Raw genomic sequence first — 72,089 nt, forward strand, 5'->3', positions numbered from 1 at the left:
GTATTGGCCTCCCTGCACTGGCTCCCAGTTGCTTTTAGAATTCATTTTAAAATTTTAATGATTGTTTTTAAATGTTTAAACTGCGTGGCACTGGCATATTTGACAGAACTACTGCAGCCTTATTGTCCAACTAGAGCTCTGTCTACAGATCAGCTCTTCCGAGCTGTTTCCAAATCTCGGCTAGCGTCTAGAGGAGACAGAGCCTTCTTGGTAGCAGCTCCAAAACTCTGGAACAGTCTGCCTTTAAATGTGCGATCAGCTGAGTCTCTAGAACAGTTTAAAGCTGGTCTAAAAACACATCTATTTTTTTACTCTCTTTATATTAGTCTGTATTTATTGTGTGATTTTATTGTTTAGATTTTATTTATATTATTCCATATCATTATTGTACTTTGTACAGCACTTTGGCCAACTGACGTTGTTTTTGAATGTGCTTTATAAATAAATTTGACATTGACATTGACTACACACACACACCATTCCTGGGCAGTCCTGTCTATAATGGTGACAACACATTTAAATCTGAAAAGACAAATGTTGTTTCCAGGAAAATCTTTGTATCTTACATCCGGTAAGTGTATTCACAGGAGTAGCATGCTATTTCTGACTGCGATACATGTGTAGTGTTACATACTAATGTTCCCAATTCAATGTCAGTTCATGCCACAACGTACCCTGGCCAAAAACCACTGAGTGTTGCACACATATGGTATGCCGTTTTTGTGAGCAAATGTATCCTCCATCATATAATATTACAAATATTATAACTCCATTTAAATTACCCTGGTGATTTTTTTGGCTCAACAAGGAGTTATTTGGGTAATAGTTGGTCCTGAATGTTGCTCTGATGTTATTGATCCCACCTCAGATCTTAATGGGTATATTAATGATCTAAAGGATCTACATAATCGTTTTACCCAAATGGATCAAAACAGAGGAGATTGGCTGAGTGTTTGGTTGGGTTCGTGGTGGCTGTACTGTTGTGAAATTTGTGATTTGTCACATTTTGTTATTGTATTGATGATAAATACAATGTTGTTGTATCTGTACAGCTAGGAATACATTTCTGTGGTGACAAACAATTACATTTAAGTTAAAATGCCTATACCTGATGCCCAGATGGATATATGAATAATTAACCTATGTTGACCACACTTCTGTAAGATCAAGAGGGAGGAGTGTTAAATATTATTTACTTTATTTTATTTTATTTGCTTTTTTAACTTTAACTTATTTTCTGTTTTCCCTTGTCTTCTGGGTTAATTTCATTTGCATTTTATGTCTTTCTTGGGTGATGTGTGGGGGTTGTGGAGAGCAGTCCTTTGTCATGTAACAACCCCCAATGGTTAGTCTATTTCACATCTGGTTATCTATAGCTCTAAATCTAGCAATGCCATTTGTTGAACGCTTCTAGATGGGGGATACTGTAAATTTAATTACAAAGATAGAGGCAGCCGGCCATCAAGTAGGGGGGGCTTCGGGGTTGTTTGGACAAAGAGACAACTAAAGGGTGTGTTTTACCGGAGTGACTATAAGTTTGATAGTTGTGTAAGCTTAGTTAGACTTGCTTGGTTGGAAGATGGGCGTTCATTAAACTTCTTTTTCCTCGAATCTCCACTCCTGTTTTCCTTCAAGAAACAAATGCTTGCCCACAGACGTAAACTGTTCTTAGTACCAAGTACCATGAAGTTTTATTTTAAAATACATGGTTTATTGGTGTCAGAATGTGCAGTGCATAACAGTGATTTCATCTGTGAACAAAACCTAATTCTCAGTCACAATAAAAAAAATCATTGTTTTTGTTTTAGTTTGCCAAGTGCATGCTGAGAGACAAGGCTATTTCCTTTATCACAAGTGTCAAGGGTGTGGAGGACATAAGAAGGGAAACTTCTTCACTTTGCTCCTTCAAAAACTGATAAGGTACCTCTAGGCCTACTAGTTTAAACTAGTAACAAGCAGTAATAATTGAAACAAGAATCTGAAACAGTTTAATACTTGTTATTCTGAGGTTGACTAAACACCCCTATTTATCAAAAATGATAACATCTGTGTTTACATTGTCATGTTTTATTAGGTAACCTGAGTGATTTGTAGTACTAAGAAGACCTGAACTGGGTAATTACTTTATCATAAATTTGTATTGTTTCATTTACAGTCAAATTCAGCTCTGACAGTTTATTATACGTTATTTAGATTTATAACCAACAATAGTGATGAATATGTCTGTATTGAAACATTTAGATTAGCTGTGAGCATTGTCCGCGGTGGTTTCATTACAGCTGTGTTAAAAAGACTCCAGAGGGCAAGGACTACATCAGTGATGCTTGTAGTAGAGATTAAAATACAAGTAGAACTAGTAGAAGTAGAAAAAATGAAGTAACAGCTGTATATAAAGTGTAAATATAGTGTAAATATTGAGCATATTTAAGTAGCTAATTAATCAAACACTTTACATTAACTAACTAACATGAAGTAATGCATTAGTTAACATGAACAAGACATGAAGTAATGCATTAACAATGGTTACCTAATGTTAAGTAAACATGTTACAAATGCATTAGTTAGAGTTTTCATATAAAGTGTTGACTCATTAAGTAAGGCATTTATTAACATGAACAACTGAGGTTCTGCATTGATAATGGTTAACTAATGTTAAGTAAACATGTTACAACTTCATTAGTGTTTTGCTTATGTACTGCAGTTAGGTATAATGCTTGAAAAGGCAATGTTAAGTAATGGTTTAATTGGCTGAAATAATGCTTTACAAATGGTAGCCACTAACTTAACAGTAACATTTACTGATCTAGTATTTTGTACTGTATTTTTAAATGATAACACTTACTTCTCTCTGCTTTTTCTCTCCTTTCCATTTCAGTCATTATGGTTTAGCTGCTTGTTGGTGTTTCATTGCATCATCTTGTTGAGGTGTTTCAGTTCCTGTTTTGCTTCTTTGTTGCTCACATCTCTCACTTTGGAGCTTTAATATTTTATTTTAAATGCAAAAGGGAATAAAAAGCTAAGAATATAGTTTTCAGTTCCTATGCTGAGACATTCTGGATGTACTGAGCTTGACTGGACCTTTCCAAATTACTCACTACTTACGTATGTAAATGAGTGAATGTTAAAATTATTATTATTTTATGTATTGAGGTGTCTGCCTTGACATTAAAAATTCAATATATGATACTGATATGATTTTAGGCTCTAATATGCATCCAGCGGAGTGCTATCTGAAAACACTATATGTTACTGATGTACTGAGTCTGGAATGCTCATAGGAAAGAAGGCTCCATATGTGGTGTTTCATTTTAGGTTTATGGAATGCGTAGAAGGGGCCTATGGTCCAAAGCTCTAGGTCCCAAAAGAGAGATGGGCCTCTTTCTCCCTTTTTTCCCTCTCTTCCTTTCTCTCCCTTTTTCTCTTTTAGTTTCAAAATAAGCTGAGGTCTTTTAACAGGAACGATATGTGGGCCATACCTTCATGTAAACAAGTACTCTATAAATTAGGCAGTCAGAGCTGCTCCCTTCAGAGGATTCAGATTGGCAATTGGACCTCTCACAGGCAACCCGCAGAGCCTGATTTGAATAATATACTTCTAATGTAATAAACGTCTTTTTATATACAAGAGAGAGGAAGGAGGAAAAGGAAAAGTAAAGTTTAGAATAGCCTAAATTAGTAACGATAAGGTGAGCTAAATAACATCATGCGAGATTAATGAAGTTTAGGCCTACAGCTTCTTAACAGTAAGACGTGTAAATTAGCCACTGTGTGAAAGTTGGCTTAGAGGAATAGTCAGATTGGATTGAAAGGGAAAAAGTGAAAAGGGGTTAGCCCTGGCCAGGGCAATTGGACCTAGAAAGAAAAGAAGATAAGAGATAAAACTCAAGAGAAAAAAAGAGATGAAGAAAATAGAGAAAAAGAGATGAAAATGAAGAGTTAATAGGGAAATAAAGAATAAAAGAGAAATGAGAATATAAGTGTGAAAAGTAAAGAGAAATAAGAGTTAAGTAAAGGAAGCCGCAGATTTGGACAAAAGTCCAACAAATGGACAAAATGTGCATAGAAGATACTGCTGTAGTCATTTAAAAGAGAGGCTTGGCAACAGACTGACTAGTCAATGCATCTAATAAATTAATGGTATTTAGTTTAAACTTTGAGTGCTGCAAAGGTGAGTTTCATTGTCTGTGTATGATCTGAGCTGCATTGCAAATTCAATATTGAGACTATTTGATGATTTGAGGTATATGGATGTGAGCATTGGGTGATAAATAGGTGTTTGCTGCAAATAGAAATTAATTTTGTGCTAGTTGGTCCTTCGTGGGAGCATGTGGTTTTTGATTCCTTTGAAGTTGGCAAATTTATTTTTACTGACTGTAGTAAATGGTGACTTAGAAAATAAATAAGTAAATAAATAAATAAAAGGGAGAATTAATTTAAAGAGCTTTCAGTGGTTTTAGTTTTAGTAATTAGATCTAATTTATAGGAAATATAAGGGAGCCATTAAAAGGACACTAAAATGTAAAAAGTGATTACTCCTGTTGATGCGGTACAGAAGAATAACCCTGTAATTAAAGGCATCACAAAGGTATCGGAGAAATAGCATAAGCGTTGGCCTGACATTAACCAACCTTGGCCAGTGGAGGGGACTCTTAACCCAGATGTAATTAAACCAGTGCAGGTGCTTGTGTCTATGTATAAGGTGGATCAAAAGAAGAGTAAAGGGGGGGAAAACGTAAATAAAAGAGACATTCTCCAGTTGTTTGAAAATGAGGGACAAAAACTGATAAAAGCTGCAAAAGAGAAGAGATGGAGATGAAGAAGAAATAGGAAAAGATGCAAAAGAGACAGAAAAACTAATGGCAGAAGTCAATGCACCTTTTTCACATGTGGACTCAATAAAGAAGCCTCTGCCCTAAAAGAAGGATATGAAGTTTGAGGACATCTATCCCCAGCTTCCAGTGATCAGTCAGGAGGGTAACTATCACATTAGAAATGAGGATGATCGAATAATAGAAAGGGGACCAGTGATCCTTAACCAGGATTATAGAGGTGACCAGAGGACCCAAGAGGGGGGTGTCAGCTGGTAGCATCAGGGCTGGAGAGAGATCCAACAATAGAGGTGAAAGTAAATAATCGCCTATTGGAAGTGGTGGCGAATAGCGGAGCAGCTTTCATCTGTATTCGGCCTGAAGATGCTATACATCTCCCCATGTCTGGTCAAGGGATTCAAACAATCGGGTTTGAGGGAGTTAAACAGCTGATTCCTCTTACGGAACCAATTGAGCTCTGCTATACAAGTATGAAGACTACAATAACTATATTCGTATCAGAACATACATACATATCCTCTGGATGGATGCTTTGTGTAGATTGAACTGTACAATAAAATGTACACTGGACAGCTGTCTGGTGGAACTGCCAAATGATATTGTTCATCAGTTACTGATAACAACGGAGACTGAAGCGTCTACAGTATTTCGATCGGAAATCGTAGTGCAGATTTTTTGGAGCCAGCTAAATTGTGGGAGAAGTTTATTGTAGTAAATGCCTGATGCAAGGTTTCTGGAGTATCCATTACACTGCACACTCAAGTACTTTAAGAATGCAATCGAGCTCAGTGAAATGGTTGTGTCGTCAACTGAAACTAGTTCAACTTTGTTCATGCTGCATGAATTTGAGACCACAAGGAGCAGCTATGAAGATAGACAGAGATTATTTGCATAAAGAGTTTGATATGGAGAAGAGTGCGCCACATGTGACTTTGTTGGCATCTGAGGGATATAAGCAGAAACGTATAGGCAAAATGATGACATTTCTTGGCATTGCTGGCTATTCCTCAGCATGGGTAGAGGATTATACTAGTTTAACGGGGCCTTTGAGAGCTATGATTAATGTTCAACTTCACTGTAATCTTTCCTGGACACAAGATGGCATTTTGGCATTTGAGACAATCAAACAGTGGTTATAAGAGGCTCCAGCTTTAACCCTTCCAGATCATTAAGAACTTTTTGTTGTTTGTCTACTAGGGGTAAATATGCATGTGCAGTTCTTTGTCAGCCAACAGGTACGGAAACAAATCCTCAACCTATTTCTTACTATTCTACTGCTTATTCAGAAGTAGAGATGGGGTTACCATTGTATTATAGAGCAATGGTGGGAGTTTCTTTATTGTACAATAAGGCATCATCTGTCACAGCAGGTTATCCAGTGACAATTTTTGCCCATCATAGCCTCAGAAATCTTTTGAACTACTTCAAATACACACTGGCTATGCCTAGACGTAGAGACTATCATAGGCTCTTAGAGCAGGAAGATATCACCCTAGTAAGGTGTGTCACAGTGAATCCAGCTGAGAATTTGTGAGCTCCAGAGGATGGTGAACCACATGATTGTGTTCAAGAAGCAGAGAAATACTCTAGGCTCAGATCAGATTTCCAAGCCCTCCCACTGTGTGAGGCGGACTTGGAGTATTGGACTGATGGGTCCTGTTACCCTGTGGGAGATAAATTGAGTGCTGGCCATGCAGTAGTAAAAGCTCAAGGAACTGATTTTGTTGTTGAGAAGACTGAAATAGTACCACAGCCTGCATGTGCACAGCTTAATGAACTTGTAGGATAAACTGAGGCGTGTTTGTTGGCAGAAGGTAAGTGAATAACAATATATACTGACTCTGCCTATGCACACAATGTGTATCATTTGTTTGGATCGGTATGGAAGAACTGAGGGTTTAAGAAAATGGATGGTTCTCCAATACAGAATCACGCTCAAATAATGAAACTGTTGCATGCTATGATGAAGCCTAAAGAAATAGCAATAGCTAAATATGCAGCATATAAAATGGATGTGTCGAAGGTCACACAAGGGAATAAAATCGCTGATGAAGATGCAAAAGCAGTCACAGGAGCAGACAAACTGGGTAACGTTTTTCTAGTCACTCATGAAGTGAACTTGGAGGATACAATTACGTCAGGGATGTGATTTTAATGCAGGAAGCGGCTCCTGCAATGGATAAGTAGTTGTGGCTACTGGTCTTTGGAGAAATCATGAGGGGCTGATAATGGCACCTACAGACCTGTTAGGTTTGATGATTCAGGAAGCACATGGGTTAGCTCATGTTGCAAGGGGGGAAGTTAGGAGAAAGATTACAAGAGTATGGTTTTTCGGCACCATGTTTGCTTGTTCAGATAGATTATGTCATATGCAGGTGCACAATCTGTCTGAAAAGTAATGTTTGGAGGAGTGTGATGGTTCCTTCTGGTTACATTCCAACTCTGAGGGGTCACATGCGTGAATTAGTTGTGGACAAGATTTTTGCGATGCCCTGAGGCCTGTCCAACCAAGTAGAAGTATGCTCAGTCTGATGCCAAGTTTTTATGTAGAGAAGTCATAAGCAGGTGGGGACTTGAAAGGGTCCAAGTTTAGCCCTTTTGGAAGAAGTAATGTGACAGTATGTTAAATATATGGCTAATTTGCATAAAATAATATCCACGCATGTTTTTGATAGGCAAAGAAAACAGGAAGTGCAAAAAAGGCTTGATGAGCAAAAGAGGAGCACAGTGCAACCTGGAGTGTTAGTGAAGGTGTTTAGAAGGAAGTGGTATAACGAACACAGTGAAGGACCATTTGAAGTTGTCGCTATACAGGAACTGCGGTACAGGTTAAAAGGTCTCCAACATGGTATCATTTATCGCATTGTGTCAAAGCGCCTAAAGAAGTGTCCCACTCACAGAGCTGAGATGTTGAAGGTTCAAGAGAGCCAGAACAAAATGTGGAGGAGCATGCAGAGGAAGAAGAGCTGCATAAATCTGATCCCCAGAGTCAAAATTCAGAAGATGAGATTGTCCATGTGCTGGACAATGTTGATGATTTTGTGCACATTTCTGATGATGCAAGAAATGACTCTGCAGTCAATGGGCAGCAACGAAGATTTGGTGACATTGATTTTCAACATGTCCCGGAAACAGCAGAGGCTATTTCAGTGGAGTGCTAAGCGCCAAAGGTCACAAAGGGCTCCAACTTTGCTACAGGGAGCTTTAGAGATTCAGTTAGATGAAGGAGTCCAAGGCCATTTAAAAAAACGGTTAGACCAAAGCGTTATGAGGACTGAGGTTGAAAGGACCTTAGGAAAGTTAGCTCTGCTAAATGTGTCACATTTAACAACAGTGGTGTCTCAGATAATTTTGAAGTAAAAACCTCTTTGGGGGTTTTTACATTCTTGTTAAAATTCTGTCTTTTCTGGAATTCTGTGAAGCTGCTTTGTGACAACATCCATTGTAAAAATCGCTATACAAATAAATTTGATTTGATTTGAAGACAGTAGTTAGAGCTAAGTTAGGAAGAGCGATTTATCTTCCCTGTTTATGCAGAAGATTTAATGTTGGTGGTAATAATCCTCCTAAATAGTTGTGGTGAAGATGTGCTGTTAGAAGGACCTGAAGTTGATGCTGTGCCTCGTGACCAGAGGAAGTATCTTTTATATAATGACATGAGGTGGTTGAAAGTTAGGGATGATTGTTCACTTTTTGTGTGTAATCTTACATGATCAAGGGGAATATGCATGTACTTATTTTGAACCATGTTTAAATTTGTTCCATTTCGAAATGTGTGGATAAAGGGTTTCATAACTCGTAAGATGGTAGTTATGATAAAAGCTTTGAGTCCTATTGGAGTATTTATGGTTGCTAAGAGGGTTCAGGAACGATTTACTACAGCAACCACTCCAAGGGTGAATAATACACAAATGAGGTTTACTACTTTAGCTCCGGAAACAACTAAGAGTGTTAATACATCAATTCAGGCTACTACTTTAGCTACGACTTTGAAGAGGATGAATGCCACTACAGTGACAATTTCTACTTTTGTTACTTCTGAAAATATTACAAGTGAGGTTGGGGCAAGGGCAACCCTTGCCAATAGAACAGAGACACATCTTTGTCGCCTATGAAGTTTGTAAATGTGACGCAGACACCTGACATGACATCTTCGAAATTCACGGAGGTAGTAAATATAACCCAGAAGTCTATGTTAAAGATGGAGTTTAGTATGAATAGTAGTAATGAGATTCTTGAAAGTAGAGAATAGATGGTGGAAGAAAAAGATGCAGACCTATCTGTGATAGCTCAAAGGCCTATTCTAGATGTGGAAGATGAGCTTTTTGCCTTTGACTGGATGCCAGAAGACATGACTGACCATTATCATGCATTACAGAGGAGAGAAACTAAGTGGAAGGCATATGGATTTGATTCTACAGTGTTACAAATTACAGACCCATGGGCAAGTAGGAACCTGTGGTTTCAGCAATTAACTCATTGTATAAGATTGGTTAGAAAATTGAATTGTCCATGTGTGGTGAATGTTCCAACACCAGGCACGTGGCCTTCAATTTTAGGGACGTACCAGAACCATTAAGTGTTAAATGTCAATCTTATGCACTATTGTGGTTGTTATATCAGCAGCAATCAGCAGAGGATATGGTAATGGCTCTGTCAGTGCGTTTGTGTACACTTAGATATAATTGTTCTTGGTTAAAGGAGTTACCATACACTGTGTGCAGAATTATTAGGCTAATGAGTATTTTGATCACATCATCCTTTTTATACATGTTGTCCTACTCCAAGCTGTATAGGCTTGAAAGCCAACTACCAATTAAGTAAATCAGGTGATGTGCATCTCTGTAATGAGAAGGGGTGTGGTCTAATGACATCAACACCCTATATAAGGTGTGTTTAATTATTAGGCAACTTCATTTCCTTTGGCAAAATGGGTCAGAAGAGAGATTTGACATTCTCTTCTTCTTCTTTCGGCTGCTCCCTTTAGGGGTCACCACAGCAGATCATCTGCCTCCATCTTGCCCTATCCACTGCCTCCTCTACTTTCACACCAACCATCTCCATGTCCACATTCACTATATCCATAAACCTTCTCTGAGGTCTAACTTTTCTCCTTCTACCCGGCAGCTCCATCTCCAACATTCTTTGACCAATATATCCACTATTCCTCCTCAACACATGTCCAAACCATCTCAACCTGGCCTCTCTGGCTTTATCTCCAAACTGATAAAGGTGGACTGCACTGTCCCTCTGATCTGCTCATTTCTAATTTTGTCCAGCCTTGTCACTCCCAACGAAAATCTCAGCATCTTCATCTCCGCCACCTCCAGCTCAGCTTCCTGTCTTTTAGACAGAGCCACAGTCTCCAAACCATACATCATAGCAGGACACACTACTGTCTTGTAAACCTTCCCTTTCACTCTTGCTGCTATCCCTCTGTCACACATCAGCCCTGACACCGTCTCCACCTCATCTGTCAACCTGTCCATCTCTATTGCAAACAAGAAGGGGCTCAAAGCTGATCCCTGATGTAACCCTACCTTCACCTTGAAACCATTTGTCACTCCAACTGCACACCCCAGCACTGTCTCACTATCCTCATACATGTCCTGCACCACCTTATCATACTTTTCAGCTACACCTGACTTCCTCATACAGTACCACAGTTCCTCTCTTGGCACCCTATCATATGTCTTCTCTAGATCCACAAAGACACAATGTAGCTCCTTCTGACCTTCTCTGTACTTCTCTACCAACACTCTCAATGCAAAAATTGCATCTGTGGTACTCTTTCTGGGCATGAAACCAAACTGCTGCTCACTGATCTGAACCTCGCCTTGGCCTGCTTCAACATCTCTTTCCCATACCTTCATGGTGTGGCTAATCAACTTTGTAGGAGCCTAAATGCAGTTTATTTTGGTTAGAATATTTTTTTTTTTTTTTTTTTTTTTATTTAAAAGGATGCAAATTCATGGGTAAGATAAATATTGTTTGTAATTTCATGATTCAAAAGGATTTATAAAGATTTAAAATACTATTTACATATGTACAGTCCATTGATATTGTGTAATTAAGATCTGACTTTTATTGTGACAATTAAAAACCCACGATTTGGGGGTGATGTTGACATGCCAGGGGAGCGTGGTCAGTAGGAATCAGAAGGAGATTGGAGCGCAATAGTTTTTTGACCTCGCCCTTCCCAGGCTCCGTTGAACTTTAAAAGAATCTTTTACTGGAAATATTTTATGTTTTTGTAATGTTGTGTTAAGTTTTCAAGTAAATAGTTAAAACGAAGAAGTGGACTCGTGGATTTATTTTTGGAGTGTTTTTTGATACAAGGGAGTCTGACGAGCGTCAAGCTAAAGCTTCAATAAGGACAGTAAGAACCTACATTTCAGTCAAAAAACTTGCTCTTCACGGACTACTGGATACAAAAACTGGACTAGATAAGAGGGACAACGAAAGTAGAACACCCCTGCACGGATTTGGAGACTTGTCATTCGAAGGGAAAACGACAACTGTAAGTTGAAAACTGTGACGGATTGGCCGTGTGTCAGTTAAGATTAAAAAAAAGACGTCTAATAAATGACTAAGTGGAATGCATTGGAAAGCTACATGCTTAAAAGTTCGCTAATTCATGTGGATGTGAAAGATTTAAGCTAACATGCAACAGCAAGAACAGAAAAGAGTTGTAAAGATGACAGAAAAAGGAATGGAAGATCATAAAGCCAGGATACTGAATGCGCGTAAGGGCAAGCTAGCCCAGCTTACTAGCATGATTAAGCATTTTGAGGAATTAATGGCGGACGATACGAACGCCGACCTCGTTAAGAATAAGCTGCGTGTCGATTTCAGTGCTTTACAGACCGAATTCTCCGACTTAAACTTTAGTCTGGAGCAATACATGAGTGAGGAAGAATTTTTGGGAAATCAAACGAAGTATTTTGAGCCCAAACAAGCCTCAATGAATGATTTCTTTTGGAGATGTGAAAATTGGATGTCAGAAGTCATGAAACGTACTGAGCAGGCTAAGGAACGTGAATGTGATGCAGGGCAAGCTGATAACAGATCAGTCCGTTCAAAAAGGTCTAGTTCACGACATTCTACTGTAAAGTCATCTTCCTCCAAAATGAAAATGCAAGCAGAGCTTGAGCATGTATCACTAAAAGCTAAGGCAGATGCGGTTATGGAAAAAATGGCCATTGAAGAGGAGGAAGCAGAGCTTGAGGCTCAACAAAGGAAAATTAAAGCCAAGAAAGAGCTGCATGAAATTAAAACAAAATTAGCTGAGTCTGATGCTAAGTTACAAGTTCTACAAAAATATGAAGATGAGCAGGATGATGTGAGCATTGGTGGGTCTGAGGTGCCAGATGAAAAAATGTCAGTGAAAAGTGCTCCACAACTGCCAAGACCTGTCACACCGGTACTGAATTATTCCCAACATGATTCTTTTAAACAGAGCTTGCCTATTAAATCAAACAAAAATGTAATGGATGTAAGAAAGAAAGGAAATGACACAGTTGTGCTGGATAGTTTGTGCCAAGCCATAACACAACAGGCCAATGTGACCGAATACTTAGTGAAGAACCACAAAGCATCTCTACTTCCCGATCTCACGATTAAAACATTTAAAGGAGACCCATTGGAGTATAAATCCTTTATTAGATCCATTGAACATGGCATTGAAAGCCGTACTGAGGATGAAAGTGATCGCTTGCAGTTTTTACTGCAGTACACAAGTGGACAGCCACACGAGTTGGTGAAAAGCTGTATTCACATGCCACCTTCAACAGGATATGCCAAAGCAAAACAAATGTTGCAAGACTACTTCGGTGATGACTACAAGATTGCAGAGGCATACTTAAAGGAGGCCATGGACTGGCAGACAATTAAACCAGAAGATGGCGCTGCACTACAGTCATTTGCATTGTTCCTGACTGGCTGCTCAAACACAATGGCAGACATTAGCTACATGGAAGACTTGGACAATGCAGTATGCATCAAGGCATTAGCTAGCAAGCTACCCTACAAACTGAAGGAATCCTGGAGAAAATACGCCTGTGACCTGCAAGAGAAAACAAAGAAAAGAGTTAAGTTCAAGGATTTTGTTGAATTTGTAAACAAACAAGTCAAGTACTTACTGCACCCTCTCTATGGGAACATAAAGGACAACACCACCACCAACACAAAGGATTCAGTTCGACAGAAACCAAAAGCACAAGACAAAGACATGGCCAAATCCAAGAAAGTTTTCACAACATCCGTTGCTTCGTCTGCAGAAAACAAAGACAAGAAAGAAGGCGAAAGCTCAACATCTAACAAAACAAAATCAGTGGATGCTAATGGGAAACCATGTCTATACTGCAACGGAGATCATCACAGTTTCTCAGTCTGCAAAGGATTCAAAAAGAAGCCACACAAGGAAAAGATAGAGTTTTTAAAGGGCAAAGGGCTGTGCTTCGCATGCCTGAAACATGGCCATATGAGCAACACTTGTACAGAGAAGGCTCAATGTCAAGAATGTGCTCGTCCACATCCCACTCTATTACACATCACATTCAAAGAGTCAAAGGACGAAACAAAGAAAGACGAAGAAAGTAAAGATGAGCAAGCTGTGACAAACGCTCTTGTTCAAGCAACTGAAATATGTACCGTCACCGGGGCCGGTAAAGAAGATTGCTTCCTGTCCATAGTTCCGGTAAAAGTCAAGGCACAGAAAGGAACCAAGATAGTGACCACGTACGCGTTTCTGGACCCAGGCAGCTCCGCTACCTTTGCTACTGAGTCACTAATAAACGAGCTGAACCTGAATGGACGCCGCACAAGCATCTCCTTGAGAACCATGGGGAATGAGTCCGTGGTGAACACGCGTATAGTAACAGGACTGGAAATCAGTAACCTGGAAGGTGACCAGTTTATTGAACTTTCGGAGGTGTTTTCCCAGAAGGCCATTCCTGTGACAAAGGATAATATCCCACGCCAAGAGGATGTCAGTAGGTGGCCTCACCTAAAGGAGGTGAAGCTTCCAGCCGTTGAAGCAGAAGTAGGTCTGCTCATCGGAGCTAACATCCCCAAGGCCATGGAACCGCTTCAGGTGGTGAACAGTGTGGATGAAGGCCCTTATGCTGTAAGAACGGCTTTAGGCTGGACAGTTAACGGTCCTCTCAAAGGAGGCAATGACGGACTGAGAACCAGGTCGCCTGCAGTTACAGCTAACCGAATCTCAGTAGCCAGGCTAGAAGAGCTTTGGCATCAGCAATTCAAGCTGGACTTTCCCGATGCAGGTCTGAGTGAAGACATTGAAATGTCAAAAGAAGACCACCAATTTATGAACATGGTGTCTCAGTCTGCACAATTGCAAGATGGTCACTACAGTATTTGCCTTCCACTGAGAAACAAATCGCTGTGCATGCCCAACAACAGATCAGTCGCAGAACAACGTGCACTGAACTTGAGAAAAAGATTCATTAAAGACACAGACTACCGTGCAGAGTATGTTGCATTCATGGAAGACATTGTCAAGAAAGGCTACGCAGTTCAAATCGACAGAGCTGAATGCGAACCGACTGAAGGAAGCACATGGTATCTGCCCCATCACGGAGTCAGACACCCAGTCAAGCGCAAGCTGCGCGTTGTCTTCGATTGCGCAGCAAGCTATGGAGGAACGTCGCTGAATCAACAGCTTCTACAGGGACCAGACCTGACAAGTTCGCTAGTTGGGGTCCTCACACGGTTCAGGCAAGAAAGTGTCGCTGTTATGGCAGACGTGGAAGCCATGTTTTATCAAGTGGCAGTGAAGGAAGAAGATACAAATCTACTCAGATTTCTCTGGTGGCCGGAAGGAAATCATCAGAACGAGCTTGCCGAATTCAAGATGAAGGTGCACATCTTTGGTGCAACCTCGTCGCCGAGTGTTGCGACCTACGCACTGCAGAAGTGTGCAACTGATTTGGAAGATGACTTTGGGCATGAAGCTGCCACCACAGTGAAGAAAAATTTCTATGTGGACGACTGCCTCAAGTCAGTAGCTGATGAGGACGCAGCAGTCACTCTGTGCACCAACTTACGAGGCATGCTGGTAAGAGGTGGTTTTCGGCTAACCAAATGGGCAAGCAATAGCAGGAAGTTACTCAACTCAATTCCTGAGGATGAGCGAGCACAAGGATTTCAAGATCTCGACTTGAACATGGACAGTTTGCCAATGGAGCGAGCGCTGGGAATCCAGTGGTGTGCCGAGACGGATCAGTTTAAGATCAAGATCAACCTCAAAGAGCGTCCGCACACCAGGAGAAGCCTGCTCTCCTTCCTGAGCTCCATCTTTGACCCTCTGGGGTTCATTGCTCCAGTGGTACTGCCCGCCAAAAGAATTCTGCAAGATCTATGTCGCCAAAGGTACAGCTGGGATGACAGCCTACCAGCTGATGTGATCAAGGAATGGACAAAGTGGACGTCAGACTTGCAACAGCTAGAGGTGTTTGGCGTGGACAGATGCATCAAATCAGAGACCTTTGGTGCGCCGGTCTTCGCTCAGCTACACCATTTTGCTGACGCAAGTGAAGACGCTTATGGAACCACAAGTTACCTTGTCCTACGCTCCTCAGCTGGAGAGACCCAATCCTCTCTAATGATGGCGAAGGCACGAGTAGCGCCCTTGAAATCCCCGACCATACCGAGGATGGAGTTAACTGCGGCCTCAGTTGCAGTCAAGATGGACAAGCTGCTGAAGAAAGAGCTTGAATTGGAACTCCACGACTCAGTATACTGGACGGATAGCACAGTTGTGCTCAAGTACTTGAACAGTGAAAGCTCCAGATTCAAGACGTTCGTGGCCAATAGGGTGTCAGCCATTCTACAGCACTCTCAGGCTTCACAATGGAGGTACGTCAATACCAGCCTGAATCCGGCGGATCACGTGTCCCGAGGCCTGGCGGTTGAAGCGTTCTTGAAATGTGAAAGCTGGCTTTCCGGACCTGAATTCCTGCGCTGCGAGGAAGACCAGTGGCCGAAGAATCCAGATCCGGGAATGATCAACATGGATGACCCAGAGGTCAAAAGGGTTCAATCTCATACTATACAAGTGAAAGATCTCAACGACCCGCTAGACCAGCTGATGTCGTACTACTCATCCTGGACGAAGCTGAAGCGCGCTGTAGCCTGGTACCTGAAATTGAAAGATCTGCTAAAAGAACTGAAGGAAAACAAAAATAAAGAACCAAACTTGTCAAACAAGGAAAGAATGGACAGATTGAAGAAAGATTACAAAGTACCAAAACTTATCTGTGAAGATTTGACAAAAGCAGAGACAGAAATTGTGAAGTACGCACAAAAGAACGGATTCCAAGAAGATCTGGAAATGCTAAAAGAACAACAAAGAGTTAAGAAAAGCAGTTCACTTCGTAAGCTGAACCCAGTGCTGCAAGATGGACTCATAAGAGTAGGAGGTAGGCTGAGCCGTGCTGCGCTTCCAGATAACTGCAAGCAGCAAGTCATCTTGCCAAAGGACTCGCACGTCACAAGGCTCGTTCTTAGACAAATTCATGAAGTAACAGCACATGCAGGAAGGAATCACATGCTGGCTCAGTTGCGACAGAGATTCTGGATCCCTGGAGCAAATGGAGCCATCAGGAGAATGTTGTCCAAGTGCGTCGACTGCAAGAAGCTGCATGGCACAGCTGGCAAGCAACTCATGGCAGACTTACCAACATGCAGAGTCCTGCCTGACGATCCTCCATTCACGCGGGTAGGCGTTGACTACTTCGGCCCATTTCTGGTGAAAAGAAGAAGAGGACATGTAAAAAGATACGGTGTCATCTTTACTTGTCTCGCAGTTCGTGCAGTGCACTTGGAAGTTGCGTCCTCGCTTGACACTGATGCATGTCTGAACGCAATCAGAAGATTCCTAGCAAGAAGAGGACAAGTCAGAGAGATGTATTCAGACAACGGGACGAACTTCAGAGCAGCTGAAAGCGAGATGAGGAAAATGATACGTGAGTGGAACACAAGCAAGATCGAAAGGCACCTGCAACAGAAAGGTGTACAGTGGCACTTCAACCCTCCTACAGGCTCCCACCACGGAGGAACCTGGGAGCGGCTCATCCGCTCTGTGAGAAAGATTCTGAACACCACAGTGAAAGAGCAGACAATGGACGAGGAAAGTCTCCACACCCTGTTGTGCGAAGCGGAGGCCATCATAAACAGTAGGCCCATTACCAAGGCGTCTTCGGACATCAATGATTTGGAGGTCTTAACCCCTAATCACCTCCTGTTACTGAAAGTCAAGCCTGAGCTGCCTCCAGGAGTGTTCAGCAAGGACGATCAGTACACAAACCGCAGATGGAGACAGGTCCAGTACCTCACGGACATATTCTGGAAGCGCTGGTGCAGGGAGTACCTCATGCAGCTCCAAGAGCGCCAGCGATGGTCAACGCTTGAGAGGAATTTCACCGTCGGCGACGTGGTGCTGATCATCGACGACACATCGCCCAGAAACTCCTGGCCGCTTGGAAGGATCACAGAGGCTCTTCCAGACTGGAGGGGTTTCGTTCGGCAGGTGAAGGTCAAGACCCGGACAAACGAGCTCCTGCGACCAGTAACTAAGCTGGTCCTGCTGCAGGAGTCAGAGACTGATTAATGGACTTTCACGTATCCTTTTCATTGCTGAATGAGTGATTTAGTTATGCACTTAAGTTAAAATGTTATACAGTTTTGACTTACAGATTAAGATAATGTGTAATTGTAGTATTAGGCTCCTTGTGATTTAAGTTTTGAGTAATTGTTTCAAGGCATTGATAACAATTAGGGGCCGGAAATGTAGGAGCCTAAATGCAGTTTATTTTGGTTAGAATATTTTTTTTTTTTTTTTTTTTTTATTTAAAAGGATGCAAATTCATGGGTAAGATAAATATTGTTTGTAATTTCATGATTCAAAAGGATTTATAAAGATTTAAAATACTATTTACATATGTACAGTCCATTGATATTGTGTAATTAAGATCTGACTTTTATTGTGACAATTAAAAACCCACGATTTGGGGGTGATGTTGACATGCCAGGGGAGCGTGGTCAGTAGGAATCAGAAGGAGATTGGAGCGCAATAGTTTTTTGACCTCGCCCTTCCCAGGCTCCGTTGAACTTTAAAAGAATCTTTTACTGGAAATATTTTATGTTTTTGTAATGTTGTGTTAAGTTTTCAAGTAAATAGTTAAAACGAAGAAGTGGACTCGTGGATTTATTTTTGGAGTGTTTTTTGATACAAGGGAGTCTGACGAGCGTCAAGCTAAAGCTTCAATAAGGACAGTAAGAACCTACAAACTTTATACCTATGTAGTTACTGCAGCTCTGCACATCACCCTTGTTCTTAAAAATGGGGACCAGTACATTGCTTCTCCGCTCATAACCAGACGAAACACCCAACACATTCTTGCTCATTCTTTGCTCTGTGAATTGAATGTACCTGATATAAAAAGATTCAGCTCCCCAGTAGAAACAGGGAAAAAAAACATTTTTTTTTTCTGTATATGCCCAATATTCAGTTTTGAATGTGTGTACATTGTTTATTGTTTAACATTGTGTAATGCTTTCAGATTATAGCATTGAAGTATCTAGTATTTTGCTAATACAGTACTACTCTGTCTATTTATATCAGGTACATTCAATTCACAGAGCAAAACCTTATTAATATTTAGTGAGGTTTAATAGATTTTTGTAATGCATTACTAAGGCATTATTTGTTTTCACTTTACATCAGGTATATTAAATTCACTGAACAAAATCTTATGTACCTTTAATAATGTTTAATAGATGCTTGTAATGCATTACTAAGGCATTATTTGTTTTCACTTTACATATGGTGTATTAACTTCATTGAATAAGACCTGATAAACCTTTAGTAACGTTTAATAGATGTTAGTAATGCAGTAGGAACATTTTAAGACATTGTTTTAACATAAAGCATGTTATGCTCCTTTGAGGAAAATGTCTGTTTATACAATCATGTTTATATTTACAATTTTTAAATGTATGGTCACTTCCTAAAACTGTCCCATTCACACTCACACATGCATGATAAAATTAGGAAAAAGGAAGCGAAATTGGGTGAGTAAATACTTTCAGTATGCTGCCCCATCAAGGCCTGACTGATATGAAAGAATGGTATGTATAATTCCTTCTTGCAATACACACAGACACATATCTAACATACATCAGAATGTAACATATTAATGTAAGCTTTTATACATAAAATAATAATAATTTATCGTTGTCGTCGTTTTTAAGCACTTAATCCAGATAGGGTTGCGGTAGCAGTTGGGAGAGCAGAGAATCCCAGACGACCCTGTACCCCGCAACTTCCTCCAGCTCATTCCTGGGGACCAGCTCATTCCTGGGGCCAACTTGGAGATGTAATCCCTCCAGCGGGTCCTAGGGGTCTTATCCCGGTAGGCCGTGCCTGGTTTACCCCCACCGGGAGGCATCCAGGGGCATCTGAATCAGATGCCCGAACCACCTCGGCTGGCTCCTCTCAATGCGGAGGAGTAGCGGCTCTGCTCTGAGCTCCTCCCAGATGGCCAAGCTCCTCACCCTATCAAATAGAGTGTAGCCCGCCACCCTGCGATGAAAGCTCCTTCAATTGTATTACCCACAGCTCATGACCATAGGTGAGGGTCGGGATGTAGACCGACCGGTAAACAGAGAGCTTTGCCTTATGGCTCAGCTCCCTCTTCACCACTATAGTCCGGTACAGTGACCGCATTACTGCTGCCGCCTGTCCCAGCCTGTGGCCGATCTCACGATCTCTCTTCCCATCACTCGTGAACAAGACCCTGACATACTTAAACTCCTCCACCTGGGGCAAGTCCTTTCCCCTTACCTGGAGTGGGCATGCCATCCTCTTCCAGGCTAAGATCATGGAATCAGATTTGGAGGTGCTGATCCGCAAACCAACTGCTTCACACTCAGCTGCAAACTGCTACAGCGAGCACTGGCATCCATGTGATTCAGCCAAAAGAACATCGTCTGCAAATAGCAGAGATACCACCCTCCGGCCTCCACACATAATGTCCTCCTGACCTTGGCTACGCCTTGAATATCCATGTCCATGAATATCACGAACAGGAGTGGAGACAGGGCACAACCCTGCCAGAGCCTAATGGTAACACTGAAAGGGTCCAATTTAATGCTGAGTATACGAACACAGCTCTCTGGGAGTACAGAGGTCAAATGGCCTGGAGTAGTACCCCCGGTAACCCATACTCCCGGAGGACCTCCACCAAGATATCTCCGGGAACCCGGTCCTAAGCCTTCTCCAAATCCACAAAACACATGTAGACTGGGTTGCCAACCACCCATTCCCCCTCAACAATCCGTGAGAGGGTGAAAAGCTAGTCCATTGTTCCACAGCTGAGGCGGAATCCGCATTGTTCCTCCTCAATCTGAGGTTCAACTATTAACTTTTGCTCATTTACATACATAAGTAATGAGTAACTTGGGTCCAGTCAAGCTCAGTACATCCAGAATCTCTCAGCATAGGAACTGAAAACTATATTTTTAGCTTTTTATTCCCTTTTGCATCTAAAATAAAATATTAAAGCTCCAAAGTGAGAGATGTGAGCAACAAAGAAGCAAAACAGGAGCTGAAACACCTGAACAAGACGATACAATGTAACGTAATGACTGAAATGGAACTGAGGGAAAAGCAGGGAGAAGTAAAAGTTATCATTTAAAAATACTGTACAAAGTACTAGATCAGTAAATGGAGGTAAGCAAATAAAACAAGCTAGTGGCTACCATTTGTAAAGCATTATTTCAGTAAATGCATTACTTAATGTTAATTAGTCAACCTTTATATGAAAACAACATTAACTAATGAAGTTGTAACATCTTTACTTAACATTAGTTAACCATTATCAATGTAGAAGCCCAGTTGTTGTTCATGTTAATAAATGCTTTACTTAATGTTAATTAAAGTCAATCCTTTATATGAAAACATTAACTAATACAGTTGTTACATGTTTACTTAACATTAGGAAACCATTGTTAATGCATTACTTCATGTCTTATTCATATATATACTGCTCAAATAAATGAAGGGAACATTCAAATAACACATCCTAGATCTGAATGAAGAAATATTCTCATTGAATAATTTATTCTGTACAAAGTTGAATATGCTGACAACAAAATCACACAAAAATCATCAATGGAAATCAAATTTATTACAATCACCTGCTCGTCGATCACCTCCTCGGCTGAGTGATGTTAAAGAATGTTTTTATTGTCGTAAACCTGGACACATAGCTATTAACTGTTTGGCACTGAAGAAGAAGCAGGAAAGACAGAATAAACAAAGCATCAGTTCAAGTGAAAGGCGTAGCACTTGCTGATTCTGGACCATTTGTCTCTAGCTCAAGAGACCTGTCTGGCATGGATCCATGTTATCAGCCTTTTATTTTAAAGGGCAGTGTTCGTTTGGAGGGCAACGCTAGTCTTAGGACTATACGAGTTTTAAGAGACACAGGGGCTGCTCAGTCATTTATATTAGCTGATGTGCTGTCGTTTTCTGATCGCTCTTTCTGTGGCTCATTTGTAGTATGTAAGGGGCTTGGAATTTTTTCTTGGAACTTTGCTAAAGTGTGCCGCTCTGCCCACAAACATGATGTCAGAGAAATTGAAGTACCTGAGCTTACTGTGCTTTACATGACAAATGCAGACCTTGCTCCACATAAAATCATTTGCACTGTTGAACTGTTGAGAACATCATCAGGTACACAGCCACTTGAATTGATTGTGGATACTGGGTCGTCTGTTTCCCTGTTGCCAGAGAACTTGCACAAAGAACACTTTCATGACACACCACTTGCACAGACTGATGTGAGCTTGGTGACATACTCAAATGAGAGTCTGCCTGTGTTGGGACGAATGAACACACTTGCATTTCATGATGGACTTTCAGTACCAGCTACATTCTACATTGTGAAAACAGGAAGCCCTTTGCTGGGCCTGGACTTAATAACAGCACTAAATCTCTGCATTTCAGGAAACAAAGTCCATTCATCGGCATCAAGTGTGCTGGCAGTGTCAAGCCCTACAGAGCCTGTATTTGGCTGTGCGAAAAACTTTGTGCATAAAGTAAAGCTGAGAGATGACGTTTCACCTGTCCAGCAGAGGCTCTGTCATCTGCCCTTTTCTGTGAGGGATGCATTATCTGCTGAGCTGAAAACCCTCTAAACAGCTGACATAATTGAAAAAATCGATGCATCACCTTGGGTGTCACCAGTTGTCATGACTCAGAAGAAGTCTGGTGGCATCAGGATGTGTGTGGACCTCAGAGAACCTAACAAAGCAGTCGTTGTTGACAGCTACCCACTACCACAAACTGAAGAACTATTTTCACAGCTGTGGGGCTCTACAATGTTTTCTACAATTGACCTTGCGAACGCTTACCACCAGGCATGAGGATAGCAGAGACCTAACTGCTTTTATTACTCATGATGGCCTTTTCAGGTACAAGCGAGTATGTTATGGACTAGCCTCAGCACCAGCAGCTTTTCAAAAACTAATGACAACTGTTCTCAAAGGTCTCCCTGGTGTCCAGTGCTATTTAGACGACATAACCCCATGGTTCCTCAGCCTTGGTCCATGATGCTCATCTGAAAGCAGTGTTACACAGGCTACAAGATGCAGGTTTACACCTGAACAGAGGAAAGTGCAATTTTCATCAGGAGAAGCTTTCCTTCTTGGGTCATACTATAGGAAGAGATGGCATCCTGCCTGATGATACACACGTTAAAGCCATATGGGATGCTCCTGCGCCTTCTGATGCCCCAATGCTCAGGTCATTCTTAGGCCTTACAGCCTGGTATGCTAAATTCATCCAGAACTACGCCTCAGTTGTCGAACCAATTAGAGATGTGCTAAGAGAGCCTACTACTTTCAAATGGACTGACAAAGCACAACAGAGCTTCCAGAAAGTAAAAGAGCTCATTACCAGGAGTTCTGCGCTGGCTTTATTTGACCCTTCATACCATTGTTTCAACAGACTATGGCATTGGTGGAGTTTTATCTCAGCTCCATCCAGACAACACTGAGAAAACTGTAGCCTTTGCCTCTCGCGCACTGACACCAACAGAGAGGAAATACTCAGTGGTTGAAAAAGAAGCATTGGCATGTGTCTGGACTACAGAACAATGGAGAACGTACTTATGGGGAAAATAAATACAAAACAAGTAACAAAATTCATGTTAAAGACAGACCATCAGGCTTTAACCACATTGCTTGCCACCAGGAGCATGGGACGTGCTGGCTTGAATTGCCCGCTGGTCTGCCAGACTTCTGTGCTTTAACTATGATATTGCTTACAGGCGAGGTGTAAACTGTGGCTGCCATCTTCACACTGCTCTCTGCTGTCTCTGTGTCTGATTTTGCTGCTGCCTGCTCTTCTTGTCCCGAGTTAAGTACATTACACACTTACATTACAAGTGGTTGGCCTTCCAAAGCTTCACACTTACCTGTGGACATGGTTCCATATTTCCATGTCAGGGATGAACTCACCAGTCATAAGGAGTTTATACTTCGGGGAAGTCACAGACTGCTTGTGCCACTCAGTCTTCATTCATACATGGTCAGTTTAGCTCATGAAAGCCATCAGGGCTTGGATTGGTGGCCTTGAATGGACTCACTTGTGCAATCCACCATTGCGGCCTGTGTGACATGCCAACTGTAATATCCTTGTTAGTATAAGGACGGACACGGACACAGGAGGAAAGTAATTGTTGACGTTTACGAAAACGTCAAGTTTCGACGAATCATGGTCACTCCGCCCTGTCAAAAGGATGTCATCAAGGTACACTGCCACGTTCGGGATGCCTGCCACCACCCCTTCCATCATCCGCTGAAAGATGGCTGGACTGGAGGACACGCCGAATGGTAAGCGATTCACCTGAAAGAGCCCTTTGTGTGTGTTAATTGTGACATATGTCTTTGAGGCCTCGTCGAGCTTGACTTGTTGGTAAGCGTGACTGAGGTCTAGCTTTGTGAACTTCTCCCCTCCCGTCAGCTTCTCGAATAAGTCCTCCAACTTTGGTATTGGATACTGCTCAAGCTTGGAGACTAAGTTTACTGTGAGCTTGTAGTCACCACAAATGTGTACTGAATTGTCAGGCTTTAGCACCGGCACAATTGGTGCAGCCCACTCTGAAAACTTGGCTGGCTCTATGATTCCTTGCTCTGTGAGCCTCTCCATTTCAACTTTGTTTCGCATGGCGTAGGGGACGGGCCTGGGCTTGTAGAACTTTGGCGCCACATCCTCGTTGATGTAGATTTTGGCTAGCGGGCCTGTCCAGGTCCCGAGCTCCTCCTTGAACACCTCTTCGTTCTGCTTAAGCACATTCTGCAAAGTTAGTTGGGGCTGGTCTAGCTTATTGACATATACACAGTTCATGTCTCCGTGAGCCATGCACGGCCTAGCAGGTTTGGTCCGGTGCCTGCTACCACAACAACTGGTAAGTCCTTGGCTTTGTTTTGGTATGTCACGGTTACATTGGCTGTCCCTAGGGTTGTGACTTTTTCACCTGTGTATGTTTTCAGGGTAGTTGAGCAGTTTTGCAGTTCCTGTGCCTTTCCAGCAGCCCACAATTTGCCTTCGTCAGGATGGTAACACTACAGCCTGTATCCACTTTGAATTCAACACAGTGTCCATTTAAGTCTAACTGTGTGGTAATGGGGTCAACTTTTGTCATTTTTGAGCTTTTGATGTTGTGTATAGAAAACACCTCATCCTCACTGGATTGTGGATCAGGGGACTCTTCCACGTAATGTGCATACTGCCTTTTTTCTTGCTTTGCCATTGCCCTTTCTGGTTTCCCTCCCCCCTTAACCTGCCGCCGCTGGTTGCCGGGAGGTACCGACTTGCACATCTTCTTTAGATGCCCCTTCTTTCCACACCCATAGCACTTTTCGTTCAGATAACGACAGTCCCGTGCAAAGTGTTCACCCCCACACCTATAACATGCTACTGGCCCACCCTTGTCTTGCCACTTAGGTTTTACGCTCATCTTGTACACTGCTTGTGACGCTGTGTTATTGTTTACATTTTCCGACGATTTGGATTGCAAGTCACGTACATCTCTGTTGTCTGCTTCAAGGGATTGTAATAGCTCCAAGGCTTTGTCAAACGTCAGCCCCGACTCCGCTAACAATCTCCTTTGCATACGATCATCCCCCATGCCACACACGAGCCTGTTCCTTAGCATTTCCTTCAGCTTGTCAACAAAGTTGCAATGTTTCGCCAGCTCCCTTAACACAGCCACATACTCCAACACAGTCTCATTAGCCGCTCTTGTCCTCGAATTAAATTTGAATCTCTGGACTATTTCACTGGGCTTCGGGTTGAAATGTGAGTGGAGTAATGCGGTCAACTCTTCGAATGTTTTATCACCTGGCTTTTCCGGGCGTAGCATGTTCCTCATCAAGCTGTACGTCTTGCTACCCACTGAGCTTAATAGTGTCGCCCGCTTTCTCCCTGCGTCAACGATCCCATTTGCCTTCAAGAAGTGTCCCAACACCTCGCAATATTCCTCCCAAATCTGAGTTTGACTGTCGAAAGCAGTTAGGTTTCCTACCATTCCTGTAGCCATTCCTGCGCTGTTAACTGGTGGACTAACACTCTCGCGTTGTTAGCCTCGATAGTGCTAGCTTCTGTAGCTACTGAAGCTGCTTCTGGCTGACATTCGCTGTAAACTCTCAAGTTGCGGTTGTCATCACTAACAGCGTATTCCGAGTTCACAGATTTCCTCGTCGCAAAATGTAATATCCTTGTTAGTATAAGGACGGACGCGGACACAGGATGGAAGTAATTGTTGACGTTTACTCAAACCTAGCATTCATCATTACATGTACAGCATAACTGAGCCCCGAGCCCCTTTTTTAGAACACTGTAAGTAAACTCCCTGAGTGGGTTACTAAAGAGGTAGGGTTCCACCTGGTGGACATATTATGTTCTGCAATCCTATTTACTACACCAACTGAATGACAACACTGCAAGAACGGCACCTGCTCCTCTGACTCCAGTAGAGTACCCTGATGGCTCCTGGAAAAAACTTGCCATGGACATAGTAGGTCCTTTTGAAATTGGCCCTGCTGAGTGCAAATTTGCTCTTACATTGGTAGACTACTACTCCAAATGGCCAGAAGTGGCGTTTGCTCCACAAGTGACTGCACGCACTGTTACTGCTTTTCTCTGTCTTTAGTCAGAAAGGGAACCCTTTGGAGCTTGTCACAGATGACGGGTCACAGTTTCTCTCATCTGAGTTTGCTTCATTTCTCAAGGACAGAGATGTCACCCTCAAGTAAATGGGGCTGTTGAAAGATGGAACAAAGTTCTTAAGCATGCTATACTCACAGCAGAAAAAGAGAAGAAGCCAATGAAGGAATCCATCACAAAATTTCTGCAAACATATAGAGCAACCACTGGAACATCTAAAAAAAACTCCTTTTTGGAAGACAGATGAGGACGAAGCTGAATGTCCTCCCGCTGACTGAGAAAACAAGGAATTACAAAAACGAGTGCAAGAACAGCAACAGAAAATGAAAACCTACAGATTCCAAGCAACATGCGCAAACACCAAGGTTCAAGGAAGGGGATTTTGTGCATGTGAGGAAGCCAACTCATCTGAAGAAAGGGAAGTCAAGGTTCACTGAGCCTCTCCAAATTGCACAGAAGAGTGGAACGCATAGTTACCAGCTCACTGATGGTCGTGTATGGGACGCCTCACATCTGGCTATGCTGCCTGCAGAATTCAGCTTGTCTGCTGAAGAGCATAACAGTTCTATTCAACAACCAAGCCCCAGTGTTGTCAACACTGGAACTGAAAGACGTGCTAGACGGGAGCCCATATGGCTGAAGGATTATGTGACCAAGTAAAGTCGGTCATGCACTACTAGTCTAGTGTTGTGGTATAAAACCTGACTGATTAGTTTTTTTGCGTGTTTTGCTTATGTTTACTTTAGCAACGGTCTGTTCAACACTTATTTTCTAGATGGTATGCTACTTTTTGTGAGAGGAAAATGTTATGTTCTACATAAGAACCTCCACTAGGAGGCATTATGTAAGTGCAGGAGGAAAGAGAGGAGGCAGAGAAGAAGAGAACGGAGACGTGTATGTGATGCAGTGTACTCCAGTAAAGAAAAAACAAGTTGTGTTGAACTAGTACCATTGTGTTTCTTTTCTTTACTTGACTACCTAACAATGCAGATCCTGATTTTGACAGTGTTTATCAGATTGTACTTCCTGCAGTGTATAGGTAGCAGGTGTTGTCTGACATGACAGTCCTTGGGCAGGCCATTTGGTTGTTAGAAAGACATATAGCCGCATCCTTAAATACTTTTTTTGGCCTGGAATGAAAACGGACATTTCCAACTACTGTCGCTTTTTTCATGTTTGTCAAATAACAGGAAAACCTAATCAAATTATTCCTCCAGCTCCTTTGTGTCCAATCCCAGTTGTTGGTGAACCATTTGAAAGGATTCTGGTTGACTGTGTAGGGCCTTTGCCAAAGACAAAAACAGGTAATCAATTTCTACTTACTATCATGTGTACGCCTACACGCTTCCCTGGGGCTGTGCCTCTGCATAAGATTACTGCCTCAGTGGCGGTGCAGGTGTTGGTGAAGTTCTTCTCTATTTTTGGATTGCCTACAATAATTCAGACTGATCAGAGTACTAACTTTTTATCTAGACTCTTGGCACAAGTTATGAAAACTTTGAATGTTGACCATGTAGTTTCTAGCCCTTAAAATCCTGAGTCCCAAGGAGCGCTTGAACGATTCCATCAGTCATTAAAGTCTATGTTGCGCAAATTTTGTTTGGACACTGGAAAGGTATGGGTTGAGGGTGTTCCTTTGGTTTTATTTGCAGCTCATGAGGCAGTACAAAAGTCACTATCTTTTAGCCCTGCTGAGCTTGTGTTTGGACGGTTGTATAAGGTGTGGGACCTTGCTAAAGAAACTTTGAAACTGTCCCAAGTAAATATGAAAAGAACTTTTAATAGGAAAGCTGTGTCCTGCAGTTTTAAGCCTGGTGACCATATTCTGGCATTGTCTGTCCCTGGTTCCACCCTTGCAGCTAGATTTTCAGGCCCATATACTGTTCAGAAAAGGTTAAATGATACAGATTATGTCATTGAGACTCCGGAGCAGAGAAAAGACATTCGTGTATGTCATGTTAATATGCTGAAGGCTTATCGTTCTAGAAGTGCACTTGTTGGAGATGCTGATCTCCATTCAGCACCTGTGGCTGTTGTTGGTACCCTTCCAGATGTTCCTAGTGTTGATGAGGCAGATGGATTGAATTTTTATAGCCAGACTCTCCCTACGGCTAGACTTTCAAATACTGAGGCTTTATCCGGCTTGTCATCCACTTTAGAGCATTTGTCAATGGAACAGCATAATGACCTTATTGAACTTGTTCAAGAATTTCTTCCCTTATTCAGTGATGTTCCTTCTCAAACTACTGTCCTGCAAAATTACATTAAAGTTACTAGTACTCCAGTTAAGCAACACCCATATAGGGCTAATATTGCCAAAAGAGCTATTATGTGACAGGAAGTAGAATATCAGTAAAAGTCCCTGGAGTTCACCATGCTTATTAGTTCCAAAACCTGGTGGAACTTTTAGATTTTGTACTGACTACAGAAAGGTCAATGCTGTTACAGTATCAGACTCTTATCCTTTACCATGTATGGATGACTGTGTGGATAATGTGGGTATGGTTCAGTATGTCAGTAAGTTAGACTTGTTGGATACTGGCAAGTTCCACTAACCTCAGAAGCTTCTGACATTTCTGCTTTTGTGACCCCTGATAACTTTTTACAGTATACAGTGAAGTGTATCAGGCTTGATAAAATGTTATATATGATACTGATATGATATTGGGCTTTAATATACATGTAGCTGTTTGCTGTCTCAAAATACTATCAAAATGTTCCATGTGTTTCAATGGAGCTCTGGCTGAAAAAGGCTCTATGTGTGTCGATGGAGCCTGAGCGAGGGGGCCCTAGTTTCAGGTCCCAGGAGAGAGTTGGGCCTCTCTGTCTTTCTAGAAGCTGAGGCCATAATAACAAAAACCAGTCATACCATAAGATATTGTCACGTGCTAATGTATGGATTTTGCGTACATTTTGCCTTAAAAAGCTGAAGCATCTCGGACTTTGGGAGAGATTCCACATTGGCTTCTGGGTCTCTGCAACAAGGGCTTTTAGTGCTATCTTTTAATTTGAAATAAAGTTGTTCATGTTTAAATCCAGATAGTGTCTACAGAGCTTTCATCATCCCACCTACACTACTGAGAATAAACAACAATTTTGGCGTCACGAACTTGGCCGGTCTGCAATCTGGTTCTTCAGTCTTCTGCTTCCCGCTGGGATCACCGCCTTTGCTGGCTGTTTACGGTGAGTTTTTTTTCTCACTTTTTGGGCACCGATGTTAGCGCTGGTAGAGACTGAGGTTTCCATTTGGATCGCAAGGGTCGGTGGGGTGTCGACTGTCTCTGCTAAATTGATTTTATTGTGGGGTGCCCACCACAATAAAAGGGGGGAGTAAAGAGAATAAAGAGAAAAAGTGAACAAAGGGAAAAGAGTAGAAAAGAGTAAATAGAGTTAAGAAGAAGTTAATACCCTAGGAGTAACACTAGAAGTGGGATTGATTGACACCATGCAAGCGTAACGCAGATTAGGGCCCTTTTATCTCATTAACAGTAAGTCATGTGTTTTCCATTCGCCACAGTGTGAAACTTGGGCCTTGAGAACTAAGTGTAATAGTAAAGAGTAATAAGGAAAAAGGAAAAGAGTTAAGTAAAAGAAGCCACAGATTTGGACAAAAGCCTGCAGAGGGAGGCCATTAGATGGGCCTAAATCCTGAAAGATCGTTAGATTGATATTTTGGGTCAGTTGGTTAAGAGAAAAAGCTGAAAGTGTAAATGAAAATTCAATCAGGAAAAGTTCCCACTCTTTCACTAGTTGACGAACAGTGAATGATGCAGCTTTTGGTTGAATAATGTACAGTTTATAAAGGTAGCAGAAATTTAGAAGAAACTAAAGGGAACCGTGAATGGCGGCAAAAAACCTGCTATAGTAATGTATGAATGAGTCGACTTTGAGGATTGAATGCTGTTTGTGTTTTTTGGGATGATGCTGAGCTTGTTCTGTGTGTGTTGTAAAGTTTTTTGCTGTTTGGAAAGAAAGAGAGAGAAGAGAGAAAGGGGGGGTTGGTCTCTCTCTCTCTGTGTGTGCTGAGTGGGGCAGTTTGTGTGTGTGTGTTCACGAAGTTGGACTTTGTCTGTGTGTTAGCCCCTCCCTTTCTGTGTAAGAAATGTGTGTGCGCAGACTTGTGTCTGTGTGTGTGTCTGAGCGGCACTCCTCCATCTTCTCTTTCTGTGGGTGAAGCGTTTATGTCTTCTGAGTGTGCTGTTTTTTTCTGTCACGGACCTGCTGTGTTTTTTTTTTAAGAGTGTATTTTTGAGAGTTATATTCTGTTTCATATGGTTAAAACTTCATGAGCCTCCAAGGGGACAGTTTAAGATTTGTTAATTTGTGTACTTAACAAATCTGAGTAAATTTATGAGCCTTTGTAGGGGACTTTGCTGAAAAAATAAATTCATGAGCCTCTCCTAAGGGGGACGCATTTGGCTTGAACAATTGAATGAACCCCACAAAGGACTTTTGTCATTGTATTAGTTTTCATCAGCCCCAAGGAGGACTTTTTAGTTTAAGGGAAAAGTGTGGAGATGTGTGTGTGTGTGTGTGTGTGTGTGTGTGTGTGTGTGTGTGTAAGTGATAAGGAAAATATATTAAGAAGTTATTAGAATAACATACTAAAGTTGGAATATTACTGATATCAGGAGGAAAAGACATGAATGAATTAGGAGTTTCATGTTTTGTTATACTTTTATTGGTTATAAACAACAATGAGCCTTTTTTGGGGGACAGTAGTAGTTAAATGTGACATGAGCTCTAGAAAAGAGGACTTTTTGATTATAGGTAGTAGGCATTTAAGAGTTAAGTTAAATCTATGAGCCTCTTTTCAGAGACTTTGGTTAAATTTATGAGCCTCCTATGAGGGGACGTATGGTTTTAATGAGCCCCCAGGAAGGACAGGAGGGTGTTATATTGTATGATGTGACATTATAGTTGGGGAAACAGTGATTATAGAATATAAATAACCTGTGTGCTGACAGATAAAGTGTATACATTTGTGCATTGTTAAAAGAATGGATTGGGATTAACTCTTTGTTGTATCCTATTCACTTTTTTTCCTGAGTGAGCAGGGGAGAGCCTGACGACTCGGGGCTGTTTCTCAAACTCTTTTAGAAATTTTCATATAGATATAAATGTGTTCATTTTTAGTTATTACTGTCTATATGTGACCAGTGTGTTCATTTTTTAATGAATAAAAGAAATTTGTAAGCTTAGGGTTGACGAACTACACAGGTAGGTTAATGTGTACACTATACACATTGATTTTTACCAGAAACTTGGCAACTGACTGACTGATTTATATATCACTAAAATATCTATTTAGGTTTGAAAATTGTATTGTGAGTTGTAGAGTTTTGGTGTTGGTACATTATTATCTTGTCAACAAAGTCCTCAGCGTCTTTGAAGTCCACTTCATTTGTTGACTTGCGGTTAAATAGTGGTTTAAAAGAAATAATTCAAGTAATTGTGGGATTTTAGTGCTTAGTTTAACTGTCATAGGGGTTAATAAGAGAATTGCTAAAATGACAAAAAAGCAAACTAAGGTGTCAAACGTAATTACTCCAGTTGATGCTGTGCAGAAAAGTAATCCTTTAGTTAAAGGCATTGCAAAAGTATCAGAGAAATGGTATGAGCGTTGGCCTGACAGAACAGCCATGGCCAGTGAAGGGGACACTTAACCCAGATGTAATCAAAACAATGCTTGTGTCCACATATAAAGCAGATCAAAAGAAAGGTAAGAAGGGAGAGAAACGTAAAGAAAAAAGACAGGTGGAATTGGGCATTCTTCAGTTATTTGAAAATGAAGGACAGAAAAAAGATAGCAGCTGATAAGGAAAAGACAGAGAAAGCTGTAGAAGAGATAGGAAGAAATTTGAAGGAATCAGAAAGTCGGATGATGGAAGTTAATGTGCCCTTCTCACATGTGGACCCAGTTAAGAAGCCCCCACCTTATGAGAAGGAAGTGAAGTTCAAGGGAACTTACCCCCAGCTCCCAGTGATCAGCCAAGAAGGTGACTATCACATCAGAGATGATGATGATAAAGTAATAGAAGCAGGGTGAGCAGAAACAACAATAAGAATGTATCCAAGCTCCAAAAGTAAGAAGAAACCGACACGTCTGGAAACAAAGGGTGAATTGAGAATCAGGAGGATGGAATCGGGAGATGGTGATCAGAGTGAAAGTGAGATCAGAGGAGGATATGACCCTGCAGTCAGGCGGATACTGGCTAAAGCGGAAAAAAGAGGACATAAATCCTAGAGCAAAGAGGTTCATTCAGGAGATGATAGCTCTGATGAAAGTGTGAATGGGGACAGTGATGAAGATTCAGAGAGTGAGGGTTTTTTGTCTTCAAGAGCATTTTTTCCAGCGACATCTAGTACCAAAATAGAAGAGGATAGACAGAGAGCTTTAAGAGACGTTGAAAGAAGTATAGATCAATGTCTTTCGTACCTGGACAAATCTACTGGATTTGAAAGCCGAAAAGCATTAGAGAACCAATTAGAAGAATTGCAGATATAGAAGAAGAAGCGGAAAGAAGGTTCCAAAAAAACTGATATGAAATATGCGCTGTGCTCAAGAAAAGGGAAGAAATTTGAGAAGGTGTGTCCAGTGGTAGTTCGAGGACAGAGTTTTGAGTACAAGCCTTGGCTGAGTACTAATATGTCAGATATACTTGAGAAGTTACCCACCCTTCAGGATGGAGCACATCCTTGGATTTCAAAGCTGGAAGAAATTATGGTGAGGACGCAGCCTGCCATAGGAGATATCAAGAGACTTTTAGCTAATCTCCTAGGGGTTCCAGCCATGGAAGAGATTTTACAGGAGATGCTGCAGCAAGTGCCAGAATGTTTGTGGTCTCAACATAGTACTGATATTGGACTTGTGAAGTCAGCACAACCAGTGAAGGTTGAGCTCCGACCAGGAGTTAGACCACCTTGGAAGAAGCAATATCCACTAAAAGAAGAGGCTATGCAAGGAATTGAACCACAAATTGAAGGACTGTTGAAAGCTGATGTTTTGAAGATAACACAAAGCCCACAGGGTAATACACCTTTGTTACCTGTGAAGAAGCCAGATGACTCCTATCGTTTGGTGCATGACCTGAGAGCGGTAAATGAAATAGTAGCTGATTTTCCAGCAGAAGTGCCAGATCCACATACTTTGTTAGCTCAAATTCCACCGGGAGCTACACATTTTACAGTGTTAGATTTGTGTGGTGCATTTTTTAGCATTCCACATAGTGTAGAGAGTCAGGGTATATTTGGTTTCACCTATAAGGGACAGTTTCTGGAATACAAACGTTTACCACAAGGCTTCAAACACAGCCCCCACATTTTTAACAAAGTATTGAAGGATGATTTGGTAGGAATAGATCAGGTATTAAAAAGCACTGTCATTCAATACGTAGATGACATAATTATTTGTTCGCCAGATGAGGAAACGTGTCATAAGGACTCAATTAGATTGTTACAGATACTAGCAGAAAAAGGCCACAAGGCCTCGCTGAATAAGCCGCAGTATTGTCAGAAGAAGGTAGTTTATTTGGGTCAGACAATAACGCAGGGACATAGAAGTATTTCTGATAGTCAGTTGGAAGCTATTCGCAAGGCTCCAAAGCCCAGAACAGATAGAGAGATGATATTTCTAGGTATTACTGGTTACTCCTCAGCATGGATTGAGGATTATACTAGTTTAACAGGGCCTTTGAGGGCTATGATTAAAGATACAGGGAATGCTCAGCTTCATTGTAATCTTTCCTGGACACAGGATGGCCTTTTGGCATTTGAGACACTCAAACAGAGATTATTCCAAGAACTTTTTACTGTATGTGTCCACTTCTACTGGAGGTAAATATGCGTATGCAGTTCTTTGTCAGCCAACAGGTCTAGGAACAAATCCTCAGCCTATTTCTTACTATTCTACTGCTTATTCTGATGTAGAATTGGGTCTACCACTGTGCTACAGAGCAATGGTGGGAGCTTATTTAATGAATGAAAAGGCATCATCTGTCACAATGGGGTATCCGGTGACAATTCTTACACATCATAGTCTCAGAAATCTTTTGAACTATGGCAAGTATACATTGACTATGCCTAGGCTTAGAGACTATTATAGGTTTTTAGAGCAAGAGGACTTCACCCTATCAAGGTGTGTTACAGCAAACCCAGCTGAACATTTGCCACAACCAGAGGATGGGGAACCACATGATTATGTTCATGAAGCAGAGAGATATTCAAAACTTAGAGCAGATTTGCAAGCTATCCCATTGCGTGAAGCAGACCTAGAGTTTTGGACAGATGGATCCTGCTATCGTGTAGGAGACAAATTAAGTGCTGGCTATGCAATAGTAAAAGCTCAAGGTAAGGGATTTGAGGTAGAGAAGGCTGAAGTAGTACCACAACCTGCTTCTGCACTGCTTGCAGAACTAGTGGGGTTAACTGAAGCTTGTTTACTCGCAGAAAATAAACGAGTGACTATTTGGACTGATGCATATTGGCATAGTGCATATTGCCAAAATGTATGTAATCTTTATGGTGCTGGAAGAACCGAGGGTTTAAGAAAACGGATGGTTCGCTGAGACGACAACATGCTCAAATAATGAAGCTGTTGCATGCTATGCCTAAAGAAATAGCAATAGTTAAATGTGCAGCACATTTAGCAGCAAGAGTAGTGACAGGAGCGGATAAGTTGGGTAAAGTGTTTTTGGTCACTCATGATGTGGACTTGGAAGAAAAAATTACGCTAAGGGATGTAATTTTAATGCAGGAAGCTGTTCCTGACATGGAGAAACAGTTGTGGCTAGATAGAGGAGCCACTAAAGACTCTACTGGTCTCTGGAGAAGTCATGAGGGGTTGATAATAGCACCTGCAGACCTGTTGGATCTAATGATTCAGGAGGCACATGGGTTAGCTCATGTTGCAAGGGGGGAAGTTAAAAGAAAAATCACAAAAGAGTATGGATTTTGGGCACCTTACTTACTTGAACAGATTGATTATGCCATAGGCAGGTGTACAATCTGTCTGAAAAACAATGTCCAATGTCCACACAATGAGGGGTGTGATAGTTCCTCCTGGTCACATTCCAACTCCAAGGGGTCCTATGCATGAGCTTGTTGTGGATTTTGTTGACATGATAAAACCAGTTGAAGGGAAGAGATATTTATTGGTGGTAGTAGACAGATTTTCGCGTTGGACTGAGGCATGCCCGACTGAGCGTAAAGACGCTTTATCGGTAGATCGGTAGCTAAATTTTTGTGTAGAGAGTTCATAAGTAGATGGGGACTTCCAGATCGGATCTCCTCAGATAATGGGAAAGAGTTTGTGGATAAGACAGTAAGGTTGATTTTGAAAAAAAATTGGGGATTAAACAATGTCTTGGAACAGTTTACCATCCACAAAGTCAAGGGATCTGTGAAAAAATTAATGGTATTTTGAAAAATCGCATTGCCAAAATCTGTCAACAGACTGGTTTAAATTGGGTAGCAGCACTTCCATTAGCATTAATAGTATGTCGCTCTAGTGAGCTGCGTGATTTACATATGACACCACATGAGTTGGCTACAGGAAGGCAAATGCCAACACCCTGTTTGCGAATAAGTGGAAAAGGTCCAAATGTAGGCCTTTTAGAAGGTGAAATGCGAGCGTATGTCATATATATGGCTAATTTGCATAAAAGAATATTTGCGTGCGTTTCCGACAGGCAAAGAAAGGAAGAGGTGCAGGAGAGATTGGATGAGCAAAAGAGGAGTACAGTGCAACCTGGAGACAAGGTGTTCGTGAAGGTGTTTAGAAGAAAGTGGTATAACGAACGCCGTGAAGGACCATTTGAAGTTGTACGCAGTAATGGGACTGCGGTCCAGGTTAAAGGGTCTCCAACGTGGTATCATTTATCGCACTATGTTAAAACACCTAGTGAAGATGAGTGAACACCAAGATGCAGCAGGCTCGAAGGAGCCAGGAGAAAGTGGGGATGACCATGCAGAAGAAGAAGAGGATATTGTCCATGGGAACAATGGTGATGACTTTATGCATATTTCTGATGATGCCAGAGATGGCTCTGCAGTTAATGAACAAGAAAGACGATTTGAAAATATTGACTTCCAGTAGATTCCTGAAATGGCAGAGTGTATTCCAAGAGAGTGTATACCAAGAGAGTGTGAAGCACCAGAAGGTGCTGAGGTTGATTGTGATTCTACAACAAGAGAATCCAGAGGCTCAGACAGGCGAGGAAGTCCAAGACCAGTTCAGAAAAGAGTTAGACCAAAACGTTACGAAGACTAGGACGGACGTGACTTTAGAAAATTCTACTTTTTTAGTGTTGAAGGCTACTGGAGGTATGCAAGGGTCACAAGTGACTACACTGGCAGCTCAGATGGTGTCAACGACATCATCTCAGGAGAAGACAGTAATTAGAGTGAAGTTAGGCAAATCGGTTCTTCTTCCTTGTAAATGCAGCAGATTTAACTCGGGGAGTAATAATCCTCCAAAGTGGGAAAATAGCCGAGGAGAAGATATCCTAGCAGGATTTGGAAGTTTTCACGGCTACTCAAGGGGGGCAAGAAAGACGTACTATAGCAACTACTACACAACTGAAACCTACTACTTTAGTTCTGGAGATAACTAAGAGTGTTAATACATCATCTTTAGCTATTACTTTAGCCACAACTTTGAAGGAAACTGAGGTTAGTACAGTGAGTGTGACATCTTTATTTTTGCCACTCCTGAAAATATTACAAATAAGATTGGGACAAGAGCACCATTTACTAATACTACAATGATAATAACATCATCTACAAGTGGAGTGAATAATACCCAGAAGCCTATGGTAAAGATAGAATCTAGAGAGGATAGTACTAATGAGACCATGGGGTTTAGAGAACAGAAAGCGGATGAGATTGATGTAGATCCAGCTGTGACGATTCAGAGGACTGATTTAGATGGGGAAGAGCAGTTTTTAGACTTAGACTGGACACCTGATGACATGACTGACCGTTATCATGTAGTAAACAAAAGAGAAACTAAATGGAAGGCATATGGTTTTGATTCTTCAGTGTTACAAATTCCAGATCCAGTGGCTAGTAGGAACCTATGGTTTCAGCAGTTAACTCATGCTGTAAGATCAGCTAGTAGGTTGAATTGTCCATGTGGTAAAAGTGCCAACACCAGGTACATGGCATTCAATTTTAGAGACAGTGCCAGAACCATTATTAGCTATATGTCAGGCTTATGCATTATCATGGTTGTTATATCAGCAACAATCAGCACATAACATAATAATGCCTTTGTCAGTGTATTTGTTTAAGCCTAGGTTGGATTGTTCTTGGTTAGGGGAGCTACCATATGTGAATATACTTGATCATTATGAAAATGGAATGGCAGTAATTCCTGATGCTATGGAAGTGACATTAAGGCTAAAAGCTGTTTTTGTTCAAATGAAACTCATAATGAACTAGGAATTTTGAGGAACTTTGTGTAGCTCTGAATTTGACTGGGGATGCTTGTTATACTTTGATTCCTGATGGTTCTGATAATATGACCAATGTCATAGATGCGCTAAAGACTATAAGAGATGCGTTTGGGGCATCAGAGGGTGCCGGATGGTCTGTTAATGCTTGCTAATGCTAATGCTTGCAGGCTAAATTAGGATCAGTAGGTGCAGTGATAGTTCATATTTTGGGAGCAGCTCTTTTAGTGCTGTGTGTAAAGTTTTGTTGTACATTGCTGTTGACTTTTGCGAAAGCAATGATATTGCGATGGGTTGCAATAGGGATGCCTGGAGAATCAGGTCACCTGCCACTACTACGAAGGACTGACACAGACGAAGACGAGGATGAAGTGGTGGAAGGTGAACTGGTGGAGAAATATCCATTTTGAATATTTAACCATATTATATACTTTTAATTTACTTTTAGTTATTATTAAAATAGTGTCTCACATTTTCTTAGGGAATATTAATTTGCATATGATGTCTGTTGTTTATGCCAAAGATACCCACTGGTGTTTTCTTTCCTTTTAGAAAGAAAGGGGGGAGACTGAGTGCTTGGAAATCGAGATGCATGAAGGGATGCACACTTCCATGTGTGGACAATGAGAAAATGGATTGAGGGACTTTGAACAAGAAGGTCTACACCCAACGCCATCAACATCACTTGGGGAGTCAACATTTGGAAGAGTTTCAGTCTGACACATTGATATGTGTTTATATGTCTTTGCTTAGTATATGAATTGATATTGAGTAGGTACATTGGGACCTCATGTGTTTTCTTTTCTCGAATTAGGGACAAAGGGTTTTTAGGTTCGTTACTGGGTCCGATGGGTTGACTAGCCCGCTAACGAACATTATTTTACTTTGGGTTTTTTTTGGGGGTTCCATATGCATTTGCTTAAGTCAACTTTATACATGTTGAATTTCTTTCTTTTTACATTGAACTGGAGTTCCATTGGGGGTCGCTTGCGGCAGAGAATTTTTCCTGTCTAAATTGTTTGATGGATATTTCAGGAAAGTTGGCTGCCTAACAGGTTTTTTCACTCTCACACTCCAGACAATGTGCAGTTGTCACGAAAATGTATTTTGTTATATTTGTAATCACACTTATGTTAATCTTTTGTTTTTTGAGGCTCTGTATAGCCTCGAAGGGGGGAATATGAAGTGTATCAGGCTTGATAAAATGTTATATATGATATTGATATGATATTGGGCTTTAATATACATGTAGCTGTTTGCTGTCTGAAAGTACTATCAAAAGGCTCCATGTGTTTCAATGGAGCTCTGGCTGAAAAAGGCTCTATGTGTGTCGATGGAGCCTGAGCGAGGGGGCCCTAGTTTCAGGTCCCAGGAGAAAGTTGGGCCTCTCTGTCTTTCTAGAAGCTGAGGCCATAATAACAAAAGCCAGATGTAAGCCATACCATAAGATATTGTCACGTGCTAATGTATGGATTTCGTGTTATGTGTGTGCATAAATTTTGCCTTAAAAAGCTGAAACATTTGGGAGAGATTCCACATTGGCTTCTGGGTCTCTGCAACAAGAGCTTTTAATGTATCTTTAAATGTACATTTACACCATTTAGCAGACGCTCTTATCCATAGCGGGTCAAGCCGAGCTGTACTCGAAGCTCGAAGGGCTCATGGTACAGTTCGAGATTTCACCATTGCCATCAAGTAGGTAGGGGCTGGTCCATTTTTGGCTTTGTAGGCAAGCATTAGGGTTTTAAATCTGATGCGCGCAGCTACAGGAAGCCAGTGAAGGGAGCGCAGCAATGGGGTGATGTGGCTGAACTTGGGCAGATTGAAGACGAGTTGCGCTGCTGCAATCTGGATGAGTTGCAGAGGCTTGATGGTCTGCATGGGAAGACCAGCCAAGAGTGAGTTGCAGTAGTCAAGCCTTGAGATGACCAGAGACTGCACTAGCACCTGGGTGGCCTCTCGGGTGAGGAAGGGTCGGATCCTCCGGATGTTGTACAGTAGATACCTGCATGACCGAGTCAGGTTCGCGATGTGAGTCGAGAACGATAACTGGCCATCCAGAGTCACACCAAGACTTCTTGCCTCTACAGATGGAACAATCAGGGAGTTCTCGAATGAGATGGCAAAATCATGATGAGGACCTGTAGTTGCAGGGATGAATATCAGCTCAGTCTTGCTGGGATTGAGCTTCAGGTGGTGAGCTGCCATCCATGAAGAGATGTCAGACAGGCATGCTGAGATGCGACTGAAAACCTGTGTGTCAGAGGGAGAGAAAGAAAACATTAGTTGAGTGTCATCAGCATAACAGTGGTAAGAGAAGCCATGAGAAGATATTACGTCACCAAGAGAGCTAGTGTAAAGAGAAAAGAGAAGAGGACCCAGGACTGAGCCTTGGGGGACGCCAGTGGAGAGCCTGCATGGAGCGGATGTGAACCCTCTCCATGTTACCTGATAAGAGCGATCCTCCAGGTAGGACTTGAACCACTTCCACGCATAACCAGTGATGCCGAGGTTGGTGAGGATGTCCAGAAGGATCGTATGGTTGACTATGTCAAAATTTTAAATAAAGTTGTTCATGTTTAAATCCAGATAGTGTCTACAGAGCTTTCGTCATCCCACCTACACAACTGAGAATAAACAACAACAGTAATGGCTTTTGGTTTGAAAAACGCACCAGCTACGTTTTAGAGACTCATTCACAATGTAGTAGGTGATGTTCCTGGTTGTTCTGCTTCTTTAGATGACCTGGTTGTGTATTCATCTGATTGGACCAGCCATATGGAAACTTTGCACATACTTTTTGGAAGGTTAGTCACTGCTTCTCTGACTCTAAATCTTGCAAAGTGTGAGTTTGCAAAAGCCACTGTGACTTATCTGGGAAAGCAGGTAGGCGGAGGTCATGTTCACCCATTGGAGGCTAAGGTAACCGCTTTTGTTAACTTTCCTACTCCAGCCACACGACATGAACTGCGCCGGTTTTTAGGTATGGCGGGGTTGTATAGGGGGTTTTGTAGAAACTTCTCCACTATTGTTGAGCCACTTACTAAATTACTTAGCCCTTCTGTACCCTTTTGGTGGTCTTATAATTGTGAACATGCATTTCAAAGTGTGAAAGTGCTTTTAAGTGAGGCTGGTTCTTGCTGGTCCAGATTTTGTAAAGACCTTCCAACTGGAGGTTGATGCCAGTACAGTTGGTGCAGGAGCTGTATTATTGCAGGAGGATAGTTATGGTGTAACGCATCCTGTGTGTTACTTTTCCCAGAAGTTTAACAAACATCAATTTAATTATTCTACCATTGAAAAGGAAGCTTTAGCCTTACTTTTAGCACTTCAACATTTTGATGTGTATGTTGGCTCAAGTAGTTTGCCTGTCACAGTATATACTGATCACAACCCTTTGGTGTTTTTGTCCAGGATGTATAATCATAATCAACGTTTGATGAGGTGGGCCCTTTTGATACAAGATTATACACTGGATGTTAAACACAAGAAGGGTGTCCATAATGCCATGGCAGATGCTCTTTCTCGAGCATAATTTTTTTTTTTTTTTAGGTCCAGTGGCTTGTTTTTGATTCTGTGTATGTCGCAAACTAATGTTGCTCTTTTTTTGGGGGGGGGCGTGTTAACAGCTACTTTAAGTTAGATCCAAGTTTCATTTCTATAGTGTTGTCCCATGAAAAGATATACAGGTGTTGTCTGTGTGTGTATATATATATATATATATATATATGTATATATATATATATATATATATATATATATATATATATATATATATATAGTGTGTGTATATGTAGGATCAATTCCAATAAAACCAAGTATAAAAAAGGAGTCTATGGCTGACGCGTGTTCTGATGTCCAAAAGAGAAAAAAGAGATGTCTTCCCTTTGAATTGCGTTTAAAATAATTATTTTACTTGTTGCAAAACATTCCAAACTCAATAATCCACTACAAACTCGTGTACACGGTCAGAAAACCGTGCGACTCCACCTCCTTAAGCCCATGCTCCTTCTCTCATCCCAATCACAATCACACAGGTTCCTATGCTGCAACCTGCACTTACATGCTTAAAGTGACAGGCACCCATTTTAGCTTTGTTTTACAACATTAGAAGCTGTTACCTTAAATTATAACCTTTAACAAAAAAAAAATAACAAAAATGTTTAACTTATTAATCTGGAAATGATCAATTATGCAAATTATAAACATCCAAAAATTATTATTCAAACATAAACTTAATATTAACTCCAAAAATATAAAGTAGAAATCTGGCGCCTACTATATATATATATATATATATATATATATATATATATATATATACATATACACACTGCTCAAAAAAATAAAGAGAACACTTAAACAACACAATACAACACAATATAACTCCAAGTAAATCAGACTTCTGTGAAATCAAACTCTCCACTTATGAAGCAACACTGATTGACAATCAATTTCACATGCTATTGTGCAAATGGAACAGACAACAGGTGGAAATTATTGGCAATTAGCAAGACACACTCAATAAAGGAGTGGTTCTGCAGGTGGGGACCACAGACCATTTCTCAGTACCTATGCTTTCTGGCTGATGTTTTGGTCACTTTTGAATGTTGGTGGTGCTTTCACACTCGTGGTAGCATGAGACGGACTCTACAACCCATACAAGTGGCTCAGGTAATGCAGCTCATCCAGGATGGCACATCAATACAAGCTGTGGCAAGAAGGTTTGTTGTGTCTGAGAGCGTACTGTCCAGAGGCTGGAGGCGCTACCAGGAAACAGGCCAGTACACCAGGAGACGTGGAGAAGGCCGTAGGAGGGCAAAAACCCAGCAGCAGGACCACTACCTTCGCCTTTGTGCAAGGAGGAACAGGAGGAGCACTGCCAGAGCCCTGCAAAATGACCTCCAGCAGGCCACAAATGTGCATGTGTCTGCACAAACGGTTAGAAACCGACTCCATGAGGATGGTATGAGGGCCCAACGTACACAGATGGGAGTTGTGCTCACAGCCCAACACCGTGCAGGACATTTGGCATTTGCCAGAGAACACCAGGATTTCTTTGGAGGGCCGCACAGCCCTCCATGTGCTCGCCAGAGGTAGCCTGACTGCCATTAGGTACCGAGATGAGATCCTCAGATCCCTTGTGAGACCGTATGCTGGTGCGGTTGGCCCTGGGTTCCTCCTAATGCAGGACAATGCTAGACCTTATGTGGCTGGAGTGTGTCAGCAGTTCCTGCAAGATGAAGGCATTGAAGCTATGGACTGGCCCACCCGTTCCCCAGACCTGAATCCGATTGAGCACATCTGGGACATCATGTCTCGCTCCATCCACCACAGACTGTCCAGGAGTTGGCGGATGCTTTAGTCCAGGTCTGGGAGGAGATCCCTCAGGAGACCATCCGCCACCTCAACAGGAGCATGCCCAGGCGTTGTAGGGAGGTCAGACAGGCACGTGGAGGCCACACACAATACTGAGCCTCATTTTGACTTGTTTTAAGGACATTACATCAAAGTTGAACCAGTCTGTAGTGTGTTTTTCCACTTTAATTTTGTGTGTGACTCCAAATCCAGGCCTCCACTGGTTAATAAATTTGATTTCCATTGATGATTTTTGTGTGATTTTGTTGTCAGCACATTCAACTTTGTACAGAACAAAGTATTCAATGAGAATATTTCATTCATTCAGATCTAGGATGTTATTTGAGTGTTCCCTTTATTTTTGAGCAGTGTGTGTGTGTGTGTGTGTGTGTGTGTGTATATATATATATATATATATTAAATACAAACACATGTAAGATGATGGTACATAAAAGAGGTGCTATAATTTTGATATAGACATACAGATAGATTGACTAATAGATCAGTATTCAGTGTCGCCTTTTTTTTAAATGTTACACTTGTAACATATCATTCATAATCATGATGTTTCACAGCGCTGTGTGAAGCTAAACAATATGAAAACACTGAAAGAGTATGCAAAGTAAACATATTATTTAAACTTACTAAAACAATACAAAATTATATTTTTCAGGGTTATCTTGGTATATTTATAATGACAATAATAAATGATGAAATAAAATTATATACCTAAAACCTAGAATAGAATACACTTCAGGACAAAATCTACAGCCCAGGACATGCTGGCAAAATATAGGAGATGCCATTCAGACCTTGCAGTGCTGAGATCAGAGGGGAGTATAATTTCGGCAGGTGTCAAAATAATACTGCCAAAACTCTTCTTCCCCCAATAAAATCCCCCCTGTTGAATTTAGGAGACATATGGTTTATATGCTGTAATCTAAGAAGCAGTAGTCAGCAGAATTGGTTAATCATTCCAGTCATAATGCATCCCCAGAGATAAGAGGGGTATTATTTTGACAGGTTCACAAAACACCTTCTGACTATGTAAAAGCTGCTGACTTTTCAACCAAAATTAATCTTAAATTACTACCATTACAACTATTGTTATTACTACAATTTTTAATTATAGGCAACTCTTTTATGTAGTAATGTAAAATAATTTGTTCATTTGTCCTAGATATGAAAGTCTTGTTGCTGAATAATGACAAGAAAAAAAGTCAGCTAATGCTGCAACGTCAGGTGATCAGTTGCGAACGTTATTGCTCCAGACAGAGGTTTAAATCTGTGTTTAATATGTCGTAATACTTATCGTTGTAACTGAAAGCCATTCAGTCCCAGCAGTTCTCAAGTCCTGCAACAATAACAATCGTTTCTAAACCATCACGGTGAGAGTCTTTATTTGGCTTTAGATCCTGTTGTGTTGTTTGCTATGAAGGGAAATTAAAGATAAAGCGATATTTACACAGAGAAATAACCCAAGAAATCCGGAGTGCAGTCCGTAACCTCCACACGTTTACGTGAAGCGTGTGCACGCGATGGGGTGTCGGATCCTGCCGGGGAGTATGAATTCGGCACAACACCTGATCTCTCCACACTGGTGGGCTTTTCTTTGCCTTTACGGAAATTAAGGAACCATACTGAACACATATGCTATCTGATGCTGCACAGAAGTTTTCGATGAGACTAAAATACATACATGTGCTTTTAATGTCATCGTTTTTAGAATACGTCAGTCATCCACACAGATTACAACGCGAGTTCTTCACTACTTAACGTTCTTTCAGACCCACAGTGTTGAGTTGTCTTCTAACCGCGGAATGATTTACAGAAACATTTAATCTTGCATTCAATCTCAGAAATATCCCTTTAGCCATTTTAGGTGCACGTGAGACTTTATTTCACCACACGGTGGCGGGCGATTCACTAGAAGCCCGCGAAATCCGCTAGATGACATCACTGAGCTGCGGCACTCTGCCATATGAACCAGGAAGAGCCGGACGGTCCTTTAGCTCCGCCGCCGCCGTCGCTTCTGTTTTTATTATGATCGCGTTCGGTTTAACACTCGTCAGACAGTAAGTGTTCGTTTTGTTACATTGGAATCTCTCATGCGTTTTAGCCGAGGCGACCGTGTTTTCCTTCCAAATGTCGTGTCATTGTCACTGTCCGGTGGTGGACAAGCAGCACTGTGAGCACTGTGTGTGTGTGTGTGCGTGTCATAACTTTGTCCAGCCGCGAGTCACCGTTGTAACGTTATACCATTCAGTCTCACTGAAAATAAGTAAAAGGGGCATTACACTGTTTTTTATCTCTACGTAAATAAGTCGTTGAGATGTAAACAAAGTCATTGAGAGTAGTTTGATGTGAAATGGTCCACTGTAGAAAAGCTTGCGTGTGTTTGTTTAGATTGGTGGCGCTAGGAACCAGGGGTCACGTTGTCTACGATGTTAGCTTATATGGCCAATTTAATCACCCTTCTAAACTATCAAACCCTACACGTGTCTTCTGAGTTTATGTGTAATGCTGATGATGGTAAAATAACAGTACTCTCCACCATTAAACGAAAAAATATATACGAAAAAACATATAATATATATGTATGGGTGTGTATTTTTTATATATATATATATATATATATATATATTTGTCCAGCTGTGCCTCTGCTTCTCCAAACATAATGCTTTAGTTAAGTGCATATGAAATTTTTTGATGGATTTTAGCTGGGTACTTGCTGGCTATCTGCTGAAGGCTGTTTGTCTAAGATGGTGATTTTCTTTTTTTTTTTCTTTTCAGTGGTGAAACACAGTACAATAAGGACAAACTACTGCAGGGTATGATCAGTATAAACAAAAAATAATGAGCGGTATTTCTTTTTACCAGCTGCAAGGATGTGTGTGATGTTTCATATCTGCCTGTATGTCTGCAGGTCAAGGTATTGACACCCCCCTTTCAGAAGTGGGAGTGCGACAGGCAGAAGCAGCAGGACACTACCTCAGAGATATTCGTTTTACCAATGCTTTTGTTAGCAATCTGCAGAGAGCTGTACAGGTAATTATTTGTGTTCTATGCCTTACAAAGTACTTTTAGTCTCAGACAGTACTTTATTTTACTCCGGTATCAGAATCAGAATCCTTTATTGATCCCAGAAGGAAATTGCAGTTGTTACAGCTGCAACCATTTATGTAAAAGAATAAACACTTTAGTAATTTAAAACAATAGATAGAGAGAAATTTGCATTATGTACATGAGATTTTAAGTTCTTATGAATATAGTAAAGTGGCAGTGACTGTGATAATAAATGTTAAACATCTAGTATAAACCAGTTCAAATTACTGTAACTCTTGAGTTATTGCTGCCGTCTCCGAGTCCAGCTCCACACCAACAACATCACCGGCCTTACGGATCAGTTTGTTGTCTGTTGGAGTCTGCCACCCTCAGCCTGCTTCCCCAGCATGCAACAGCATAGAGGATAGCACTCACCACCACAGACTCATAGAAGATCCTGAACATAGTCCGGCAGATGTTGAAGGACCTCAGGCGCCTCCGAAAATAGAGATGACTTTAGCCCTTTCTGTAGAGGGGGTTGGTGTTCTTAGCCCAGTCCAGTTTATTGTCAATATACACACCCAGAAAGTAATCCTCCACAGTGTCCACACTGACCCCCCTGATGGACACATGGGTCACTGGTGCTTTGTCCCTCCTCAGGTCCACCACCAGTTCCTTTGTCTTTGTCACATTGAGCTGCAGGTGGTTCCGCTCGCACCATGCGACAGAGTCCTTCACTGTCACCCTGTACTCTTACTCATCATCCTTGCTGGTACATCCAACTATTGCAGAGTCACCCCATCAGGGCCTGCAGCCGTGTGGAGTCTCTTCAGTTGTCTTCTCACCTAGTCAGCAGTGAGACTCACTGTAGAAGTTACGGGTGGGGGAGGGGTGGAGGTGTAAAATGGACAGTCACAGGAGGGGGGACAGGCTGTCTGGAGGGGGAGGGAGGGGGAGTGGAGTGGGCTGCTGAGGACCAGCAGCAGAGGAGTCAGGACGGGGGAGTACAGAGCCTGCAGTGTCAAATCTGTTAAAGAACAGATTTAGCTTGTTGGCCCTGTCCACGCTGCCCTCTACTCCTCTGTTGTTGCTGTACCTGTAGCTGGTGATGGTTCTCATTCCACTCCAAACCTGCCTCATGTTGTTCTGCTCGAGTTTCCACTCCAGCTTCCTCATATATTTGTTTTTAGCCTCCCTGACAGCTGTCTTCGGTTCTCTCTGGATCGTTCTCACCTCCTCTCTGTCTCCAGCTCTGAAGGCCCTCTTCTTCTTGTTAAGGAGAGCTTTAATGCCCTTTGTTACCCACGGCTTGTTGCTTGGTTAACAGATTATGTCTAAAGGTACTAATTATGTCTAAAAGATACCCCATCTAATTAGTGAATTTGTCTGTCTTATGGTGTACCCATTACTGAAACATGCTTGTAGTTGCACAAATGCAGCTTGTATAATCTCCATGGAAATCAGAGCCAACAGAATGGAATCTTGTTAGGTTAGATTAAACTTTATTGAATATATATTATTGTAGCAAATGAAATGCAGTTAGCATCTAACAAAAACTACAAAACACAATATCATTTACATATAAAGTGCAGGACAGTATAGTGGTGTGTGTGTATATATATATATATATATATATATATATATATATAAAAACACACACAACCCCAATTCCAGTTTTTTGCCTTTCTACTGCTTACGTACAGAGATTTCTCCAAATCCTCTGAATCTTTTGATGATATTATGGACTGTAAATGATGAAATCCCTAAATTCCTTGCAATTGCATGTTGAGAAACGTTGTTCTTAAACTGTTGGACTATTTGCTCACACAAGTTGTTCACAAAGTGGTGAACCTCGCGCCGTCCTTGCTTGTGAACGACTGAGCCTTTTGGGGATGCTCCCTTTATACCCAGTCATGACACTCACCTGTTTCCAATTAACTTATTCACCTGTAGAATGTAATTGGGGTTGTGTATGGATATGTATATAAGTATGTATGTATGTATGTATGTATGTATGTATATTTACATACAGATATGTAGATATATAGATATATTGATATACAAGTGTACATGTAATACACCTACAGAGTAAGTGGAGAGCATACAATGAGGTAGTATTTCCTTTGATGTAGTGTGTCTTGTGGGAGGAGTAAACTTGTACAGTAGTTGTTGGTGTAAATATGAATTGTGCTTGGATATAAAGTACAATACAGTGCAGCTTATGCTAACTGGGCACCTGTGATGTGTTTTCACTACTCGCTGGTCTAAGGTCACCATGCCATGTCAACAGCTAGCTTGAGGTGACAATGTAGAGTTTATCAGGGTCACAGCCTCAGGGAAGAAGGTCCTCCTGAGCCTGCTGGTGTGAGAACGGATTCTTCTGTATTTCCTGCCAGAAGGGAGGAGGGCAAAAAGTCCATGGATAGGATGAGAAACGTCCTTAATGATGTTCCTTGCCCTGTCCAGGCAGCGTTTATGGAAATTGTTCTCAACTTATGCTAACTGGGCACCTGTGATGTGTTTTCACTACTCGTTGGTCTAAGGTCACCATGCAATGTCAACAGCTAGCTTGAGGAGTATAACAGTAATGCTACATTTCAATTGTAAAGGTTTTCTGAAAGGGAAGAAAGGGGGGGGGTCTACAAACTTCAAAATTGTCTGTTTCTAACTACGATTAAAATGATTCTAGGACAGATGTCCAAGTCTACAGATGTTGATGAGACCTATGTCATCTTGGGTTCATGTGTGCCTCCCTTTTCTCTTTTCCCCCTTCAGACTGCTGAGATAATTTTGAGAAACAATGTCCACTCTTCTAGTGTTGAGATGGTGCTGGATCCATTACTCAGAGAAAGGGTGAGCTTCTGCAAAACAGCATCCTTTATCTTTCTCTATAAGTTGTCTATCTCTGTGAGCACTCACTTCTGTTCTACACTACAGGAATGCAGGTCATATAAAACACAATATGTGTTAAATGTCTATACTGTGCCTCTTCTCAGTGTGTGTCCTGTGTTCAGCAGGGGTTCGGTGTGGCTGAGGGCAGGCCCAAAGAAGACCTGAAGAACATGGCCAATGCAGCAGGCCAGTCCTGCAGAGATTTCACACCACCAGGTGGAGAAACACTTGATCAGGTAAACTTAATAATAGTGCCGTTCAGTCTGTAGCTTGTTTCAATGCTCGTCAAGGTTCTAGTGAGTGGGCATCTAACAATGTTAAAATGTAATTTTAAAGCAAAATCATACAATGTAAAAAACAATAGTGTATGTTCATGACTGGAATTCTGGCAGCCTCTCAAGGCTAATATCCATATTTTGAACACTTTTTTTTCTTATTTTAAAGTGATCATTTGGGAAACAATCATACAATTTCCCCTTATCCCAAGTGTAATACAACAATGAGGCATTACATTATGACCACCTCCTTGTTTCTATGCTAATTGTCCATTTTATACGCTTCACTTAATATATGGTGCACTTTGTTGTTCTACAACGATAGACTAGTCCATCTGTTTCTCTGCGTACTTTGTTAGCCCCCATTTACCCTGTTCTTCAGTGGTCAGGACCCCCATGGAACCTCACAGAGCAGGTACTATTTGGGTGGTGGATCATTCTCAGCACTGCAGTAACACTAATGTGGTGGTGTGTGTTGCGCTGGTCTGCGTGGATCAGATGCAGCAGTGCTGTGTTTCATTAAATTGTTAGCTGTTAGCCTCCAAAGTACCCAAAGAGTGATTTCAGTTTTTGAGTACTTACACCTCAGTTGCTTAGCTGAACACTCAAATACTCTAGTACAAGTCCTTAGTAAAATCTGACAAAAATCACCTAACAGTAGTTTGTACTGTTTAGCTCAGAAATCTACCTGTGTATTTTCAGGTTATTGTAACTACTGCATTCACATGCTCCACAACAGGGAAGGGCTGTTCCTACAGACACACACAGACACACATAAATTTATCTGTATATGAACCGCGTATAAAGATGTCCAATGAGAACAAAGAAAAAAAACTGATAGGGATTCAAATAATTTACAATCAAGTAAAAACTTTAGCGTGTTAGTATTGTTTGAGGCAGAAAGACTATGTATATATTGTTTAATTTCTTTTTAGGTCACTTGTTAAATTCACTTTTATGAATATAACATTTTGCAAAAAGTGTAAGAAGGTTAATCAGAAAATACTCAGAATCAGAAAAGACTTTTCTGCTCCTTTGCAGATATTGTAAAATCCCAATAATACATCTTTGTAAAATAAAGAATAATTATTACAGATATCTTGGCAAACAAAGATAAAAAGGATTTATAGAATCTTTACATATCTTAGAGACTAAGGCAGTTATCAATTTGTGGATGTGTGCATGTGTCCAGGTGAGGACCCGCTTCCAGAAGTTCCTTAAGTATCTGTTCCAGCGAATCCTGGACAACCACTGTCACGCTGCTCAACACGTGTGTCCCAGTTCTATCCCAACACTTCCAGAATCCTTACCACCTGTCGTTGCAGGACTAGCTGACGACGGAGTCGCTGACCTGCTTTTTCACACTTTAGTGGTGAGCCATGGTGCCTATATTCGAGTAGCAGTGCACCACCTGGTGGAGGACCTGCACTGTAGCCTTCCTGTGGGGCTGAAGATGAACCAGGTATACTCACCCTGCCCCAACACAGGCATTTGCAGGTTCACCTTCACTCTAGATGCAGATGTGAGTGGCCCACAACCCACTGCAGTCCACTGTGTCTTCATCAACAGGAGGGATCACTTGGCTATCCTCAAAGACTTAGACTAGAGGTTCAGTGTGGTAGCTTCCTGAAAACAGCTACAGCAACTGCAGTGTTGCTTTTGGTTCAGACTTTAAGGACACACTGACTACAGTTTATATCCTTTAATTTATCGACGAGAAAAAAAGTTTCTGTCTATGTGATCTGTGTTACAGTGCATTGTTTATTTAAAATTCTGAGATTGCTGTGATCCTAAATGCATAAAAAACTATTTTATATTTGCAGTGTGGGGTTTGAAAGACAGCATGTTTGTGCAATACTGTTTTTAACATCCACTATATTACCGTTAAACGAAGACAAACTTTGTATGCATTTCATATGTCCCTCTATGTGAAAAGAGGACATGGTGAAAGGTATTATATTCCATGTGAAATAAAGAGTGATGAATACTTTAGTTCAGATAAGTGTTTCTGTTTGTAGTTTTAAGTATGAGATGCTGTAGATGTTGTTGTTGTTATTGTTATTATTGTTGTTGTTATTATTATTATTATTATTATTATTATTATTGCTATTCATATTATTGTATGCAACATGTGGATGAAGCCATCATTACACTTTATAAAACTTAGTACGGAAGAGTTGCTTTCAGTTTTTAAAAGTAATCTGAAGGGATATTTTTCCAGACCTCCCAAGTTTAGTCTTTGAAGTTTTTTCAGTAACAGTGTTTTGACAGCTACACATCCTTTCTAACAGTGGAAGGATGGACAGAAAAACCTGTGGATTATTTCAGGTCTGAAGCAAGAGTGACAATAATAATAAGTTACATTTATATAGTGCCTTTCACAAACCCAAGGTCAATGACTAATGTTGGTTTAGGTATTACACTGACTGTTTGGTGCGTTGTGCTGACTTTAGGGGTCAGTCCAGCAGATGGCATTATACCACTGGACTCAGACCACATATGGGACCAGTATGACGGGGAGAGAGAGTGAGAGAGGGAAAGGACACGTCCCCACCACTGCCCACACTCTGGCCACAAGCAATCACAGCCTCAGCCCCTTTATTTTGTCCCAAGTGGCCCGTGTTGGAAGTGCACTGATCTTCTGAAGCCTGTCATTTCAACGTCGGTGAGTAGGCGGTGGTTTGGTTTGGTTTGTCACGCAGGGAGGACCTGGACCATGACTGGTCCATAATCCAGCTTTGAGAGTCTGCGGCCTTGCATTCCTTTTAACCCACAGAACCTCCCACTGCCCTGAACCAAAAATACCAGCCAAAGTCCAATCTCCGCTCAGACTTATTAATACACGCCATCCAGTGTGGGCCGAAGGTGTTGAAATTGCATTTCTTTTATCTAGTGGTTGCTACAGCTGCCCAGTAGAAGGTAACTCTAAGTTAAGCCTGTGAAGACCTGATGTGACTCCAGAATTTGGCTGGACTGCATGCCTACATTGTCACTGGCGTGTGTGTATCAGTAATTATACAGCATGCCCCTGTGGCCTTATTTTGTCCTTCTGGACAGGAAGCGCCGCTCGTGAATGTACAGCTTCCAATAGAAACATGGTGAAGAACATGTCTGCGCTGCATTGTAGACACCCAAACAATGTCACATGATCAGAATGTTTTGGGATGTATATGTGGCCAGCATTTTATGGGTGCTGAGTTATTAAGCGAACACAGTGCCTGCACATAATGCAAAGCTTTTGGTTAAACTGAAAACTAAAAAAAGTAAACTTTTTGGTTTACTGAAAAATGTGTCATTGTAGCACTTACAAATGTTTCTAAATTTGCTTTTCAGAAGTCTTAACTAGAGAGGCGTAATAATATCAGAATAAAAAAAAAAGATTGGGGTCAGACAGAGATCTGACCAATATTTTAAATCAGTACATGATGGTTTTATTGCATTCTGAAATAGCAGAGCAGAGGCATATTGTGCTAAAATGTCTGTTTTATTCATTTTGCTACCCTTGTTACCCTCTACACATAAATGTTTAATTTCTCTTAGAGATGGTGTGATGGCTCGTTTTCTTTTTCAGTATTGATATTGGAACCGATACATCCATTTTTTTTTTTTTTCTTTTAAAATTTAAAATGAGATTTTTAGTTGAAGCAGTGCACTTAAGATTATGGAGAGGAATTCATCACTACAGTCGTAAAACATAAATACGCTGCACGTATGACATTACTTTTCTATAGTGACACAAGTGCCACAATGGGGGGAAAAAAAAACTAAACCTCTATTACATTATTTTCATGTCACTTGATCTCTTTACTGAAAAGCAGTGCATGAAGATTTGCATTAAAAAATGAAATGCTGGATTTGAATACAAGCTACTTTAATCTACAATATTGCTTTCTGCTGTGCAGTACTTTAAACAGCAATAAATCAATGTAATGGGCCTTTTACCTTTCATTTCAGCACATTTTAAAAAATGTTTCTTGTGTGTGCATTGCATGGCAATAAGGCAAATACATTTGAAGTACAAAAAGAAATCTGCAGGGATATTTTTCTACATCTCCAAAGTTCAGTCTTAGAGGTTGGTTGCATTGTCTTCTTCTCACATCCCAATATTCTAAAAACCAAACAAAAAAAAGTCAGTAATGCTGAGGTCTGGACTCTGGGATGCACAGACCATTGTTTGGAGAACACCAGCAGTTTTTTTGTTTGATATGCATATGTTATTTCTTTTTCTCAGTCAAATCAAATCATCAAATCAAATTTATTTGTATAGCACTTTTTACAACGGATGTTGTTACAAAGCAGCTTCACAGAATTCCAGAAAAGATTTTAACAAGAATGTAAAAACCCCCTGATGGGCAACAGTGGCAAGGAAAAACTCCCACAGAACTGAGGAAGAAACCTTGGGAGGAACCAGGTTCACCAGGGGGGTACCCATCCTCCTCTGGTGAAACTACCTACAAGTGATTATACTACGAATATTAACAGCAGTAGTCTATGAAAACATCAGTGCAGACTAGGCAGCTAGTCCAAGGTAGGTGGCGGTAGCTGGGGAGTGGGCAGCTGGTCTGAAGTGGATAGACCCTGGCTGCAGCATTTTGGACTAGTTGAAATTTGCTTAGATTCCTGCTCGTACATCCTGATAGTAGTACGTTGTCTAGACTGGAAGTAATAAAGCCTTGTACTAGTGTTTCTGCATCACACAGGGATAGGGCATTTCTTATCTTGGCAATGTTGCGAAGATGTAAAAAAGCTGTCCTAGTGATGCTGCCTATATGTTGATCGACAGCTTCTTGACAGCTAACTTTCTTGAATGTAAAGCAGGACTGCCTACAGGTCTTCCATGTTGCAACTTTTCCAGTAGGGCTAACATAAGAGCCCATTTCTCCCGTAATATCAAAAACATGACTGCAAAATCCCAAAGGGTGCCTGTGAGCTAAAAACAAAATGTTAAAGATTCTAATTACTTACCCAAAACCTTCCCTTAATTTTGTAAAATTTCTTTCTTTCTTTCTTTCTTTATTTTTTTACATCAAACAAGTTTTGGCCGATAAGGTACTAGCATTACTGTTACTGAGTGCTAGTTGGTTACATTTCTGTTAACAGAGCAGCTCATTGGCTGAGTGAATCAGATGTCATGAATGTACATTATACAAATATAAACTCCTGTAACTGGAGTTCAAAAGCACTTAAAACATTTTACTACCACTGTTATTTGTTTATGCTGTTTTGTGTGCAGAAAATTAATGCATTAAGCATTTAGACACTATTATTTTGCTCAAATGCTCCATATTAAAACATTAATTTTGGACCTGCTCAGGAGCGCCATCTAGGATTTGAAAAACCCAGAAAACAGTGGCAAACTCACTCTCTACAAGTATTTGCGGATACTGATGCACACAGTCAAATAAATGATGCTTTCAGCTCTTCATCCTCTCTCCTTTGTGAGACTTTAATGGAAACTCCCTGGTATGAATATAAAATGTGTGTGTGTGTGTGTGTGTGTGTGTGTGTGTGTGTGTGTGTGTGTGTGTGTATAAAGTGGCCTAATATAAAGTGACTAATTCACAGTGTTGTAATGTGATGTCTCGCTTGAATGCTCATAGTCTCTAAGGGGTTGATATTGTTTTTTTTCAGAGCAGACATTAATGACACACTATGCTCCAGTCAAAATGAAAGTCATGCACAGCCTAAAGAAGTATAGACTACACATCTTATTGTTGGCCATTTTATAAATCCCATGGCTGATTTATTAGTGTTCTCTGCAATATCAATGCTGAATTAAATTTATGTAAAAATTAAATAAAGTGCTGTTTTGATGTTGTTAGAGCTGTGGTGTTGGCAGGAGGTATATTAAGTGCATGAAAGTAAAACATATGGGTGGTAAATTTGTCTCTTGCACCCATTCAATGCACCTAGCACCCGCTGGATTCACTGTTAAGAATATGAATATGGCTTTTTTAGAACACTGCTATTGCAGGTTAGTGTCAGTATTTTGCTTACACTGCCTACTACAAGTTAGCTTTTAGCTTTTTAATGTGTTTTTATGATTAATACTAATGGGCATTAGGGGTGCAACGATTATTTGACTTAATTGACTAAAATCAGCAATTAGTTAACAACTGTTTTAATAGTCGATTAGTTGGTAACGTCGTTACGCATCTTTCTCGTGCTCAATAGGAATGTTTTTCCATTACTGCTCACTGAAGAGTTAACAAAATGCAATGGCAGCCTCAGGAACAAAATCCTTAAACATGTGGGAGCATTTAATGCTAAACAAAAAAAGTTGTAGTTATGCTGTTTGCAAAGCTGCCCTTAGCTGGCACGAGAGCAATATTCATCTCGGTAAGACACGCCCCATCCCAAACCACATATTAGCATATTGTAGTGTGTGAAAATAACACATACAATTAGAGGTTCACTCGTTAGTGTTTTATGTGAAATACAGAAATGTGTGGTTTGGGACGCGGCGATAGTTGTGCTAGTGAGTTAGTTAGCTAATGTTAATGCTAAAAGCCGTCCTACTACATGTTATGAGATGTAACATTTTCAGTTTCGAAATGCAGGTTCTCTGTTGTCATTAATGGAGTTGGAACATAGCAGGTCTTGTCCCAGTAGGCCATGCCTGGTACACTCCTACCAGGATGCGCCCAGGGGGCATCTGGATCAGATGCCCGAATCACCTCAACTACAGTGACCGCATTATTGCTGCCGCCTGTCCCAGCCATATCTGCTGAGTCGAGATCCAGTCCCTAAAGGCTTCTTTACCACCCTGACAGACACCCACAAGGTTTTTGCCACAGCTATGTCTTGCAGCTTCCACAATGGAGATTTTGAACAGGGTCCCTTCAGACTCCATATCCCCTACCTCCTCCTAGACATGAGAAAAGCTCTCCTTGAGGTGGGAGTTAAAATCATTCTGAACAGGGGCCTCCAACAGTTGTTCCCAGAACACCCTCATTATTCGCTTGGGCCTACCGGGTCTGACCATCAGTTTTCTCTGCCGTCTTTCTCTGATCCAACTCACTACCAGATGGTGATCAATTGACAGCTCAGAACATCTCTTTATCCGAGTGTCCAGAACATATTGTTCCAAGTCAGATGAAATGACAACATAGTCGATCATTAACCTTTGTACACTTATGAACATTCTTGTGTTCAATCCATGCCTAGCACAGAAGTCCAATAGCAATTTTCTTCCCTGTCACTTTCCAGGTCTCCCAGTAATTGCCAACATGAGCATTGAAATTATGAACAATGGCTCCCACCCACTCTATGATACGGTGATGAGACACAAGAGCTCATTCAGCTCAAGACTCATCATACCAAAATGCACCACAGAGCGCCACAGGAAGTCATTCTTACCAGTGGCCATCAAACTCCATAACTCCTCCCTCAGTGTGTGATTCAAAAAACTTCATATGTGCAATAACAACAATTGTGTGTGTAGAGTACTTAAATCTGGTGCACATACATACTGTAAATTCTATATATTGTTTTAAATTATACATACTGTAAATTCTATATATTGTTTTAAATTATTAGTAAAGTGTTTATTTTTACATAAATGGCTGCAACTGTAACAACTGCAATTTCCCCCTGGGATCAATAAAGGAATCTGAATCTGAATCTGAAAATCTCCTAGTAAGACTATGGTATCTGTAGGTGGGGCCCTTTCTAGAACCCTGCCCACTCACTCCAAAAAGGCAGAATACTCTGAGCTATTGTTCGGTGCATAAGCACAGACAAAGGACAGAGTTGTCCTTTCTGCGATTTTTATTCACATTGAGGCGACCTTCTCGTCCGCCGGGACCAAGTCCGCCAGCCAAGGAGTAGTGAGTATCCCCACACCCGCCCAGCGCCTCTCACCCTGTGGAACCCCAGAGTAGGAGCGGGACTAACCCCGTCAAGAAGTTTGGTTTCAGAGCCAACACTGTGGGTGGAGATGAGCTCAACTATATCTAGTTGGTAACTCTCAACCTCCCGCACAAGTTCCAGCTCCTTCCCCCCCAGTTAGGTTACAAGTTCCAGGTCCTTCCCCCCCAGTTAGGTTACAAGTTCCAGGTCCTTCCCCCCCAGTTAGGTTACAAGTTCCAGGTCCTTCCCCCCCAGTTAGGTTACAAGTTCCAGGTCCTTCCCCCCCAGTTAGGTTACAAGTTCCAGGTCCTTCCCCCCAGTTAGGTTACAAGTTCCAGGTCCTTCCCCGCCAGTTAGGTTACAAGTTCCAGGTCCTTCCCCCCCAGTTAGGTTACAAGTTCCAGCTCCTTCCCCCCCAGTTAGGTTACAAGTTCCAGCTCCTTCCCCCCCAGTTAGGTTACAAGTTCCAGCTCCTTCCCCCCCAGTTAGGTTACATTCCACTCCCTATATGGTACAAATGGATTTAGTTTTGCTATATTTTATTGCTACTACTTTGTACATCTTTGGTATTAAATGTTGACAGGAAATAGATATTGGAGTTTTATTTATCCTTTATATTAACAGGAAAGTTAATTAAAACAGTGGATTTTTGAATGCTATTAATTTTATTGCTGATAGTTACATAAGTGTTATTTGGAAATATAGTGATTCTTAATGCGAATAATCTATTGAATGATCATGGACAGCAAATATGGTTTTTGGCCTTGTCCCTTGCATACAGAGATTTTTCCAGATTATCTGCAGCATTTTAAAGATATTATGTACTATAGGTGATGAAAAGCAAAAGTTTTTTGCTATTTTACATTGAGAAACATTATTCTTAAATTGTTGCATTATTTGACCATGTAGTTTTTCACAGAATAGTGAACTCCTTCTCATCTTTACTTCTGAAAGACTCAGTCTCTCTGGGATGCTCTTTTTTTTCTTACTGGCCTGTTACCAATTAATCACCAGGGGTTTTTTAGCATTACACAACTTTACCAGCCTTTTGTTGCCCCATCCCAGCTTTTTGTTACATGTTGCATCAAATTCAAAATGGCCAAATATTTTCCAAGTTTTTTTCTCAGATTTCCTTAGATGTGCAATAATTAATTAAGGAAATTAACAAATTTGTAAGTCGCTTTGGATAAAAGCGTCTGCTAAATGTAATGTAGTGTAATAATGTAATGTAATTAAATTTTGCCTGAAAATTAAACAAATGAAGGGTGGTCTCTGACTGTAGGCAATAAACTGTATCTATGTCTGCAATATGCATTTGAGTGAAAAGCACATATAGTTGAAAGAATCTTATACCTAGCAGACTGGCATAATATCTTACATATCTTGTGGTACAAAAAAATATTTACACAGTTACTGTCTCTTGAGCATGGTGTTCTAATGATGCCCAATCAGTCTGAACCTCTACCTCCTTGAGGTTTAATTAGTGGTTTACTGATTAGACACTTCCCTTGTCTTCTATATAAGGACAGGACCAGCAGTCTGGATGGGGCTTTTCGGATATCCGGTCATGAGGGCTGTTCCACCAGAAAAGGACCCTGGGGTCAGGTTTCCTCTGGGCCCAAGGCGGCTCTAGACCACAGCTTGACCACGCTGGCTCGCGCCACAGACCTTTGCGGGGGCCAAGTGGGTAGCAAGCGAGCTCACATGGCCATTGTGTTTTTCCGGAGTTTATTTTTCCCCCCGGACTCCTCTATTTAAGTGTATGCTTTCTAAGTTGCATGTTCTGGAAAGCCAATGTGCTAACTGCTGCAGGGGGTGGGGAGTGAAACTCGAGGAAGAACTCATTTACGACCATGTTTGTAACCACTGTTTAACCCCCATTACCCCTGTTGTTTGGGTGGCAGCAGTGTTCGAGAACATCACGTGCTGTGACTCTTAACTGTACAGTGACTAATTTTTCTGAAGAAGTTTGATGAAACATCAACTGTACACAATTTGTACCATGAAAAACAGTTGACTGGTGTCCACACTTTGCTTCTGTATATTTATTCTGCTGTTATGAGGTTACAAGCTCATGTAATGGTGGTTTATACCCTACCAGTTAGAACTGGGAAAACTGTATACCTGAATCATTGCATACTGGAAAACTGGAATAGACTTGCTTATGTAGTTTATGACACTGTATGCCATGGTTGTCTATAACGATAACTCAATAACAATAACAATAAAACTTAATTGGGTATGAGAAAAGTGTGTAATGGTTAGGCTAATTGGTGAAGTGGCTTACACTGCTTGTTACACTGCGTGTGTCAGTTGTTACTATCATTTGTAAGTATCATTTTGAATTTTTGAAATGCTTTTAAATGATTTGCTAAAATTTATCTTTTGATGTAAAACACATATATAGATACTTTGAGTTTTACTAAAGTATATTTTTGGTTTTCATTCTTCCATTTTTAATTTAATAAGATTTTCACAGTACTGTTTCTCTTTACTTGTTCCACCCCTATCAGGTATGTTAGCATTAATGCTCAACTGTACAACTAAAGAAACAAACATCATATACCAAATATGTTTTGGCTGGGTATAAGGGAAATGTGTATTTTTGACTTTTCTATAAACTCATTCTGATGCAGTGGTTCTATATTCTAATACTGGAAACTGTTTTAAAATTTCTTGCTTTAACACACCTGATTGAGCTCACAAAGTTCTTACTAATTACTGGGAAGCTGAATCAGGTATATTAGAGCAGGAAAATAACACACATACATATTTGTGAAACATATTAAGTGCACAGGGTCCCCAGGGCTGGGATTGAGAGTGGAAGAATTTGTGTGAATATAGCAGAATATCTCCTGCAGACATAAGTTACTCATCTAGAAGTAGTAGCAAAACAGTACTTAAATGGTTCTCTGTTCTGACAGCTGAATGGGGAGCATGCAACTATGTCTTTGGGAATCATTCATATTTTCTCAGTTTTCTTTGCCTAGATGACCGCCATAGGCCACCAAGGGTTCAGTGACTGTGTAAAAGTAGAACGTGGATATGAAGTTGCTGATAGCATGTTACTGTGATGTTACTGCTGTATGATTACGCCTGCTGACAGACAGAGGGATGATATAAACAGCATCAAAGGGCTATGTAAGAGCAATCCTGCCAAACTCATACTCAAGCACCATTCGAAATAGCAACATTTTTTCCGCTGTAAACTACAGACTGAAGGGCATGTAGAATCAGCCTGTAAGTATTTTCCGTAGAGGCTGCCATAGGTTTTGGGGAAACAATATCTCTATTGCCCAGACATTATTGATTGAACATTACTGATGCATTGATGGTAATTAAATGGTTGATGCTTTGAGATCAGGCAGCACTGAAACACAAGCAATGACATATAAGGGTTAATTTGCATGTCTTATGCTGAACTAACTTTCTACCATATGTAGCAAAAAGCTGGAGTAGGCGTACTTGTATGCATTCCCTGTACATGCTGAAGTGCCAGTCATCTTTGACACATTGACAGAAGGTTAGAAGAGACTCTCTCAGTCTGCTGCCTCAGACTTTGTGTAATTTCCTCATCTCTACTTTCTTACCCTCCAAGCTGAGTCAGTTCTGCATCCTCCCACTCTCAACACACACACACACACACGCACACATAAAGCTTTGGATTCTATTGATTAATACATCCTTTTTTACCTATTTTACCTTTGAGTTGTTCAGTAGAATATTTAATAAATCTAAATTCCTCAAATGCTTTGAGTGTATGTGCAGTTTGTCCCAAAGTATCCTAACATCTCATACAGCTAATTAATAAATTCTGCTACTTTAAGGTGTACCCATTGCTGACACAGGTGTTCAACTGTAAACACACTGCTTGTATAAAATCTCTAGAAAAGCATAGCCAGTATCAAATCAAATCAAATTTATTTGTATAGCGCTTTTTACAATGGATGTTGTCACAAAGCAGCTTTACAGAATTTTGGAAAAGACAAAGTTTCAACAGGACTGTAAGAATGTACAGAAACCCCCCGGTAAAATGGGATGCACCTGGATCAGTTGAATATGAGCCAGGAAGTTGTCATGCACAGTGGCAAGTGTCAAGAGTTGCAAAGACTCCTAGCATTGCACTGTGGGTACAGTGGAAGTGTTTAAGCACCATCCAGTTGGAGTTTGTGATGCAGAAATAAACATCCAACATCAGTACCTGATCTCACTAATGCTCTTGTGGCTGAATGGAAAAAATCCTAACAGCAATGTTCCAACAATCTGGTGTTAATACTTCCTAGAAGAGAAGAGGCTGTTACTGCAGCATCAGGAGAAATAACTCCCGGTCTGAGTTACAGTGTACTTGTATTTTAGTCTACAAGACTTAAGAAGTATCATATAAAATTGTAAACTGTAAATTTGTGTAGTTTCTTAATTCTATTTTTATTTTTTATATTTTTCTGCTAACAGACACCTTGTTTATTTATTTCTATAGTATATCTTATATTTTGTATTTTGTATGATGCACATCTTTGTCTACTTACTGCTCTTTATCTGCTTACTGTGTATTCTACTGTAACAATGCATTGTTTTTTTTCCCCAGTGGGATAATAAAAGTCCAATAAGATTATCTTATCTTATATAGACAGGGAGAGGAAATGAAGAATGAACTTCTGTCCAGTGTATAATTAACCAAACAGTAATAGATCGACTGAGAGAGATTTACTCACTGCAGTGTACTGAGATGTTAAGATTACAATGCGCTTGTAAACATATTGTAATGTTACTGTTGTAACGAAACCTGAGAAACAGTACTCTTATATGTGAAGCATAAATGTTTGTAACTTAATGTGAGGGTTTCATTGCATTCGCCCACAAGAGCATCAGTGAGAATGTAATAACACAGCTCTACAGCCCAGTGCTGGTGAGCTTTATATCCCTCTAGCTGTCACTTGGCACTGGACATGACCTTAGGCTTATATCTGGCTGCTCCAGAGCATCCCAATTTGGCTATGCTTTTCTATGGAGATTTTTTAGTCAGAAGAATTCAATAATTAGAAGAGGTGCTAAATACTTTTGACATTTAGTGTATGTTAATGTGAAGAGATTTATCATAAGTACTTTGGGATAATTTCTATTTGTAAATTAATCATGCAATTGAACATAATACAGCATTTTTAAATTATGAATGTAAAAAAAAAAAAGAAAGAACGATTTGGGGACACTGGCGAATTTCTTGACAGTTAACAGAGTACAGACTGCTATAATGTTCAGTTTACCCTTTGGGTGCAAGTTCTTCTCTGAGTGGCTAGTTTGCATACAGCAGCTTTGCCAAACTGTGCAACAGTGTCCTAATGCTGCAATGCAGTGAATTATTATCTAGTACACAGGGTGGACCCCTCTTCCACCAGAGGGCGGTGCCTCCAAAAAAACATTAGCTCTCACTGTTTGAACTCTGAAACTGAAAGGTGCTTTCTCTACATTTCTATGCATTGACTTTGGTTGTGATCCAGAATGCTTCCACATCTCAATTAGATGCAGAAAACCTTGTATTACTGTCATACCAGGTTGCAGAGATTAGACAGCTTGTTTTAGTCACTGATGGACTGCCATAAGCACTTTTACCTGCACTGCAAGATAATAGGAATGACGTGACTAAATAAGCTTGCAAACAGAACACACAGACTGAGATAATTGATTAATATTCTATTTTAAAGGGTTTACTACTATCAAATAAATATGAGATTACTGTGTCCACGTAAAGATGATATAAAGTAAAGAGTCTGTGTCACTAGTCTCTGCAGGATCTGTTGGCATCGTTACAGAGTCAATCTCTAAAATGACCCACTTACTGTCACTGTAGATGAAAGTGGAGCACATACACATCCACAGATTGCAAAGTTACTTTGCTTCCCGTTGCTGGCCTCTCACCCACTCCATACATGTGTGTCCAGCTACCACTTAAATCAGGCAGTGGGGAAAGGTGCTCACGCTCTTGCACCCGCTTTGAGATCCGACGATGCACTTGCCGCCTGGAGGGGGTGAGAACGTGCGAAGCGGCCCACGAATGTCTGACAGAATGTCTTACATTCCTAGCCTGGGCAGTGGGCTCTGTGGCCTGGTGTTGGGTTCCAGCGATTGGAGCCTGGGGGCAGACAGGGGAACAGGGTGCTGACTCAGCAGCACTGACTCCTCTGATGTCTTTCTCTCACTTGCTTGTCGCTCTTTAAATCTAGAAGTGTGTCCCACAGTTTGTAAGCTTGATCACCAAGCAAGGACCCTGATGTTCATAAATTTCAATATACAATGTCTCCTAGATGTAATTTTTGAAGTCAGTAAAACATAAGTAGGGCCATTTTGGGGAGTGACATCCCACTTGAGAGAACCTCACGGTTCACCCACCCTAATCATATTCCTTTGTATTCCTTTCCAATGTAAAAATATCTCAGGACTTCTAATGTTTGTCCAAAAAATTCCCAGAAAATACAGGATCCCTTGGTAGCCATAATGGACATCTTACACAGCAAGAAAAGGCCCAGAACAGTAACCCCAAATGCTTTTTTTTCTATTGTCCTATATCATTTCTTCTATTAACCTTCACCTAAAAACTGACAGAAGAAAGAAAATACCCCAAATCACATTATTAGCCATGATGTGAGCTGATTTAAATATGCAAACTGAAAAAGTACTTGGCATATTCCTGATCAGAAGAAGGTTATTAATTAGTTAATGAGTTGAAACAGACATGTTAGATGAAACATAATGTGGCAGGGGTGCAATAAGGAGGCAGAAAATTGAAATCAGGGGCCCATAAAATGTAGCTTCTTTTTGCATGTGACTATTAGAGCTTACTGAAAAATATATAATTTATACTTTATAATTTATTAATTAATAATAGAGGATTTTAAAATTGATATATTTATATACAGTTTGAGATACAGTATCACTTTCATGTAAATATTCAATGGTTCAAAAACACCAGAAAACAAAAAAGAACCACAGCAAAAAGAGGAAGACAGTTTCACAGATTTTCAGAGGTAATGAGGAATAGAATGGGAACTTATGCTACATTAACTGCAGTTGTGTCAAATAGAAATGCTGCAATGGAGCTGTCAAAGCAAAAACACAAATTTATAGTTCAAATTGTTTTCCCTCATAAATAGTAGTATGCTGGTGGAAATCTCTGAGGGCTTTGAATAATATATCTGACATATCAAAATTTAAACAGTTGTATACAGTGTATTGTTATGCAGTCATGTTCTGATGCATTCTACTAAGGGAAATCAGCAAGGTGCGCAGGCCTGATGTTATCAGAAGGCCCAGAATTCCTACTGGCACCCCTGGTCCCTGGACTGGGTTTAGCAGGCACTGGAATTATGCTCCTGCACAGTTTAGCATACAAGAGCTTGAAGGAAGCGTCCATACTCCAGACTTGATATGAAGATGAAACTAGCATTGCAGTAACAGGTTGATTTTTAAAGCCGTACAGAAATGCATTTTTCTTTAGATTTATTTATTATTCACTTTTTAGGAACAGTGTGCTGAAACGGTAGGGCCTACCTTTACTATCAAAACAGCCTTAATTCTTCATAGCATGAATTATTGGAAAATACTCCTTTGTTAACATTAAGATGACTGCATAATGTAGTTCCTGCAGATTTTTCAGGTGCACTTTAATGCTGCGAATCTCCTGTTCTACCACATCCCAAAGGTGTTCTATTGGATTCATATCTGGTGACTGGCAAGGCATCAAAGCTCATTGGGCTTCATTTACCAACATCTTCCTACATTCTTTCTAAAATGTGTTCTTGAGAAATGCCCTCAGAAAAAGTCTACATCAGATTCATGATAGGTTCTTACATCGCAGACTTGTTTGTGCCTTTGTGCTCTTGTGTTTGCGTAGATTCAGCTTTTACCTTAGAGCAAATCCCAAATAAGAAAATAGTGGTTAATGTCAGAATCTTTGTGAAAATTGTATAAAAGGTTTTTAAGAAGAAATTTGAACAATGGTTGTTAAATGAGGCCCATTGTCATGTTCATAAAGCCATTTTGAGACTTTTGCTTTGTGAAATCATCATGCTGGAGGTAGTCATCAGAAGATGGGTAAACTGTGGCCATGAAGGGATGTACATGGTTTGCAACAATACTCAAATAGGCTGTGGCATTCAAGCAATGATTGATCTGCACACTACTAAATCACCTTCCCTAGCCTGTACTGTCGACACAAGGCAGTTTGGGTCCATGTATTCATGTTAGAGCCAAATTCTGACCCTACCATTTTTGTGCCTCTCCAGGGATTCATTAGGATTAATCAGTTTTTTCAGTTTGGTGAGCCTGTACCCGCTGCAGCCTAGGCTTGCTGTTCTTGGCTGACAAAAGTGGAACCCGGAGTGGTCTTCTGCGGTTGTAGCCCAACCGCCTCAAGGTTTGACATGTCGTGCATTCTAAGAGATGCTTTTCTGCTCACCACAACTGTATAGAGTGGTTATCTGAGTTATGTTCTGTCAGCTCAAACCAGTCTGGCCATTCTTTGTCGAACTCATTCATCAACAATGTGTTTATGTCTGCAGAACTGCTGCTCACTGGATGTTTTTTTTTTGTTTACTGCCCCATTATGAGTAAACTTTAGAGACAAAAGGTCCTTGAATCATGACTTTTTGCACCTTGTTCTTGGGGGAACGTAATTTCACTTCACTGTGTACTAATAATAAAAGCCTCTTGACATGACTTGACTTATTCTACATGAAAACCCAAGGAGATGAGTTCAAAATGTTAAAAAAAATTATTTTGCTAAATGTAGTGGTTGAAGAACATAAAAAATACATGCCCATAAATGTCTCTCCACACAAATCTCTGGGGTCTGAGCCCCCATGAGCAGACCAGCAGCAACACTAGCAATTAAAAACTCTCTAAGAGCAAGAGGCAGAAATCCATTGAGAGGAACCACAACTCAAAAGGGGAACCCATCCTTTTCTGGTCGACACAGGTTAGTAAACAATAACACAAAAGCAAAATGAACAGAAGATGACGTTTTAACAAAGGGGAAATGTAGATGAAGTAGATGATCAATGGCTTTGATTAAATAGTTTGAGTCTGTGCAGCAGCATCAAGTTCATGCAGGTGAAGTTTGCAAAGTGTTGTACAGCAATGGTAGTCAAACTGGTCCAGAAGGCTGGTAAGCATCGGGCACACCTTCAAGGCAAAAGAAACAACAGAATCAGACCACACAGAATGGGCAGCTGTTCAACTCGGAAAAAGAAAACACACAGAGTGTTAGTTCTGTTGAGAGAGACTGATTAGAGTATACTGTGTTAACAGGGTACAGCAGAGACTAATTATTACAACCTAACTAAGAGAGAGAGCCAGAAATGTAACAGGGTCCCTGAGATGTCAGCACCCCTCCACTCCACCATCAATAAACTTGGGTGAACGTGTAAGAGCAGCAGGATGACAGCACCAACACTCCCAGTTTACCATAAGACTTGATTAAACAAGTAGGTATTTAGCTTAAAGACTGAGGCCCAAACACTTACAGAAAAATTATTCCAAAGCTGGGGGTCTTTGTATGAGAAGCCCCCCCCCATAGTAAGCCTGCACCTTGTGATCTAAGTAGGCATGATGGCTCATAGTAAGAGAGAAGTTCACGCAGGTACTGAGGTCTGTTTACAGCTTTATAAGTCAGTAAAATATTTTTGTAATCATTGCAAAATTTAATTGGCAACCTAGGTTTGATAAAACTGGGCTGAAACAGTCAAACTTTCTGGTTCTTGTGGGGACTCATTGTTCTTGTGGGGACTCTTGTTCTGGACTATCTGTAGCTTGTTAAGGCTTTTGCTGGAACTTCCAGACAGCAGGGCATTGTAGTAATCCAGCCTTGAGGTAATAAATGCACAAACTAGCTTTTCTGCATACTGTAGAGACAGTGCATTTCTTAATGTAGCAATATTGTGAAGGAAAGCTTTTCTAGTAATGTTGGTTATATGTGCTTTGAAGGACAGATCAGGATCTATCTTGACACCAAGGTTATTTTACAGATGTACCTGATGCAACTGAGAAACTATTTACTTTATGCATTAAATTAGAAGAAAATGAACCTCTGTTTTATCTGAATGGAGTCGAAGTTACTCAACATCCAGTGTTCAATCTTATTAAGTTGAAGTTTCTCTGGTTTGGTTGATAATATATATTGTGTGTCATCAGTGTAGCAGCGGACATTGAGGCTGTGTTTACTGATAATTGTACACAGTGGTAGCATATATAATGTGAATAACAGATGTCTTAAAACAGAGCCTTGTGGAACACCATATTTTACTTTTGTAAGAACAGAGGATTCACTGTTTAACCAGCTCAGTTTGTTGAAGCAAGGTAACGATTCCAGCAGTAGTTATGGTATTCCCAAGATCTAGATTGTCTTTGTAGGGCAGCAGGTTTGTAGAGGTTAACTGTGCGTTTTGAATTGTTTTCCTGATTGTTTAATTTTTTTATTGTAGAAATTCATAAAATCATTTCTGCTGTTAGCTGATGGCATCTGGCACACACACACACACACACACACACACACACACACACACACACACACACACACACACACACACACACACAAACAACTTTTGCTCCACCCAAATTCAGATCCGCCCTGACTTCATTCATTGTGTTCACCTGTGTCGTTTAGTTTACATGTGTGTGTGTGTGTGTGTATGTGTGTGTGTGTGTGTGTGTGTGTGTGTATGAATTCTCACGCCTGGACAATAATTATAGAGCTGCTGTGAATATGTCTACTGATAACTTGCCTCATGTAAAAATCTTCTTCAAGAGTGATAAACTATGATTATACATTCATAAAACATGAAAACAAAAAGACAAAAACAAACACAGACGAATGAGGCACACTTTGATCTTACTCAGCAAAGGAAACTGTGTCCTCTATCTCTGTGAGCTGGCAGGATTTCGGCCTGAGTCATTCTTGAGTACGTAGAGTTCTCCAGCTCTCTGGAGGGGGCAGAAGCAGTATCCTCACAAACCACTCTTCTGCCTCCACTTCTGTCAGCTGGGGCACACTCAGCACACTTCAGCATTAACATATGCCACACACGCTAAAGCCAAGCAACCTCACTGCAGCATCACAAGACTGGCTGCTATCATCACAACTAATGGCAGAGTCGATAACAAATTAATCTTATATCCATTTTTAATCCTTTCAACCATCAATGTCTGTGGTGACTATGGCGGCGTTAATGATTTAAGACATTGTTATTATAGTATTATAGTACCATGTGAAGTACCATGTACTATTTTGTAAGCATTACATTTTGTATGCTTTAGCATTCTGCAGAAATAACAAAAAAAGCTTGGGTATTTTATTTCTTGTTGAATTGTGGTTCAGTTATATCATCTGGAATATAGTCTATGTTCTCAAAACCATTGTGTTAGCCTTTCATTCATCTTGCTTATTTTACACACAGCCTGCCTTTCTCTTTCAGCACATTGGTTGTCTCATCCTTTTGTACAGATATAAACCTCAATTCCAACAAAGTACATGCAATGATAATAAAAAACAGTGAATAGATCTGTATTAGACCTGTATTAAATTAAAAACAGTACTTTTGTACAACATGGTTGACTCTTGACTTGATTAAGTTGTTTGTCTATTTTACCTTACATTAGGACAAGGCTATGTTTACTATTGTGTTACATCACCTGTCTTATAATCAGTATTTAATGAAGACATTAGTTAATCCAGCTTGATCCAAGCAAATCATTCGAACTGACCAACTGATTTAATGATCCGAGTGAAAATGTATGAAATTCTTCTGTTATAAGCTGTTATAATTCTTCTGTTATAAGCTGCACAACCGCACAGGTTCCTTGTCACATTTTGCACTTCATAACGCAGTGCAAGTTTTTAATGGGAGACAGGCCAGCATAGCACCCACACTCTCTGACCAGGCAAACACTCATTCTCTCGCTGCTGTTATATTGGCTTGTAGTACCAGACTCATAGCTTTCAAACTAGCTAACAGTACACTGGCAAATTCTTTACAAAAGCATATTTCTAAAATTAATAATCAACATATCAAAATACTAATTCCTTTTACATTCTGGTGCACTCAATGGTCATGTGCTAGCACTTGATGACTATTCTTACCTGAGAGAGAGAATAAATACCTAACAACACAGCTTATAACACACAATGTGAATACCCAACTTAGGTCGAAGACCACCCAAGCTCAAAAACCCATTACATGTTTCAGTGAATTATTTTTTTGCTTATTTCCTTAATTTCCTTAATTTCTTTCATTTCACCCGTATCACCCAGTCACTCAGTCAGTCTGTGAGACACGAGTACACACTCTTGTAGAAGACACATGTAGCCGATGGTTTTTAATAGAAAATAAAATGGCTATAATTGTAGATATAAAATCGCCTGGTTTCTGTCACCACAATAAATCAGAGTCAGTAGGTTTATATATGAGGCACGATGTCACATAAAAAAAAACCTGAACCATTGAATCATCAATTACGGAATTCCCCTTTAATTCATTATTGTTATTATGTTTTTTTCTATTAAAGTCATAGCGAGGTTCAAAAGACATACATACTCAGCTGCCCTCCCGTGGAGAATTCAGACTGTGTTTTAAATGTTAAATGGACATTTAGGTACTTATGTCATGCTTGAGAAATTCTCTCCTCTCTTACTGGCTCTTCCCAGCTGTTGTAACTGTACTGTCTAACCGTGCGTTAATAAAAACCTAATTGAAAAGGCTTCAAAGCACAGTAGATCCAGTTACTCACATTGGTGCACTCCTCCGATGCACAAAGCCTTGTGGTATGGCCATATCACTCTTAACAGTTTAGAATTATATTGTGCCTGGGGCATTACACTGCGAATATGTGCACGTGTATGAGATGGACAGAAAGAAACAGCTGCCCAAAGACAAAAGTAACATTCATGACACTGCTCCTCACACCCCTCGGATTTCAAGTTGCATTCGACAACCACGACTAATATGCTATGCGGACATTCTGGTCTGATGACAGCTTAAAAGTGAATTCCACAGATTTTTCTAAATTTCTGCATCATTAAACCATCCACATGTAAATCAGATGTAAATTGTATCTAACTCATCATTTAGAGTGGGTTGATGTGAAATGTTTTGTTCTAGAGAAATTTATAAAGTCAGAATTGTTCACCATGGTTGTGGAAGGAACCAGATGTCTCATGGGTTTAATGCCTCTAAAAGCTACTTCAGAGAAAGTTAACACATGAAATGTGTATGACACCTGATGACTATGCTTTACCAAATTGCAATGTTTTCACTAATTTCATTATTTAGTTTTTTAATCAAAACCTCCTAACGTGTATATGTTTAGACAGAGTCATGGAGAGATGTGGATAAAGAGAGAAAAACACAATTTAGTGCCTCTCTCTCTGGCACCTTCAAAGATTTCACCAAAATACTTCCTGGTGACTGCTTTCCTCACTGTCCCACATAGGATTGGCTCCTGAGCCTTGCCTCTAGCCTTAATATTTGCTGGCCGACCTAGTTCTATCAATGTGCATGCATTTTACTCCTCCCCTCCCCACATATATTGAATGGACATATTTTACAATTTACAATCTACAAGGTTATATGTATATTATAATCTATAAGGTCATATACAAGTATATGAGTCAGCATCCAGTATGTAGTTTATCTAACCAATCCTTCATTAAATTAAAATCAACTGCCCTGCTAAAGGAATTTAACAAATCCAAGTAATGGCTAGAAAGAACGCAAGACGTCAGAAACCAAATCTGCATCCTTGAATGTAAATCTAATATCTTCTAACAGATATTAATAATGAACGCTCAATTATTTATTTTAATAAAATAAAATAGTTCAGGTATAGGTTCACTTAATGCCAAGATATATTGTTATATACAATTTTCATTGCTGCCTATGACTTTTGTCTTTGTGTCTAAGTCTTCAGCTCTTTCATTTTCATTGTGGTAGGTTTAGATTAGGGGATTAGCCTGTACACTGTACATTGTATACATCTGCATTTACTGAACATTTGACACTATGTCATAGATTGACCACCGTACATCATCACACTTCACTATACATCATCATACATCACCACTCTAACTGTATTCTTTTCATGCCACACCCACTTCTAGTGATTTTTGGCAGATAGCTCTATTTCTGTCTGATCATTTTGTGAGACAACAAAACAGACAGTGAAACAGCAATTTGCAAACCAGGCAGTTCCTCAGTCGCATTACTCAGCAGAATAACACTGCTACTGAGAGGTTTCACTCTGGTGTTCTTCAACTATTGATCTAAGGCTTAGTCTGCCAATTGGACTGTCGTTATAGCCCCCTATGGGCTCTTACATAATTTCTATAACTAAAACTGTGCCAGCTAGCAATGTGACAGACTATTGCCATTCAAAGCAGTTTCTCTGATGGATCTACATACACCTTCATGCTTTTCTGCTTTTTACCTTTACAGGTACACTAATTGTGGATCCAAATATACTCTTTAATTCATTAGTGTTTCAGGCACAAACACTTTGAAATTCTAATATCTCTGCTCGTCTTGTTTTCAGGCTGCAGTTAGACTTCACTGCGACCACTCCAATCTCACAAATGACATTTTGTACTTTTGTAGTTCTAACCATGGGTTATAGAAATGAATGAGGTTGGTTAACATAGTGTTAACTCCTGAGTCAGTAGGAGTAACTCTAATAAAATTGTAAAAAACATAATTTTCGTTTTGATCAGCATATTTTATCAAGAGCTCTGAATTTTACAGTATGTTAAGGTGGGGTTTATATTTTTATTTTTCAGTGTGAAAACAGAAAAGTATGTCCCTAAGTAAATTATAGAAATGCTTTTAATCGAGCTATTGGAAATACACTGCTCAAAAAAATAAAGGGAACACTTAAACAACACAATATAACTCCAAGTAAATCAAACTTCTGTGAAATCAAACTGTCCACTTAGGAAGCAACACTGATTGACTATCAATTTCACATGCTGTTGTGCAAATGGAATAGACAACAGGTGGAAATTATTGACAATTAGCAAGACACACTCATTAAAGGAGTGGTTCTGCAGGTGGGGACCACAGACTACTTCTCAGTACCGATGCTTTCTGGCTGA

General features: G+C 40.6%; 1 protein-coding gene across 2 annotated transcripts; it reads left to right on the top strand.

Moving 5' to 3' along the window:
* Positions 1-44,845: 44,845 nt before the first annotated feature.
* Positions 44,846-51,105, top strand: tigarb (TP53 induced glycolysis regulatory phosphatase b). 2 transcript variants are annotated; one of them, XM_017685949.1, is made up of 6 exons: positions 44,846-44,971; positions 45,690-45,727; positions 45,823-45,944; positions 48,717-48,794; positions 48,956-49,069; positions 50,301-51,105. In XM_017685949.1, the coding sequence occupies exons 1-6, from the start codon at positions 44,847-44,849 to the stop codon at positions 50,712-50,714; spliced, it is 891 nt and encodes a 296-aa protein (XP_017541438.1). In that variant the 5' UTR covers position 44,846; the 3' UTR covers positions 50,715-51,105. The 2 variants fall into 2 exon arrangements, with proteins under 2 accessions (XP_017541438.1, XP_017541439.1); XM_017685950.1 differs by having other exon boundaries at positions 48,959-49,069.
* Positions 51,106-72,089: the final 20,984 nt, after the last annotated feature.

This window comes from Pygocentrus nattereri, chromosome 1, assembly GCF_015220715.1.
Source record: "Pygocentrus nattereri isolate fPygNat1 chromosome 1, fPygNat1.pri, whole genome shotgun sequence".
Classification (NCBI taxonomy): domain Eukaryota; kingdom Metazoa; phylum Chordata; class Actinopteri; order Characiformes; family Serrasalmidae; genus Pygocentrus; species Pygocentrus nattereri.

Coding starts and splice junctions, on each gene's coding strand:
- tigarb (XM_017685949.1), top strand. CDS start 44,847: ATGACATCACTGAGCTGCGGCACTCTGCCATATGAACCAGGAAGAGCC. Junction 45,728..45,822: donor TAAGGACAAACTACTGCAGG/GTATGATCAGTA, acceptor GTATGTCTGCAG/GTCAAGGTATTGACACCCCC. Junction 45,945..48,716: donor ATCTGCAGAGAGCTGTACAG/GTAATTATTTGT, acceptor TTCCCCCTTCAG/ACTGCTGAGATAATTTTGAG.